The following is a 72,089-nucleotide window of genomic DNA, read 5'->3' as shown; positions in this document are numbered from 1 at the left end:
ACTGTTTGCACCTGAATTCTGGATTGGCCAGTGAATGGGAGGAAGTGCAGGTGCTGCAGAATTGGTGGGCTCCCAACACAGATTGGCAAATGCAGCAGGAAGGGCACTATGGGCTTGACGGACCTGTCTTTGTCTTCTTGGTGGCTGCGGGACACTAGTTGTGCTAACCCCCTCACCAGCTTGAACTGCACTTATGGGACTCGCCATGTCACCACGTGTTACTGCAGTGTTGGACGTACAACCAGGATGTACTAGCCAGCTAGTGCTTGCCAGTTCACCAGGATGAGCGGCACTAGTACTGGCTCTCTGCTCCATATGAGACCCCTGCAGTTCTTGCACCTCAACAACAGCAGAAGAATGGGGTCAGGTACACCTGACCTTGGCAGGGACCACTAATCCATCATCAGAGCTATCTGACAGGGTGTCGCTGCTGTCTACAGGTTCGTATTCTGAGCCTGAATCTGACAGATGGGTGAGTTCCTCTTCACTCTCATCTGTCAAAAACGTGTAGGCCTCTTCTGTAGGGTATGTTCAGGTGGACATTTTGGTCTCTAAATTTACTGGTGTAATAGTGATACTGAAAGGAAAAAAGAGCACCTGACTGTCAGCGACTGCTTCAAACGCTAACAAAAAAACTGTTAGCATTCGCAGGGATCAGGCCTGACTCTGCGAATGCTGCTGTTATGTGTTTAGTGTTTTGCAAGTGACAGTGATCGATTGATACTGCACTTGGGTGGGCTGAGCTGGGCTGGGAGGAGGGGCTAAATGTAGGTGCTAGCAGGTATCTGGGCTAATCCCGCTAACTCTGCAATTTTGGGAACCCTAAACTATTGGGGATGCTAATATAGTTCTGATCGGATCAAAGATATTGATTCTTTCAGACACTGTGCTACTAAGGGAGGTGTACGGTGCCTGCATGGGTGTTAGCGCTACTGGAACTAATCTGACGCTGCCTGGGGTGACACGGACCCTAACTGATGTTAAAATCTAACTGATGTCGCTGAACGATCAGGGGGTTCAACTTTTATTGGGTAATATATCGCGGTGCCCTGAAGCTTTAAAGAAATAACTAGCTAACAAGCGTCACTCGTAACACTAATACGGTAATCACTGGTTACAGGGGGTGATTAAGGGGTTAACATTTTATTAGAGGGGTTTAGGGGAGGTCCCTAGACCTATCTGGGGCTACTACTAAGTACCCTAATGCTGATTACAGTGTAGTGAAAAAAAGCGCCTGAAAGAAGCCCGAGTGCTTTCACACCAAGATCCCTTTCACACTGGGGCGTTTTTTCAGGCGCTTTAGCGTTAAAAAAAGCGCCTGAAAGAAGCTGCAACTGCAATCCCAATGTAAAAGCCAGAGTGCTTTCACACTGAGACGCTGCGCTGGAAGAGCGTCAAAAAAAGTCCTGCAAGCAGCTTCTTTGCAGCGCTTTTGGAGCGGTGAATACAACGCTCCTAAAACGCCCCTTCCCATTGAAATCAATGGGAAGCGCTTGTAAAACGCCCGAAAAACGCCTGAAAAACGCTATTGGCAGCAGCGTTTTGTGGGCGCTTTTAACCCTTTATTTGGCCACTAGCAGGGGTTGAAAGCGCCCCATTAACGCTCGAAAAACGCTGGTAAAGCGCTGTTAGTTTAAGCGGCGCTTTACGAGCGTTTTTCGGGCGCTGACATTTCACATTGGGACTGCAGATGAGGCTTCTTTCAAGCGCTTTACAGGCGTTTTTTTTAACGCTAAAGCGCTTGAAAAACGCCTGAAAAACGCCCCAGTGTGAAAGGGGTCTTACACAGGCAGGGGATGATTTCATGCCTCGGGACCGTTGAGCAAGTCCAGGCCAGAAATCATTGGCCTGGGCCTGGAGACTGATCGATTCTAGCTGCCGCCTAGGGGGCACGTGCGACATAAGGTAACGTCGCTTCTCCCACCCGTGTCATTCTGCCGCAGTAAAACTGCGGTGGCTGGTCGGGAAGCCGTTAAACACTTAATCATTCACTGTCCTACAGGTCATGCTTCAGGTGATATTCCATTGTACTGTATTGTAAGAAGTGTATTGTATCTTTATACCATTAACTGTTCTTAAGCTATCCTTTTGGGAATTCCTATACCGAGTCTGGACTGTTAGTCAGAACTCAGTTGATCTATTGCCCTCTTTTGTAAATGAATACTACCTTGTTTAAAGTGGGAGTTCCGCCGTTTTTTTTTTAAAGTCAGCAGCTACAAATAGCTGCTGACTTTTAAAATAAGGACACTTACCCGCCCATCGCGCCCGCGATGTCAGCACCCGAAGCCGATCTCTCGATCGTCTCTCGGGTGCTGCCGCCACCATCTTCGGTATGGGAATCAGGAAGTGGAGCCTTGCGGCTTCATTTCCCAGTTCCCTACTGCGCATGCACGAGTCGCATATAAGGATGGCCCCCGCTGTCTCTGGGATCCGTGTGTTTCCCAGCAGACAGAGGGGGACCCGCAGGAAGTGGCATAATTATCTGCAGATTCTGCGGATATCTATGCCGGAAGTGGGTGCAGATACCTGTACTGTACAGGTATCTGCACCCCCCTCCCCCCTGAAAGATGCCAATTGTGGCGCCGGAGGGGGGGAGGGTTCCAATGAGAGGAAGTTCCACTTTAGGGTGGAGCTTCGCTTTAAGCCAGTAAAAGCTATGATAATATAAACATATTGAGTTGTGACGTGTCATTTAAAGGTGTTTCTGGAAAGATGTCTGAACCAAGATTGTCAGGCGGGTTGGAAGGTTCACAGGGTCACGATGATGTAGATGAGCAGGTAAATCCAAGCAGTCCTCAAGGGGACCATGCTGCAATTGGTATAGGAGGAGTTTACCAATAGCCAGTCAATGCCTAGCCTAAGCAAGCATGACACATTATAGGTTTTAACATTTGGTATACCAGGCCCTCCTTCACACGTTGGGAGATAAAGTTTAGACAAAGATATTTTAGGTTTTTTAGCCTTCCATAGAAATTACTTTAAAGCTCTGTTGAGCATTTTATATCTAAAATTTTGAGCAATAGTGGGATTGTTTATAGTGGGTACAATAATCTGGCAAAATATACCATTTTAAATAAATTACAACTCCCAAACAGTGATAAAGGTAGGTTTATCCTTGCTTCTTTCCCTTTTTCTATGCCCAGGTAGGTGATAGATTGGAACACAACACTAAGCAGGGAAGTGCATAACCAATTTCTTGCTTTTTATGCATTCAGTGGCAGAACTTCACTTTTGGCGAAATGTATTCTGAGGCCTAAAACTGATCTAAATCTGTTAAAAATATCTTCAATAACTTTCATATCTACGGCCGTGTTGGAGGTGAAAATTAATGTATCATCCGCAAAGAGGGCTGTGCGTAGATTCATATTGCCCGTGTTAATGCCCAAATGAGTGGGTGTATTTTGTAGGTGTCTGGAAAGTGGTTCTAAAGCCAAATTAAAAAATAAAGGTGAAAGAGGACCACCTTCATTTTAACCTGGGATTGGATAGTGAAGGAGCAAGAGCACATTAACCACTTAAGGACTTCCCTATGCAGATATACTGCGGTAGGGCGGCCCTCCTCCACAAAATCACGTACAGGTACGTGATGGCATGTAGTGGGTCTGGGGTGTACATGCGTGCGCCCCGCCGGCGACCCTCTCCCACTGTGATTGGACACAGTGGGAGCCAGTCAGCAAGTCTGCCAGCTGCGATGGCTGCTGGGACCTGCCAATCATTCACAGGAGAGGCAGAACAGTGGTCTGCCTATGTAAACAAGGCAGACCACCATTCTGTCAGGGAGGAAGGTGGAGATCCTGTGTTTTTGCTAAGGAGAAACACGGATCTCTGTTTTTCTCCAGTCATAACATTCCCCCCACAATTAGAAAGCACTCCCAAGGAGCACACTTAACCCTTTGATCGTCCCTGATATTAACCCCTTCCCTATCAGTGTCATTAGTACAGTTACAGTGCATAATATTTAGCACTGATCAATGTATTGGTGTCACTGGTTATATCACTGATTGCCGCCAATAATAAATTAATAAAAATTCCATAAAAATATCCATTCATTTGTAGACCCTATAACTTTTGCGCAAACCAATTTACGCTTATTGGGATTTAAAAAAAAAAAATATGTAGCAGAATACATATTGGCCTAAACTGATGAAGAAATTCAATTTTTTACATTTTTATATTGGATGTGTTTTATAGCAGAAAGTAAAAAATATACATATTTTCTTTTTCAAAATTGTCGGTCTTTTTTTGTTTATAGCACAAAAAATAAAAACTGCAGTGGTGATCAAATATCACCAAAAGAAAGCTCTGTTTGTGGGGAAAAAAAGAACATCAACTTTATTTGGGAACAGAGTCCCACAACAATTGTCAGATAAATTAACGCAGTCCCGTATCGCAAAAAATGGCCTTGTCATGAAGGGGGTAAACCTTCCGGGGCTGAAGTGGTTAATTAGTCCGTCAATCTGCACACTCTATGATTTCCTACTGTCAGTATGTTGCTTGCTATCCCATGTAAATTGCAGCACACCTAATGGACTACTGCTGGCCCTTTTGTTCCTTCAGTAATTCTGTACCTAACATGGGGGTTTTATAATAGAAAAATTTGCATTTACAATAGCATTAGGACAGGGACTTGCAGGTGGCTGGTATCATATCAAATTCAGGTGCTTAGGCTGGCCACAGATGAGCCCATTTAGCCCTGGTTCACATTGATGTTACTTTGAAATCGCGTCCACTTCACTTGAAGTAGTGTGATTTCAAAGTTCAGCTGCTACTTGATAGACATCTGTGTGGCTTCATGCACAGATGTCTATTGATGTCGCACCTGAACTCTGCAAAAGTAGTGCAGGAACTACTTTTGCTAATCGGTTTTGCACCGATTGGAATAGTGCCATTGCCTCCAATAGACTGCGATTTGTCATGCGATTTGATCTCTCAAATCGCATGAATAATTACTCCAATGTGAACCTAGGTTCAACCAGTGGATTGAAAAGAAAAACAGACTCATTTCTCCCATGCCCACTCCCCACGGTGTCACTGCATTCTGACAGCGGGAAAACTACACTGATCACCTCTGCCAGCTATAGTGGATCAAGCAGAGATTTTCCAACAGGCTCGGTCAATTGGTAGATCATCTTCTGCTCAACCAGAATGCCCATACATGGATCAAAATTCAGCTGGTCCCTGCTGAACAAGACAAATTTTGATCCATGTATGGCCAGCTTTACAGTGGTTGCATTTAAAAATAAATGCAATTATTTTTAATGTACAAATAAATGTACAATTCATTTTTGTTTTTTTCTTATATCTGCCTGGAGTTCTTTATTGTCTGCCTATTGATGGAAACCCAGTGGAAACTGGACATTGTAAGGTTTATTTGACAGATCTGTGATCACAAATATGGGTGAGTTTTAAATTAACATTATTGACAGACTGACCTTAAGTGTCCACTGTACAGTCTGACACTGATTTCCTTCAGTCTATGTAGATAAGATCTGGGGACCTGAAGCCTTTTACCTCTATAAACAGTTGTTAATGTGTTTAAGGTAAGCGCAGCTTTATCTGCAGGAAGGAAAGCATTAGAAAAAGACACCCGGTGACAGATGGCATTCATAGGATGAGACAGAATTTGTAAAATTAGCCTAGTCTTAACAGAAAAAAAGGGCACAGTTGCAAACAATGACATCAAGTCTCATCTGAAATGCAGCATATGATAGCGTTTTCAAGGTCACCCATTTTAAACAACCATTTCCTGGTAAAATGTTGCATATCATGTTCTTCAGGCACTGCAGATGACTGCAAACTGCCTTCAGGATATTGGGCAATAGGCTAGGTGACCACAGGTAAATTATGGGTTCATACAGGTGTATGTTAACTGCTAACAAGATATGAAGTTTGTGGTAGAGGAATTCAGAAAGTGGGACCTTAACCATAATATTTTTCCCTTTACCCTAAGTAGAGTCAGTAGAGCCAGGCAGGGTTTGAATCACTGTTATTTTTCTGTCTCTGTACCAATTGGAGAGATTTTGCTACAACGGATATCCTGGAAAATCAAAAGGAAGCCAGAAGAAATACCCCCAAAGTGAGCTAAAATCCAGTTGCCACAGGTGTTCCCATTGGAAGAGTTACCTTCTACCCCATTCTCTGATGACAGCTACAAAGCTTTAGGTTTTTCCCCACCTTCCATTCTGGTGACAATGGTCTATAAAGCTGGATTCACACCTATGCATTTTTTGTGCTTTTTGCATTTTGCAGATTTGCACTACAGAATATGTTCCATAGGAAACCATGTTAAAAGGACTGTAGTAGAAATCTGCAAAATGCAAAAAGCACTAAAAATGCATAGGCATGAATCCAGCCTAAGCCCTTGTACACACGGTCAGACATTCTGACCACCAAATCCGTTGGATTTTGTCAGACGGATTTTGTCCAACGGATTTTGTCCGAAACTGTTGCATACACACGGTCGGACAAAGTTGTTGGACAATCTGATCGTTCAGAATATAATGACGTAATTTAGTTCCAACGGGACTACGTTCAGGCTAGTAGCCAATAGCTTTGGTCTAGGAATTTGATCTGAGCATGCGTGGCACTTTGTCCGATCGGAATTCTCTACAAACGATCGGACAAGGTCCGATCGGATCATGTTGTCGGAAAATTTTATAGCCATGCTCTAAACCTTTGTTGGTCGGATATTCCGACGGAAACAGTCCGATGGAGCCCACACACGGTCGGATTATCCAACAACACGGTTCGATCGGACATTTTCCGTTGGAATGTCCGACCGTGTGTACAAGGGCTAAGACAGATAGTGAGATTGAATCTTTCCAACAGGGATACAGACAACAATACAAACCTGAAAAAAAGGCTTTACCCAAAACCATAAAAAATAAAATACTGGCGGGGGTTTTAACTATTATTAGCTCAATCTGCACAAAACAATGGAGAAACATTAATGTTTCTAGCATTCCTTTATTGAGAGAATAATTCCAGATTCCTCCTAATTTGTTCATTCTCTAGTTGATGGTATTATGGTACCTGTGGTCACCTTGGAAGTGTCAGCAAGCCCCCATAATGAGTTGCTAATTGTCGTGAGCAGGTTAGATGTCACTGCCAATACAGGTTGTACTGTGGTGGAAGAAGTAATATTTGCAAGAGGATTTTTGGGATAAGGTCATTTAATTTTAGATTTTACACTATGGACTTTAATGGCATAAGGAAGAGAACAAATTTTAATTGCGATTACAGCACTTTTGCTGCCAGTGAAGACGAATTCTAACTAGTTGTAATATGATTCTACAGTTTTCACATAGCCAATTGTCTTATTGAATAGTGACCTTTTAGTTTTTACATAAAGTACCTGCATTAGTTCTGACCAGATTTGTTTCTTTTGTGGTATACTCTCCTAATATATTTACCTGACATGCTTGTCATAGGCTAGTATAAGTAGACACTCTCATCGTTTCCAAGTTAAGAAGCAGCTCCAAGCAGCGAGTGAAGTCAATCGCTGAATTGATCATTTTAAACAGGAAACCTTTTAGAAAGCTTGTTAAATTTACCTTTAGCCTAAAGTTCTATAAAATCGAATGCAGCAAGATTTCGTTTACTTAATACAGGGCTTCTTGGCTTGGCTGTAACTGCCTCTCACATGATTCTGTACTGTACAACGTCCCTTTCTTCTCAGCAGTCTGGGTGAAGATACCTTGAGCTTAGGAGGATGTCTGAACCAGTGAACATACTCTGAATCACTAGAGGCTAAAATGAAATTTCATATCTTATTTCAGCATGTTGTCCTACAGTTTATGTCATGTGCATTTTGTGGCTGATCCATCAATGTGTTTCAGGTGTTTATACCCAACTCTTGGCACCTTGACTATTACAATTTTTCATTCTTTTATGGTTTTCTCCAAGCTCTCAAGGAAATTCCTCCAGCTCTAATTGGCATAGAGTGTGTCTATGGCAAACATCAGTTCCGGTGTTGTTCTACCGCCCCCTCCTTCTGCCTTGCCATTCACAAAGGACAGCCACGGCATTATCACAGGCTTTAAAGTTCTCATTCATGTAGCATAACAAAAAATAAAATAACCATTGCTCATTACTATTTCAGATACTCTTTTCTAATAATTCCAGCACTGAAAAATTCTACTTAGGTCTCTTTGTTCAGGGTGGGCCTTGGGAGCTGTGTTCAAACGTGTCTGTACTGTGCTGGCAGATCTCATTATACTTTGTGAACTGGATTTGATATGTGTCTCTCCTAACAAAGAGTTCAAGATTTAGAAGTTGGGCTTCTTGCATTGTAGGTTAATGAGAGGAGACTCTCTGTCTTAAAGTGTTACTAAACCCACAACAGTAAAATCAGTCTATATAAGCAGTAAAGCATGAGTGTTATACTCAGAACCTAAGGGGGTTAATCCTCTGCATTGTATAAAAAAGCAGTTTGATCCTGTATGCACAGATCCTCCATTTCTTGCATTGCCCTCAAAAATGTCCAGATAAGACAGAACTAGTTGAGTCAGTCTGCACATGCTCAGTTTAATGTTTATTCCTAGAGAGTTTCTTTTTCTTGGGAGAGTACATGTGATTAGCAAAGGGCCAATTAGCAATGTCCAGACAGAGGGTCAAGGGTCCTACATTCTGATAGGACAGCCAGTGCAGTATGGAAACTCCTCCCATAAGTTTTAACCAGGCACTGATAGAAGTCACAAGACTGCTATATACTGCTGATGAGAAAAGGTATTTAGCAGTTTATATTTACTAAAATAATTGCATTTCTATGTTCTTTGTACTGTGGGAGACCAAATATAGTGCATGCAATGTCCTGGGTTTAGTAACACTTCAAGCCCTTCTATCGGGGCAGACTGACTCTGAAATGCTTGTAATCAGCCATGAGGCCTTCCCTTGAGAAACATCTAAAAAGTAGAAAACTTAAAAAAAAAAAAATCAGGGAGGCTGTGTGAATGGGAACAAACAAAAACATATAGTGGGCTTTTTCTCACATTTGACAGAACAAGTGGAAATGAGCTTTACCTAAAAGCAGCTAAAAGCAAAAAGTAGAACAAATGAGATGGAGCCTTTTGAGCTTTACCTAAAAGCAGCTAAAAGCTAAAAGCAGAACAAATGAGATGGAGCCTTTTCTGGGAGTTTTGGAAATGTTTGGCCAAGGGACCAGTTGTTGGTAAGTTTTCCTCATTATCTAACACATGTTCACTGTTATAAAATATAGGTGTAACTTGCATAAATATTTATTAAGTGGGTTTCATATATGATGTAGTCCAGGCTGATCAAGGTGGTCTTGCATCATGTTGTATGTCCTTTTGGTAACCAAAATGTAAAACTCTTGTTTTTTGGTTAGGTGATGCAGGATACCCATGCTAACCAAGGGCTCCTGACAGCTGTCTTGTCTAGCTGTATCAATTAAAGAAGAAAAAAATCAAACTCCTACTGTCTCAGAAGCTCTCTGGATTATTTTGTCTAACAAAAAAACACCATATACCTATTTCCCACAGTCTTCTAACTGGTTTGATCACGTCACATGTCCTTATGCTTCCTTCTTAGTGGCAGTGGGGACTGAGGGGTGCTCATATATTGACATGTAAGTGTCACTCAGTCCTTAAGTACTGTGAGCCCAGTCTGTGTGATGACTCCTTCACCCAGGACAGACTGGGTTTACAGGAAATTGATTTAATTACACGGACTGTTCTTCAGCGCAGAAGAATACAGTGATTCTGGACAGATGGAGACGCTGGGGACAGTGCTAGGCCATGGAGACGGTAACTAGACCTGGCACATTTTCTCTTAATACAGGAGGGGGACATGCTAATTAAATTAAAGAAAAAAAATACGGAAGTTCCACTTTAAATCAGGTGTAATTTTTTTTTTTTTCATGTTAACTTTCTTATATTTCTACAGACTAAAATTTGAGTACAGGGGAGGTGTTGATACAAATAGCCCTATGGTTTTAACTGCCCAGAAAACCAATACACAGATACAATTTAGAGCCATTTTAAATGTAAATTCTTCATGTTTAATTGGTGGGTACCTTGAACAGATATAACTTTTTTACTGTGACTAAAACATTTTGCTGTACGTTTTAATTTGTCCCTCTTGTTAATCAACTTATTTATACCTATTAACATAAATAATTACCCTTCTCACTGTTGGGAGGCCTAAACTGCACGTACGCAGGTTGTGGTGATGCTTTTTCCTTAGGCTTTTAGAACGCAGGCAAATGAGTTACGCTCAGCACTGTGTATTATAGCCTCCAGGCACGGAGGGATTCAGAATAAAAATGAAATATTTAGTGCCTCTAGATGAATGGAAATGTTGACTGACCTGCTGTAACACCTTCAGTTTCATACAGCCATTTAAATTTATTACAGCTGTTCTCATTTGCCTCACAACGTGTGTTAATTAACCACTTGGAGCCACAACAGGCATCATTTTACTATACTATGTCTGTTCATATCAGACTGGATTTTTATACATAGCAGAGATTCAACAAATCAAAATCAAAGTGCATTTTTTTATAAATGAGTATATTAATATAATGAAACAAGCCCCCCCCCCCCCCATGTTGTCACAAAATAGTAATGATATGCTTATACTGTATGTTACATTAATGTATTTTAACCCTGCATTAAAGACCCTTTGATCTTTTTTTTTAACTCTTATTAAGTAATTAGAATACACAGGTTTTTCATACTAATCCACCTGATTATTTTTATAAAATAATAATTTTGTCAGCTGAACCCCAGGAAGCTTTGCTATATCATTTAAGTGACAAAATTACGACTCAATTCAGTAAGCCATAACAATTGTTATTTGCTGAAATGATCATTATTTTCAGCAATGAGAAAAGAAAATAACAGTAACATGGCTGAAAATAATTACTGTGATGGCAAACAAGGCTTACTTGATTCTTTAGATAAGAAAATAAAGGGGAAAGTTTGGTTGAACCTTTTAAACATGTATTAATATAGTACAGAGTACATTTTTAGTCATAATTTACAGAAAATAATAAGCTCTTGTACTATTGCCATCAAACTTTCTCTCTTTGAAATCCTAGTGATGCCACATCATCGCTGGCTACCTATTGCAGAGGGATTTCGTATTGCAGATGGAGTGCCCATGCTTATGGGTAAAAAGGACGTAAAAGCTTGTAAAAGCCTATATAGCTTTAACATGCCTTTTTCAGCTTTGGTCATCCAAAGTAAGTGCTAGGAATATCACAGAAAATGAAGAAGAAGCATCTAGTTGGTGTTTGACAGCTTTATTCAGAGTTCTCATTACCTTCCATTATCAGCATTGATGCATCCAGAAGCCCAAAATACATTGTATTGGATGTTTTCATCAGTGTGAAGTGATGCTGGTGCACTTCTTAGTACTCCTGTGTAGATACATAAATGCTTATATTATAGTAACACAAGCATGCATATATACAGTGCCTTGCAAAAGTACCCCCCCCCCCCCCCCTTGGCTTTTTACCTATTTTGTTATATTACAGCCTTTAGTTCAATGTTTTTTTTTTTTTTTATCTGAATTATATGTGATGCATCAGAACACAATAGTCTAAGTTCGTGAAGTAAAATTAGAAAAATATATACATAAAACTATTTTTCAGAAAAAAAACTGATAATTGGCATGTGCGTATGTATTCACCCCCTTTGTTATGAAGCCCATAAAAAGCTCTGGTATAACCATTTACCTTAAGAAGTCACATAATTAGTGAAATGATGTCCACCTGTGTGCAATCTAAGTGTCACATGATCTGTCATTACATATACACACCTTTTTGAAAGGCCGCAAAGGCTGCAACACCTAAGCAAGATGCACCACTAACCAAACACTGCCATGAAGATCAAGGAACTCTCCAAACAAGTAAGGGACAATGTTGTTGAGAAGTACAAGTCAAGGTTAGGTTATAAAAAAAATCCAAATCTTTGATCCCTAGGAGCACCATCAAATCTATCATAACCAAACGGAAAGAACATGGCACAACAGCAAACCTGCCAACAGAAGGCCGCACACCAAAACTCACGGACCGGGCAAGGAGGGCATTAATCAGTGAGGCAGCACAGAGACCTAAGATAACCCTGGAGGAGCTGCAGAGTTCCACAGCAGAGACTGGAGTATCTGTACATAGGATGACAATAAGCCGTATGCTGCATAGAGTTGGGCTTTATGGCAGTGTGGCCAGAAGAAAGCCATTACTTTCAGCAAAAAATAAAATGCCACGTTTTGAGTTTGCGAAAAGTCATGTGGGAGACTCCCAAAATGTATGGAGGAAGGTGCTCTGGTCTGATTAGACTAAAATTTAACTTTTTGGCCATTAAGGAAAACGCTATGTCTGGTGCAAACCCAACACATCACATCACCCAAAGAACACCCATGTTTTTCAGCAGTCGGGACTGAGAAACTGGTCAGAGTTGAGGAAAAGATTGATGGTGCTAAATACAGGGATATTCTTGAGCAAAACCTGTACTACTCTGTGTGTGAATTGAGGCTAGGAGGGAGGTTTGCCTTCTAGCAGGACAATGACCCCAAACACACTGCTAAAGCAACACTTGAGTGGTTTAAGGGGAAATATGTAAATGTGTTGGATTGGCCTAGTCAAAGCCCAGACCTCAATCCAATAGAAAATCTGTGGTCAGACTTAAAGATTGCTGTTCACAAGCTTAAACCATCCAACTTGAAGGAGCTGGAGCAGTTTTGCAAGGAGGAATGGACAAAAATGCCAGTGGTAAGATGTGGCAAACTCATAGAGACTTATCCAAATCAACATGGAGCTGTGATAGCCGCAAAAAAAAAAAAGGTGGCTCTACAAAGTATTGACTTTAGGGGGGGTGAATAGTTATGGACATTGACTTTCTGATATTTGTTGTTTGCTTCACAATAAAAAAAAAAACAACTTCAAAGTTGTGGACATGTTCTGTAAATTAAATGATGCAAATCCTCAAACAATCCATGTTATTTCTAGTTTGTGAGGCAACAAAACACGAAAAATGCCGGGGGGTGAATACTTTTGTAAGGCCCTGTACACACAAGCAACAAATTGAATAATGTATTCAAAATAGGAATACATAAAATTCATATTAAAACAAAGTTCACAGATTAAATTTTAATTCTTTGCCTTTGAACGATTAAGATCAGTTGTAAAGCTGCTGCATGCAATTCTTACTCTGAAGTCTACATGCATTGATCGAATATCAGTGTTTCTGTTTTTAGGCACCACAACTACAGTTTGTTCGTGTGATAGTGAAATATAGTTTTTTTTTTTTTTTTTTTTTTATGGAATCCAGTAGAAGGGCTTGCTTCAATTTATGCTGAAGCTTTCTGTCGTCATGCAGTTAGCAAATTTTGTCTAAGGCCCCTTTCACACGGGTCGGATCAGTAATGATCCGCCCCGTGATGATCCGCTCGCTCAGCGGAGATCGCTCCGTTGTCCCCGCTGAGCCGGCGGCGGACAGGGCGGTCTCCGCACACTGTGCAGGGACCGCCCTGTCAGCTCTTCGCTCTCCTCTATGGGGATCGGATGTACACGGACCGTCTGTCCATGTTCATCCGATCCGCTCTGCAGACGGATAGAAAAATAGGATTTTCCTCCATCTACAGAATCGGACAGTAGCGAAGGCGGACAATAGCGGGCGTCTGCGGATGTTCATCCGCAGACACCCGCTATCCCATAGGGATGCATGTATGTCCGTATTTCATCTGCAACCGGATGGATGAAATACGGACATATTGTCCGCATGTGTGAAAGGGGCCTTACTCTTGTCCACCCTCACCTTGATATGTTCAGATGGTAGGGGTAAGTATTGCAAACACCTTTAAGCATTAAGATTGATTTAAGATACAAAAATATGCATATACTATGCAAATAATTAAAATGAATTGAATATAAGAAAATAAATACTGTACCTTCTGAGGCCAGTGATATAACTACCAAAATATAAAATGCAGTTTCTACACACAACCATCTGGGTCCAGCTTAACTGAAGAGTGTACTGGTTCAACATTTGCTTTTGATTGTGAAACTTAAAGTATAAGTTCACCTTTTAATAAAACATAATAAATGCACATTTTTTTGCTGGTAACAAAATGTGCATTTATTATTTTTTGTTTCTAGAGCCTCCAAAGCAATGCACCAGTGATCATCACTTCGCTGGTGCCATGCAGGTCTCCTGCAGACCTGTCAGTGTATCTGTGTGCCTGTATATCACATGGACAAGCAGATACAATCTCACAGGAAGCATGAATGAACCAGAGCGCTCACAGTGTTGTGGTAGTTCATTAAGAACTACAAGCCGACAACTGCAAAGGCTTTCGGGACTTGTAGTTTTCCATTCACAGAGGACTGTGAATGAGTGACATGGCCAGGCAGGCAAAGCCCCACTTGCCTCTGTTTTTTTAAAACTGTGACAGCTAGCATGGGGGAGAAGATCCCCACTAGCTGTCCAAGTGGGGAATCGGGGGCGGTTAAAGGATAAGGTGAACTTATCTTTTTTTTTTATATGTTTCCAAGATTTTATTCAGCTTAAGAACGAATGTACAAGCATATCAAAAACAGTTGTCATAAGACAGAGCCAAACAAGGGCATCATATTAGTACCGTTTTGAGGATACAACCTAGAACAGTGATGGCGAACCTTGGCACCCCAGATGTTTTGGAACTACATTTCCCATGATGCTCTGGCACTCTGCAGTGTACTGGAGCATCATGGGAAATGTAGTTCCAAAACATCTGGGGTGCCAAGGTTCGCCATCACTGACCTAGAAGAACATCTTGAAATGAAGTGAACAAGAATGGAACATGAGATCGGTCAGTAGCTTAGGAGGGCGGAGGATCTCATTCTCACCCTTCACCTCCCCTCCAGTCCCTCCCCAGGCACATTTCAGGGAGGGGAAGGGAGCAGGAATTCATTCCCGGTCAAGAGCTAGGGGGTAGTGTATCCTATTCAGGCAGAAGAGATGGAAAAGGGGAGGTACCACCGTTAAAATCCTGGTGTGTGTGTTCAACTTGTAAAAATGGGGAAAAGGGTACTCCAGGAAAGAATAGTCAGAGAGTAGGGAAGAAAAGTAAAGGCAGAGATGAATAACGAAAAAGGGGAAAGGGGAAGTGGGTGGGGGGGGGGGGGGCGAGGGCAAGGCCAATGGTAGGGAGAGAAAGGGCAAAGTCTATGATGGGATAGAGGGGGGTGAAAAGTGAAAAAGCGGGGAAAGGGGGCGGGTGTATAGGGGAAATAGTTGGGGAAACAGCAGTGGGTCCGCAACCCGGGTCCCATTGCAGAGTTCACAGTTCAACCCTAAAGAACATGCTGACAATATTTATCAGTTGTGGTGAAATGAATCCAGCAGGCCCATATATTAGACAATATGTGCATTCTGTCTTGCGAGATATGGATCCATTTTTGAGATTCTCGGAAACCTCTCCCTGATCGTTGGAGCACAAGTGGAGCGCCAATGTTTGGGGATACAGAGTCTAGCTGCATTGACCATATGCATAGCAAAGGATTTGTAGTAATCCTTTTTAGATAGAGATGTGTGGTGCAAAAGGAATTGGGCTGGTGTAAAATTGAGTGTGAATGTTGTGATGTGTGTGATGAGGTCATGGACATCCTTCCAGAAGGGCTGGAGGTTCACACAGTCCCACCACACATATAGCATAGTGCCCATCTCCAACAAGTATTGGGAATGCTAGGGGAGAATTTATGGAGACGCAAGGGGGTTCTATACCATCTGGTGGCCACTTTGTAACAGTTTTCTTTGATAGAAACATTTAGAGAGCCTTTATGTGCAAAGTCATGGATAGTGGTCCAGTCCTCTGCTATCAGAGACATTTGCAGGTCTCTATTCCAGGAGAGTTGTGTGGGAATCGGAGCCTAAGGTCAGCGTTTCTGAGAGAAGTGTGTACAGGAGTGAGATTAAGTGTCTCTGCGGTATTTTGCAATGACAGAGGAACTCAAAGGGCGTAAGCTGTCTTGACCAATTAGTTTGAGGGGCATGGGTTTGCAAGGAAGGGTCGGACTTGTCTATAGGTCCAAAAAGAAACTGAGGCTGTTTTAGTAATCATTCATCTATGGGTTTCCCATTGGAATAAAACTGTAGGGCTAGTACATCCTCAAAAGGCCACTCCTGTTGCAAGAAGCTGTTAGAGTCTCCCGGGGGGAAATCGGGGGTTCCCTCTTAATGTGGTTAGTGGGCCTGGAGTAGGGGCGAGAGTCCCGCCAGGTGTTGCTTTTCTGTAAGCCTTAAGGGAGGGGTAAATGAGCGGGTGAGTCGAGAGGGACTGTGGCCAATTTTTTGGGGGTATCCAAGGGTCGAGATGAGGAAGCTCCCTCCAGAAATACCCATACATTTTTAAAGGCGTGGATATCCTAGTCTGCGATCCTTGTGAGATGGCAGGCAGTGTAATATTTATACAGGTCCGGGAGCCCAATACCCCCCCTGGACTTGGGCAATGTAAGGCGGGAGTACTTGATACGTGGAGGGGAGTCTCTCCATAGGAAGGCAGAACAGGCCCTATGGTATGTTGTAAAGAAGCTAGTTGGTAAAGATATCGGGACCACCTGCATTAGATACAGTAGACATGGTAAAATTATCCTCTTAAGCAGGGCTGAGCATCCAAACCATGATACGTTCAAACCCATCTAGTCTTTAAGGTGTTTTTGGGCTATGAGGAGGGCAGAGTGATGGTCTAAAAGGTAGAGGTCCGATAGACGAGCAGGAATTTGGATGCCCAGATAGGTAATTGCGTCCTTATCCCAACGGAAAGGGAAGGACTCTTGGCAGTGAGCCGCTTCCTGAGGAGGGAGGATGATATTCAGGGCATGCATTTCACGTGGTTGATCTTTAGGTTTCGAGATCTTCCCAAAGGAGTCTATATCCTTGAGGAGGTTTGGTAGGGAAATACGAGGCTCTTTTAAAAGAGAGTAGAATGTCATCAGCAAAAGCTGCGACCTTGAACTCTCTCCCCTTCACAGCTATCCCTTGGATGTTTGGGTTGTCTCTCAGTCTGTTAAGGAAGGGTTCCAGAGTGAGTTCCAATGCTGATAAAGCAAGCGTCCGACAGGTGTCCATTGGCCTTCACTGCTGCAGAAGGACAGGAATACAAGGCCATTATATATGATAGCATGCGGCCCTCGAGACCAATGGCTCGGAGTACCTCGTGCATGTAATCTCAGGACACCCTGTCGAACGCCTTCTCAGCGTCTAATGAGAGAAGAAATCCTTGTGTTTTGGAAGTCGTGAGCCAGTGGTGCAGATTTAATGTGCGGATAGTGTTGTCCCTGGCCTCTCTGCCAGGGACAAAATCCACCTGGTCCAGAGAGATGAGGCTGGGCATTAAAGGGAGCTAGGATCTTCGCATATATCTTAATGTCCACATTTACAAGTGATATCGGTCTATAATAAGCCACTAGTGCAGGGTCCTTGCCTTCCTTGGGTATCATGGCGATGTGGGCTGCTAGCATTCTGTCCGGTCTAACCCGGGGGTCTGATAAGGCATTAAAGGCAACTAAAAGATTGGGAGAAAGGATATCAATGAACAAGGGTGGAGTACTGGAGGGTGAGGCCATCCGGGCCCGGGCTCCTGCCCATTTTCATTTGTTTAATGTCCGACTCCAGTTCAGTTGCTTATATGTGGCTTTCAAGGTCCAGTGTCTGTTGGGGGGTTATTGGCTTAGGGCTGTATTGAGAAAGAAAGTCTTGTATAAGTTTTGTGAGTCATGTGGTTGGACTGTAGGTTGTAGAGTTTTGAATAAAAGTTCTTGAATTCCCTCAAATTCATTCTTGGCCAGAAGAGTTCCCCCAGAGTTACGTATGTGGTAGATTGTGGAAGAGATTTTGGAATTTTGAACCGTGCGTACCAGAAGGTGGCCACACTTATTGCCTTGCTCGTAAAAGATCCTCTGGCCAAGAATGTATAATCTTTTGATATTCTTGGCAAGCTCCTCTAAAAGAAGGGAGCAGGCATGTACCAAGTCCTGTAAAGTAGATTGTGCCTGTGTCAGTCTGTGGGATACCTCCAGGGATTTGATTGTACTACGGAGAGCATTAATGGTCCCTTGGTGTTGTCTCTTGGTTTCCGCGGCGAGGGCAATGAATTCCCCCGAATAATGCATTTATATGCTTCCCAAAGGGAGATCAGGGAAGCCACCATATTCACGTTTTCATTAAAGTATTGTTGGAGTCGTGTGCGTACCCGTTCGTTCGAAACGGGGTCTTTAAGCAGGGAAGGGTTTCGACGCCAAAGTTTTGTTCTAGAGCAGGTTTCAGGGAAAGACAGTGCGACTGTGATTGGATGATGATCGGATAGGAACATCGGTTCTATGGTGGACTTTTGTAGATAGGGTAGGTCTTTCTGGGATAGGAAAAAATAATCAATCCTAGAATATTTCTGATGGGGGGCAGAATAAAAAGTATAATCTTTAACCGGGGCTGATAGAGTACGCCACACATCATGAAGGGTTACGTTTTGGAGCTGCAGTTTATTCTGTCACAATGCTTTATAAGTTAAAGTGGAAGTACCCGTGGAAGAGTCTAATATCGGGTTGAGGGGGACGTTGAAGTCACCGCCCAATAGCACTAGCCCTTTCTGAAAAGAGGCTAATAGATCACAAGTTTTCCTGTAGAATGCGGCTTGATCTTCATTGGGGCAGTATATATTAGCCAACGTTAGTGGTTTAGAGGCATATGTGCCCTTAAGAAATATAAACCTACTCTCTGGATCTATAAGGGAGTCAGATAAGTGGAAGTTTGCATGCTTGGAGATTAGTACCGAGATGCCTTTGGTCTTAGATGCAGGATTGGTGGCATGATGTGCAGAGCGGTATACGTGATTAGACAATTTAGGAATGGCATCCGAGTGAAAGTGGGTCTCTTGTAGAAAGATGAAGTGTGCTTTGTGCTTAGTGAGGGACGATAGGACTTGGGACCTTTTTTCTGGTAAGTTAAGGCCCTTCATGTTGAGGGAAATGCACTTCAACGTCAGGGAGTGAAATGCTGATGTTGTGGATTTCATGACACTGCCCAAGTGTTATGCTACCCTGCCGAAAAATGCTCTTTAGTTTGCAAGGGTTATTTGAGGCTGAAGGGGACGGACGTCCGGGAGGCGAGCACGGACCCAGTCACAATAAGGGGGGGGGGGTCTGGACCATCAGTAAGTGGGGGAAGGCGAGAGAGGGGTGGGACTAGGAGGGAGGCAAGGGGGAAGGGGGGGACAGGGATGGGGGGAGCAAGAAAGAGGGGTAGAGGTAACAGAGATAGTGTAAAGAGGAAGACAGGGAGGAAGAAAGAAGGGAAATAGACAAATCGAACCAGAGGTGGATCTAGATTAGCTAAACCACCTTGAAAGAGAAGGTCTGGGGTGTCAGCGAATGTCCTAATAGGACTGCTGTGAGGGGTCGAAAGGAGGGATGGAAACCTCAGGATGGTTGTGTTATCAAAAATGCTTTATAGCAGCCAATTCCAGTGTTTAACAAGGAACATATATCCTCAAATGTGTTTCACGCTAAAAAGCTATTAGACATAGAGTTATGGTTGTAGGGAAACATCAGTCCAAATACTTAGTGCTCTCAGTAGGGAAACACCCCTAATGCCGATCGTTAAATACCAATATGTAGCTGGATAACACTGTACTGAACTCTGACCCCTGGCGAGAATTAGATTGTTAGGTGGTACAGGTCTGTGGAAATATACCTAAAGATTAAGTAGACTTTTGCATATTGATTTACGCATTCCTAATCAACTTTCCCAGATTATTTGCTCATCTCGGTAGTGCCTATAGTGTTGTATGCCAGAAAATAAGGGTCCCAAACAGAAAGTGACCCGAGAGAGATGAGGCTCACTGGGAAGCTGAACACCAAAAATCTCTAATCAATTCCTCTTTATTCAAAAATAGTAAATATATATATAATTTACACTTTACAAACAACGCTGGGACGCGCTTTAGGGCAGGATTGAGGTCCACTATCAGAATCTGGACGCCGACAAAAATGGTGCCAATCCAAGACTGGTGCTAGTAAATGTACACCAGCGGGTGCTAAATAGCAGGGCAGGACCGACACCAATTTCCCCGGAGGCTCGAGCCAGCTAAAGAACAGTAATGGCCGGGAATTCAGCAATAAATAAAATGCCACAGACGTGATAACACCACGTTAAAATGTACATATTGAGTTTTTTTTCAGTTTTTGTGTATTTGATTATTGTTTGTTTACTATCTCTTTAACCTCCGAGCATGTTGACTGAGTTGTCACTGACAGCTCTTGGTCAAGGTTTCGGATTGGTAGCCAGGACAGGATCCTGATCATGTGACCTCCATGAAAGCCAATCACAGTGGTCACATAAAACAGAAGCTGTCCGGGCACTTAAAAAGCTCAATAAAAATGTGGCTGGTAATGGTGCCTGAGATGATAATTAAATCAAGTAGCTGCCCCTTTATGAAATTATGAACTTAATTGGTAAATAGACAAAATTAAAGGTGTTGGCGCTAGAAATTGCCATACATGAAATATTCAACATATGTGAACTCTGTGTAGATTGCAAACTAATAAAGTCCAAAGTGACAATGCCGACACCATAGAATATATCAAATCTTCTGGTTTGATGTGTCTTCAATTAAATGCTTCACCACAAGTGCTCATGAGGTAGATGGCAACTCACCAAAGGTGCTGGATCCCTTTTTGCCGTAGGTCAAAATGCGCTTTTATTGAATAGATCAGATAAATCCTGGGTAAACATCTCTCCACTGTGGAATCGCTCTGACATAGACCAAGGATATGGAAACAGACTCCACCAGGGACACAAAGGAGAGCTCTTATGGTGTAGTACTTTTTATTAAAATGGTTAAAAGTTATAACAAAAGTTGCACTCACATGTGACTGTGTCAATCCCAGAACTAAGGTGTCTACAGCATGTACGGATTGGTATATCAGGCGATCCATGCCTCATTCTGGATATACTAATTTGTTGGATGTTACATACAATATGGGGATACATTTTGTATTCAATTGTTTTGTTCTACTGTCACTTTTTAAAAAAAACAAACAAACATTAAACTGATGAAGCTAATGAGGGTCAATTTTTATTTATTTTTTCAAATTTTTTATTTAATACAAGAAGACCAATATACAGGGATCAGAACAAACAACAGTACAGATAACAGTACAACTGTAGGTAAACAAACGGCAGTATATCTATACCAATTCAGATAGAACGCTCGTCACTAAGACTTCACCATTAGGTGGGTCTAGAGTGTAAGGCTATTTAGAAACATATGATTGCCATGGCCGACACCGTCTCCTCTGGGAAGAGGTATGGCCTATCTAGGTGATGGGAGCAGCGACATGTCCGTCCCTGTAAATGTGGTCCTGCCTTTTTTCTTTTTTAATCTTAAATCTTAAATTCTCCCTTCAGGGTTTCCCCTTAAGTTACTAAAGGACCGGAATAAGTCCGCGGGGGAGGGGTATAACAGGGCGAAACGGGACAGGTCAGTAGAAGGGGGGGATAAAAAGGGGGGGGGGATAAAAATAGAAAGGGAGAGGGTGGGGAGGGAGAGTGCAGTGTCATTATCCTGAAAAGGTCGTCAGTCGACTCTCCTGAGAGCACGGCCTTCAGTAGAATACTTGAAGGCATTCCATGCCTGCCACGTATTAGAGTATGTTTCCTGTCGGTGCTGGCTGGTGAGAATCAAGTCCTCCAGTCGGCTAATGTCATCCACTTTGTGTAGCCATTGGGCGATAGTTGGTGGGTTCGGGGATTTCCAGTTAAGAGGTATGCATGTCTTAGCTGCATCCAGAAGGTGCCGTATCAGGAATCTGCCATATTTCCGGGAAGGTATATCCGTCACGTGGAGAAGAAAATAGGCTGGTGAAAACGGCACCACTCTGTCAGTGAATGTCTGGGTAATACGCTACACCTCTCTCCAGAAATTGTACAAACAGGGACAGGTCTAGAATATATGCAGGAGGGTGCCCTCGTCCGAGTGGCACCTCCAGCATCTGTCCGAGGCCGTCGGGAAGATCTTATGTAAAAGGGGAGTTTTGTACCAGCGTGAGAGAATTTTAAAGTTTGTTTCCTGTTGCCTGGTGCATAGTGAGGACTTGTGGGTGAAATTAAGTATTTGTTGCTTCTGATTGTCCGTGAAGGTAACCCGCAAGGTCTCCTTCCCACTTAGCAAGATACGGGGGCTGGAAATCTCTTGGGGGTTCAATCAACATCGCATATGCTATGGACATTGCGTGGGTGAGGGTCCCGGTCTCCGTGCAGAGCTTTTCTAGGTTTGTAAGGGGTCTCTGTGAGTCATTGGGTGGTGGCGGTATGTTCTTAAGAAAATGGGTAAGCTGGGAAGCCCGCAGGAAGTCTAGGTGGTATGAGCCCCCGGGGTCTGTCAGTTCCGCGTATGTCTTCCACCTACCCATTAGACTAAAATGGGACGCTTGGGAAAGACCTTGCCTACCAAGGTCCCGGAAACGTTTGTCTCTGAGTCCTGGGGTGAAATTCGGATGGCCGATTACAGGTCGCACCGGCGAGTCAGGTGTCGACAGTTCCGGGTCAGTCAAGAGGAGCGAGCAAATCTTCGCAGTATTGCCTATCAGGGGGTGACGTCTAAGCTCAATAGGTAAGTCTCCATAGCACCACGGACTGCCTGCCAAGGGTACTTCAAATTGGTCCTGCTCTAACTGCGTCCATAGTTTGGTGTCTTTATGGCGACACCAGTCAAGGAGTCTACTGAGGTGGGTGGCAAGATAGTACTTCCGAATCTCCGGGAGTGCTAAACCCCCCCCGATGTTTGGGGTTGGAAAGCAGTTTCCTGTGTAGGCGTGGATGTTTGCCCGCCCACAAGAAGCGGGTGAAAAGTGAATGAACCTGCCCAAAAAAGGCTCTGGGGATGTGGATCGGGAGGGCCTGGAATAAATAGAGGAATTTTGGCAGTATCGACATTTTAAGAATATTACATCGGCCTAGCCAGGAGTGCATACCGCCCTCCCAACTATCCAGAAGTTTGTGTACCGATTTCAGTAAAGGGGGGAAATTAAGTTTATAAAGATGCGGTATGGAAGGGGGAATAAAAGTGCCCAGGTATTTCAGGGCAGTATCTGACCATTTCAATGTAAAAGAGTCCTTTAGACGTTGTAGTCGTGCGTGAGGTATCCCCACCCCCATTGCTTCGGACTTGGAAAAATTAATCCGCAGGTTAGATAGTTGGCCATAAACATGAAATTCCTGCATAAGGGTCTTAAGGGAAGTCTCAGGTTCTGCCAAGGAGAACATAAGGTCATCAGCATAAGCAGATACCTTATGCCGATCCTCCTTGGTCCCTATTCCCGTAATTGCAGCGTTATTACGAACATGGCATAAAAAGGGTTCTAAGGTCAGGGCGAACAGCAAGGGGGACAGGGGGCAACCCTGTCGAGTGCCATTCGCAATAGGGAACGCATCAGAGAGTATCCCATTCACTCGTACCCTTGCTGATGGCTTTGTGTAGACTGCTGAAATCCAGGGTAGCATTTTGTCTCCGAGGCCAGCATATTCTAGTGTAGCGAACATAAATGACCACTCAACCCGATCGAATGCCTTCTCGGCATCTGTGCCCAGAAACACACTCGGGGTCTGGGTCCTGGAGGCTATGTGAAGCAGGTTAAGGACTTTCGTAGTGTTGTCCCTTGCCTCTCTAGATGGAACAAAACCTACCTGATCCATGTGGATCAACTGAGGAAGATGTTGTTGCAGCCTCGTGCCCAGAATTTTGGTGAAAAGTTTCATGTCCGAGTTCAGGAGGGAGATCGGGCGATAGCTCCCGCATTGGGACAGGTCCTTGCCCTCTTTGGGGATGACCGAAATATGCGCCTGCAGAGTGGTGTCGTGCAATCTGGTCTCCGTCCCCAGCCCATTAAAGAGATCCACAAGGGGGCCACCCAGAGATGGAAACAGGGTCTTATAGTAGGCGAGTGTCAACCCGTCTGGGCCTGGCGCTTTGCCCGGTTTCGCACTCTTCAAGGCCGCCTGTACTTCCGTCAACGTAATGGGCCCCTCCAGGGAGTCACGCACCTCTGGAGGTAGGGATGGCATTTTGGAGTCAGCAAGATACTGTGAGATAGTGGCGGGGGATGGCGGTGACCCAGACAAGTTGTACAGTGAGCTGTAATAGTTCTTGAACTCCTGGGAGATCTGTAGGGGTAACGACTGTTTTTGTCCCGATGGGGTCATGACATGTGAGACATAGGACGCCATACGTTGCGTTTTCAAGGTCTGAGCGAGATGTGGCCCACATTTGTTGCCCGACTCGTACACCGTCCGCCTACATTTCTGTAGAGCAGCTTTAGCTCTATACTGGAGGAGGTAATTTATTTGTGAGCGGATAACGTCTAATTCTACGCCAAGGGCTCGCGACGGAGCTGTTTTATGCGTCTGTTCCGTAGCATGGAGCTTAGCAAGTAGGGAGTCCAATTTTTTAGTCCTCTGTCTCTTCAGTCTGGCCCCATGGTTTATAAGGACCCCCCTGATTACCGCCTTATGGGCTTCCCATACTACGCCCATGTCACTGCCTGGGGTGTTGTTTGTGACAAAGTAATGGCCTATTTCCTTGATCACATCTGCTAGAACTACAGGGTCCTGTAGCAAACTCTCATTAAGGCGCCACTGCGTTTGAGGGTGCGTATGTTTGTCTGACAAATTATACTGTATGCTGATCGGGGCGTGGTCAGACCACGTAATCGACCCGATGGAAGTGTACGCCACTGCGTGCAGTTGTCTGTGTGGAATCAGAAAGTAGTCCAGGCGTGTCACGTCTGAAGCGAGGCCGAGATGCTGAGAGGGCTCCCCTTGCGGCCGAGTGCAGCACAACCCTGAAGTTGACACAGGGATGCAGTGCCCACAGTAGCACAGGTTGCCAGGTAGCAGCAGCAGAGGTCAGGTACCGGGTAAGCAAGTCTCTAAGGGCAACCGTGCTAGGAAGTCCGAGAGTGGGCAGCAGAAGTCCAGAGAGTGGTCAAGACAAGCCGGGATCGGGTGCAGGAAGCAGACCAGGAACGTCGGGTACAAGCCAGGAGTCAGAGCCAGGAGAATAACAGGAGTAGGTCAGGCAAGCCGGGTCGGTACACAGGAGGCCGGATAACAGGAAACACGGGTACAGGTTCACAGGAGAGCTGACGATAATCCAGCGATGCGGCACTGTCAGGCGAACATTTAAATAGGCGAGGTACCCAGGTCACGTCGTGAGCGCGTCGGGGCGATCGTGCGGCTACGTCGAGTACGTTGTGTATTCGTAACATCACCGCGTATGCCCGCCTGGTTAGACGCAGCGTCGGTCGTTCGTCTTGAAACTACTTTGCGCTTCCGTAGGCGCCGACGCGCGCTAACACGAACGTACCTCGTGAGATTGCGCCTATTTCCCTGACAGTGCCTCCCCCCAAGGGGCAGCCTCCGGGTGCCCAACCGAGCCCATTTTTCAGGATACCGGCTGCAGAACCTGTGTATAAGCTTAGGAGCATGTACGTGACTGGCAGGTTCCCAAGAGTTCTCTTCAGCAGAATACCCCTTCCATTTGATTAAAAACTGGATAATCCTACCTCTCCGACGACAGTCAAGGATAGACTCAACTTCGTATTCGGTTTCTTCACCAACCTGAACTGGAGGCGGGGGCACTTCTTCTCTTCCTGAAAAAGGACTAAGGGTAACACGTTTAAGAAGGGAAACATGAAATGCAGGATGGATCTTAAACGATTCAGGCAAAACAAGTTCAAAAGCTACGGGATTAATCTCCCGTTTAATCTCAAAAGGACCCAGGAATTTAGGTCCCAATTTCCGGGATGGACATGGCAGTTTAAGATTTGCTGCTGAAAGCCACACCTTATCTCCTGCCTTGAAGGTAGGGTTAACTCTCTTCCTCTTATCGTACTGTTTCTTGTACTCCTCCTGGGCCCTCTTCATGGTATCTTGAAGTACTTGGTAGTTTGAGTGAATGAGGTTTACTCTGTCTTGAACTGCCGGGACAGACGATTCAGGAATGGTATTAGGCAGAAATGAGGGGGGGAATCCGTAGTTTGCCCAGAAAGGTGACTGGTTGGTAGAGGCGTGCACTGAGTTATTATAGGCGAATTCTGCACAAGGTAACAAGGAAACCCAATCATCCTGGGAAAAGGAACAGAAGCATCGCAGGTACTGTTCCAACGTTTGGTTGGTTCTTTCGGTCTGACCGTTGCTCTGTGGGTGATAGGCAGAAGACAAACATATTCTAATTGAGAGTAATTTACACAGTTCTTTCCAAAATTTGGAGGTGAATTGTACCCCTCTGTCCGATACAATGCTGTCAGGTACCCCGTGTAACCGGACAATTTCTTTTATAAAAGTTTTTGCCGTATCCAGGGCAGAGGGAGTCCCTCTTAACGGCAAAAAATGCGCCATCTTGGACAGGCGGTCTACTAGCACCAAAATGGTTGTTAACCCTTCAGAGGGAGGTAGTTCTACAATAAAATCCATGGAAATTTCTTTCCATGGTTTCTCCGGGACTGGCAGTGGCCTTAACAGACCCCAGGGTCTGGTGTTAGATCCCTTGTTACGTTGGCAGATGGTACAGGAATCAACATATACTTTACAGTCAGCCCTTAAAGTAGGCCACCATAGGGACCGCTGTACAAGGTCAGTCGTCTTCCGGACTCCAAAGTGGCCTGCAAGTTGGTGGTCATGGAAAGTCTTTAATACCAGTAACCTGGCTTGCCGGGGAACAAAAATCTTGTCCCGATGCCATAGAAACCCTCCTTGGCTTCTCAGGGAAGAAACTTCAGTTTCCGTACATTGTCTAGTGGCCAGCTCGATAGAAGACCTTAGATCCGGTTGGATCAATAAGAAATTTGGGGGGGACAAAATTGTACTGGGTGGGACTCCTTCCGGGGTATCAGGAAACATCCGAGATAAAGCATCCGCTTTGCTGTTCTTAGATCCTGGGCGGTAGGTAATGTGGAAATTGAATCTTGAAAAGAACAAAGCCCATCGGGCCTGTCGGGGTCTCAGACGTTTGGCTGTGCGGAGATACTCTAAGTTCTTATGGTCCGTAAAAATTAGAATGGGGTGAGCGGCACCTTCCAGGAGATACCTCCATTCTTCAAGAGCGGTTTTGATCGCTAGAAGTTCCCGATCCCCTACATCGTAGTTCCTCTCTGGGGAACTCATCTTTCGAGAGAAGAAGGCTACAGGATGCAGTAAAGCTTTGGAACCTTGACGTTGGGATAAGATCGCCCCTGTGGCCACCTCCGAGGCATCAACTTCTAGCACGTAGGGCAAAGCGGGATCTGGATGCTGCAGGATGGGCGCAGTGGTAAAGAGGGTCTTGAGCTGGTCAAAGGCGGACTGAACTGCTGGGGACCAGTGGAACTTGGTGTGTTGGCGAGTGGTCTGAGTGATGGGGGCTACAATGGTGGAGAAGCCCCTTATGAATCTTCGGTAAAAGTTTGCGAACCCGATGAATCTCTGTACACTTCTTTTGTCAGAAGGAGCGGGCCAATCCAGGATAGATTTCACTTTCTGCGGGTCCATGGCAATTCCACCTGTGGTAATGATGAGTCCCAAGAAATGAATGGATTCCTTCTCGAAATCACACTTCTCGGCTTTAACATATAACCCGTGTGTTCTAAGAATACATAGTACCTTCTTAACATGTACCCTGTGAAGCTCTAGCGAGGTTGAAAAAATCAGAATGTCGTCAAGGTAGGCGACAACAAAGTGGTCTAGATGCTCCCGGAAGATGTCATTTATGAAATGCTGAAAGGTTGCCGGGGCATTACATAGTCCAAAGGGCATGACTAAGTACTCGAAATGTCCAAATCTTGTTCTGAAGGCGGTCTTTCACTCGTCCCCCTCCCGGATACGGACAAGGTTGTAAGCCCCACGTAGATCGAGTTTGGTAAAGATACGTGAGGTGTGGAATCTTTGGAAGAGTTCAGGGATGAGCGGAAGTGGATAGCGGTTTTTAAGGGTAATATTATTTAATTCCCTATAGTCCACACATGGTCTTAGAGTCTTGTCTTTTTTCTCCACAAAAAAGATGCCCGCTCCGGCAGGGGATGAAGAGGGACGAATGAATCCTTTGGCCAGGTTCTCATCAATGTATTGTCTCAGAGCCTCAAGTTCAGTCTCAGAAAGGGGAAATATCCGGCCAAAAGGGATGGGGGCCCCGGGTAATAATTCAATGGGGCAGTCATAGGGGCGGTGTGGAGGTAGGGTATCGGCTTTCTTCTTATCAAACACATCTCTAAATTCCTGGTAGACTGCTGGTATGTGAGGAACTGGACTGGGTACGGGTTGTACAGTCAGACAACTGGGCAAGTTGTGGGGTACGGAATCTAAGCAATGCTGCTGGCATTAGGCAGATGTGAAGGATACCACCTTTTTGGGCCAATCGATCTGGGGATTGTGAGCCTGTAGCCAAGGAATCCCTAGGATAACGGGGAACATCGGAGAACTCAGAACGTCAAATTTAAGGAATTCCCGGTGACCTGTATCGGTGATCGCCAGGATGGGACTAGTTTCCTTGGTGACATGACCAGAACTGGGTAAGGAGCCGTCGGCCAAATGGACAGTCAGTCTCCGTTCCTTGAGGTTAAGTGGGAGAGCCAGACTCTTAGCCAGGGTTAAGTCCAGGAAGCAGCTACAGGCTCCAGAGTCAATTATCGCTTGTAGAGGAATTCCTCTACCTGCCACCATCAATGTGACCGGAAGGGTGATGTGGGTGGAAGCTGACTTCGCTACCTGAAGGTGAAATGGAGTGCATAGGACTGGTTTATTCGGCCTTGTGGGGCAGTTGTTAATGAAATGTCCCGATTCCCCACAGTAAAAACAAAGGTGTGCCTGTCGGCGATGAAGTCTCTCTTCGGAGGTTAAAGCAGGACGGGGCATGCCCCTCAGAACGGGAGCTACTGCTGGGCGAGCTGAAGGTGGGGCCTGGATGGAACAAGAAGTCCGGGTGCGTTCAGACTGGCGTTCCCGTAGACGCCTGTCGAGCTGGATAGTGAGTAAGATGAGATCCTCAAGGGTGGTGGGAATCTCCAATCTGGCTAACTCGTCCTTGAGAGCTTCAGACAACCCCACCCGATATTGATATTTTAGTGCTGCTTCGTTCCAGCCGGAATCAGAGCTCCAGGTACGGAATTCTACTGTATAGTCCTCTGCAGGTCGCTCACCCTGGCGAAGGGCGTACAAGGTTGCTTCAGCTGTAGCTGTCCGAAAAGGGTCATCATACAAGCGTGCCATGGCCTCGAAGAACAGATCCAAAGTATCCACGTAAGGGCTGCATTGCTCCAGCAGGCCATGGGCCCACGTCTGGGGATCGTCCCTCAGCAGTGAAATGGTGAACCCCACCTTGGTCGCTTCTGAAGAAAAGGTCTGAGGTTGCAGGGAGAAATAGAGAAAACATGAATTTTTGAAGGATCTGAATTTCCTTCGGTCCCCAAAAAAGCGTTCCGGGGCTGGGACTCGTGGTTCTGGGGCAGCTGAGGTTGCAAAAGCAGGAACTTGACCAGAGGAGGTGGGCGGTTCAGGAGGGTGTTGCAGGCGTTCCTTCAGCCAGTGATATCTCTCTTGGAGCTCCTGAATAGCTGGAGTAAGGGCCGTAAGTTCTTGTAAAATGGCCTCCATTGGGGAGTCACCTCTGTCGACCTCTGACATGGCTGGATTATACTGTCACGTCTGAAGCGAGGCCGAGATGCTGAGAGGGCTCCCCTTGCGGCCGAGTGCAGCACAACCCTGAAGTTGACACAGGGATGCAGTGCCCACAGTAGCACAGGTTGCCAGGTAGCAGCAGCAGAGGTCAGGTACCGGGTAAGCAAGTCTCTAAGGGCAACCGTGCTAGGAAGTCCGAGAGTGGGCAGCAGAAGTCCAGAGAGTGGTCAAGACAAGCCGGGATCGGGTGCAGGAAGCAGACCAGGAACGTCGGGTACAAGCCAGGAGTCAGAGCCAGGAGAATAACAGGAGTAGGTCAAGCAAGCCGGGTCGGTACACAGGAGATCGGATAACAGGAAACACGGGTACAGGTTCACAGGAGAGCTGACGATAATCCAGCGATGCGGCACTGTCAGGCGAACGTTTAAATAGGCGAGGTACCCAGGTCACGTGGTGAGCGCGTCGGGGCGATCGTACGGCTACGTCGAGTACGTTGTGTATTCGTAACATCACCGCGTATGCCTGCCTGGTTACACGTAGCGTCGGTCGTTCGTCTTGAAACTACTTTGCGCTTCCGTAGGCGCAGACGCGCGCTAACACGAACGTACCTCGTGAGATTGCGCCTATTTCCCTGACAAGGCGTGAGTAAGTCTGGTGTGGTTTTGAGAAGAATGTGTAGTCACGTTCCCCCGGATGGAGAAGTCGCCAGACGTCTATAAGTTGTGCCGAATGTAAGGATAGGCCTATACGTTTACGCATGTCTCTCGTGGTAGTAGATGTACCTGAAGAAGTGTCTTCTATAGGGTTGAGGGGGATGTTCAAGTCGCCCCCAACTATTAACTGGCCTTCAGCAAAACGCTGAAGGTGTTCCAGTCTTTTGCGAAGGAATACATCCTGACGGTCGTTCGGGGCATAAAGATTTGCTAGCGTGACCTTCCTCCTCCCAATCATACCCTTTAAATACAGGAAGCGTCCCTCCGCATCTGCCTGGGAGTCTATCAATGTCCACGGCACCCTCGCCGAGATTAAGATCGTCACCCCCCTAGATTTTACTGCAGTATATTTGGAGAGGTATGCCAGAGGAAAATGTTGACTTTTAAGTAATGGCAGACTACTGTCCCTGAAATGAGTTTCCTGTATATACACCACATCCGCTTTGGCACGTCGCATGTCGTGTATAAGAATCCTACGTTTTTCAGGTATATTAAGACCCTTTGCGTTGACTGAGAGTATGTGGATAGAATCCATCGCTATAAGCGAAAGAATACCAAGTCTGGGGAGGGGAATGGGGGAGGGAGGGAGGAGAAAAGGAGAAATAAAAACAAAACAAGGGGGAGGGGGGATGGAAGTAAGTTATAATAAATGGGAAGTATCAGGGAAGGGGGGGGGGGCGTAAATAAAATATGTGAGGGGTATGGGGCCGTCACAAAACTGTGCGGCCAAATGGAAAAAACTAAATTAGCCTAGTCGGCTGCAACGCTCTCCAGAGCTACCTCTGGTTACCGAGCGTAAACCTAAGTGGGAGCTGGGGTGAACCGAGTTGTAAAGGTGAACTCCCGGTCCTGTGCGGTACCCCACCCCCGGCAACCAACAACCGCATGCTAAAAGAAATAAAAACAGACATAGAAACCGGCATAACTAGAAAAAGCAAAAATGAAAGACAACAGGTTAGCATTTACATATACATATATTGGCCTCTGTGCCATCAAGTATAGCAAGGCGGGAGGTAAACTACCAAAGGCAGGGGGCCATACGGATCATGAGGGACCGCCATGCGGAAGCGGAAGCCACAGAGGGCCACCAGCACCCGGTACCGAACCCAAAGTCCAGCAGGGTGCGTGACTCTGCCCCACCAGGCAATCCCACACCCTCCAGGACGCATGCTCTGGTGCTGAGGCATAGGTCAATAGAAAGGAGAACCCCCCTCTCCAACACCATCAGGCAATGTGCCCAAGCAGGCGTAAAGGCCCTCAAAGGCTCTCTGGCAGACTCGTGGGTCCCCCCTCCTCCCCCAGTGCAAAAAAGGTATCAGGTCAACACAAAACCCCGTGCTTTCCCCCACAAGTAATTAGCTTGCTATGCGCAGACAACAAGTCCCCCGTGATAGAAATCCCATCTGCTCCTTCTGTATTGGGGTGTAAAAAGTTCCTGCAGATGGAGGACCTGCTGACGAGCCTGAGGGTGGTTGACCTGTGTCAGTGAGTCCCAGCCGGACCTTCTCCTCCAGCCAAACAATAGTCAGGGCCAGCAATGTGTTCCTCCGGACCGAGGCTTAAGAAAAAAGAAGGGCCATATAGTCAGTGAAGCGCATCCCTGCCCAGGATAAAATGGGTGGCAATGGTGACATCCAGATATGGTAAACCCATGACAGCACGGGGCTGTTTGTTCTGGCCTGGATGCCGGGGCTTAAAAAGCAAACAATCCATCGACAAAAAAGAGACCTGTCCGGAAAGTGTCCAAAAGCCCGTGACACCCGCACATTCCAGTGTGGCCACTGCGGGTCTCTGAGGGGGAACCCCACGTAACTAATGGGGTGTTCAACTGGCAAGGGGGAAGGGGGGGTGCCCATAAAAAGGTTAGATAGTAAAGGAGTCAGGGGCATATGCAAAACTAGTGCAGAGTGTTCTTGCCACCTATGTCAGTGCTGTTCCTGCCTTATGAAAGTGGGATGAGTGTCTGGAGAGGGCGGCCCATGGCCTACTCACGTGGAGCGCCTCCTGAAGCAGATCGGTGCCGCCGACGGCCTCGTTGCTGGCGGGGGGTTGGGGGCCCCGGTTAACCGATGCGCCTGATCTACCCAGCTGCCGTGGAAGCAGCTGTAGCCAGTCCGGAATCGGGATAGGCTCCGTCCCCAGAAACCGAAAAAGAGCCGGCAGGTCGGCGGCCGTCTGTAGGGTGAAACCGCCAACGTCCTTGCGGAACATGACTGACAGGGGGTACCCCCAGCGATATGTGCAGCCGAGCTGTCTGGCCAGGTCCAGGAGTGGTCTAAGAAGGGCCCTCCGTCGCAACGTAGAGCGGGACAGGTCTTGCAGGATACGGATGTTCGCGCCATTCACCTCCACATCACCGTGCTCCCAGGCGCATCTCAGGATGGATTCCTTTTGCGTGTAGCGGTGTAGCCTGCACACAATGTCCCGCGGTCTGTCCGGGTCAGCCGATCTCGGGCCGAGGGCTCTGTGCGCCCTGTCCAAGGCCACCACCACATCCGGATCACCGAGCACCGCGCGGAAGACACCACTAACCACTACACTCACATCCTCCGGACCTGCTGCCTCCGGGACCCCCGGGAGCCGCAGGTTGTTGCGGCGGCTCCGGTCTTCCAGGTCCTCCACGTGTAGTTGGAGGGAGATGGCGGTATCCCGGTGTTGGTCCCTCGACTGCTCCAGAGTGAAAACCCTGGCCTCCAAGGATGTCAGGGATGTCTCCCCCGTGGACACTCGCTCTGCTATGCTGGAGACCTCTCCCCGGACCTCCTGAATGTCCCTCCTGTGTGTTTCCTCCAGGCGCAGGATCAACGCCTCAATGGCAGATTGCGTTGGGAGGGCCTGGAGCATGTCTCTAATGTCCTGGTCCAGCATGGAGGATGTAGGAGCCACTGGGGCAGGCATCACCTCTGCTCCCTGCTCTGCTTCTGCCATGTAGTACGCCGGAGGCGTCTCCTCGTCGGGCTGGAGTGAGCCTGAGGACGCCGTTCGCGACCGCTGCGGTGAGGCCTGTAAGGTGCCTCGTGGAGACGCAACAGCCGCTCCCGGCGGAGATCCCTTGCTGCGCCCGAAGTAGCGGCGGAACGAACCGGCAGATTTGCTGTGAGGGGTCCCACGTGTCGCTCCCCGTGTCCGGTGCTTCTTGGATGAGCTCATGCCGGTAGAAAAGTCTGCTATCGCCGGGGCATGAGGCCGTGGACCGGGAGCTCCAGGAAAAAGCTGCCTTACTCGGCCATTCCTTAGCCACGCCCCCCGAGGGTCAATTTTTTGACACAAGAGCACGCCCAGGAAAGTTGAAAGGAGCCATCTGAACTACCAAATCCACCTTTATTTCATTTTCCTTACTGGCTCCAATGCATTTTACCAAAATATGTAAATGATGTGGGTTTGATTGGCTAAATAGAGGGAATACAAAAGTATGCCGTGGTGACAAACACATGCACATATTCTACAGCTACATCCCCCATTTTGGCTACATAATCGCCAACCGTTGCAGAACAAATACTGATTCACATTAGGTGTCTTTGTGTCTCCTCATATCATGATTACTTGTCACATTGGTGTTTGGAAGGACACCCATAGAGATGTTTTAACCAAAGGAAGCAGTGACCTTGTTCATTAATTGTTGCCGTGTATTTTGAGATCAAGTAGTCATGTATAAAAGCTCTAGTACGTACATATTTCACATTGTTCAGACTAAGGGCACAATCAGCATTAGCATTATTATTATTAGCTGCTGCTGTTGGAGTACAGTGAGTGGTTTCCAGTAACATTGTTCATCAACTGCAGACAAAGCAGGCAAGTGAATGCTATAGATACAATAATAAGTAGGTGAAGGATTATTTGGATTTCTTTGCCTTATTTCTCTGGCTTGCCTTGTTTCTGTATCTCACAGGCAAGGTTTTCTTTTGTTGAAGCAGCACTGTATTCCTAATCTTTTACTGTGATGTCACTGTTTTTTTTTATGCTTAAATAGCCGAGAACACAGTTTCACAATTGTGTCCTAAAGTATCCTACACCTAAAAGATAGGTTCAACTAAATACTCTTTTACTGGTAATATTTCAAATTTTTAAATAGTTTTTGGATTTAGACCTTATTGAGATGTTGGGGTAGCTTTACTAAAGTAGTAGAGGGTGTTCACTCAAAGTGTATTACAAGCCAAAACTTTTGTTCTTAGTTTTGAAAAGAGTGGAGAAAGAGAACCAGTGGTGTCACTAGGGTCGGTGTCACTTGGTGTGGTAAAACATGGTGTCACCCATCTCCTGTCTAGGCTGCCCAGCACCCTGCAGGCAGTGCACAGCCATGGGACGCACCCCAAACCAGCCCCTGTAAATGATAGTGTAGGGTGGTAAAGTGTCAGGTTAGGGTAGTATAAGGTGGTATAGTGGCAGGTTGAGGTGGTTTAGAGTGGTATAGTGGCAGGTCAGGGTGGTATAGGGCAGGTTAGGGTAGTATGGGGAGGTATAGGGCAAGTTGAGATGGTATATTGGCAGGTTGGGGTGGCACAGGACAGGTTGGAGTAGCACAGGACAGGTTGGAGTGGTATAGGGCAGGTTGGGGTGGTACAGGGCAGGTTGAGGTGGTAGAGGGCAGGTTGGAGTAGTAGAGGGCAGGTTGGAGTGGCACAGGGCAGGTTGGAGTGCTACAGGGCAGTTTGGAGTGGTACAGGGCAGGTTGGGGTGGTATATTGGCAGTTTGGGGTGGCACAGGGCAGGTTGGAGTGGCACAGGGCAGGTTGGGGTGGTACAGGGCAGGTTTGGACTCTATGCAGTGACAGTGTGCTGTGCAGTAACTTATAGCATGCCTCATGCCTGCAGATGAAGACCCGGGTGGGACTGCTGTATCCTTACCTCTATCTCCTTCAGCCTCAGAATTAGCCAGTGTGAGGGGGTCTGTGGGCGGAGTGGAGGAGGTGGCCACACCCCAGCTCTGCCCACCAACTCCGGCTACCCCGGGAGGTATTGGAGATCCCAGTGTGACAGCTTAACCTGAAGGGGGAGTGTTAGGCAGCCTCCCCCACACGGCTGGATGCCCTGCTCGCACCACTCCACTGCAAGCTATATAGTATATGGTTATATATGTATATGTTTAAATGTTTAGCGGCTGCCCCAGTGTCACCCCTGTGGTGGGTGTCACTCGGTGCAGGCCGCACCCCATAGCAACGCCAATGGTTTGAAACCCTGCTAGATTTTCATTTCTACCGGGGCCTCCTTTAAACAGATTCACCCTCATTTCCAGTCCTCCTTACAATGTTTTACCATCCAGGAAGTGAGAGAAACTCTCCAACAGCAGCTACACAGACAGAAGTGGGGCAAGTTTAAAACCCATGTTATTTTTCAGTCTGTGTCCCTGTTGCAGATTTTCTTTAAAATGTTGTGGACAGGACAGGAAGTGAGAGAAAACCTCTCGACTGGAGCCCCACGTTGCAGTAAAGAAAAAAAAAAAAAAAAATCAGTAATGCTTTTACAGTCTAGATAAATGTTTTTTTTACATCACATATACTTAAAAAAAGTGAAATGTTCAATTTGTTAAAGAGGAAGTAAACCCTGATGAGTTTACTTCCTCTTTCATTCCCTGCAAAGGCAAAGCATAATGGACTACTATGCATCGCATAGTAGCCCATTATGTGTCACTTACCTGACACAGGATCCAGCGAAGTCGCCGCTGTCCCCTGTAGTCCGCCGCATCCATCTTGTTGGTGGGGTCTCGCAGCTCCGCCGCTGTCATTCGCCGAAGCCGCAATGACGTCACTCCCGCGCATGCGCACGGGAGTCGACACACGCGGAAGCTCCATTCTTGGAAATGCCGCGCTCAGTGCGCCTGCGCGCCGCTGTCTACGGCGCATGCCCGTTTTAGGAGATTGGTTTAGGAGATATTGCTTGGACCTACAGGTAAGCCTTAATCTAGGCTTACCTGTAGGTCAAAGTGGTTTGAAAGGGTTTACAACCACTTTAAAGGGTGACTTCACTTTCATGGGGAAAAAAAAGCAAATAAAAAATAATAATAATATATTGTATACAATTGTGACACGAGTCATATTGTAATTGAGTGTTATTAAAATTGGCCTTTCCTTTTCAATCCGCAACTCTGCAATTTTCTCTAAAGTGCAATGCAATATGGCTACCTGGAGGTGTTCTGTATACAGAATGTGTCCTGTACAGAACGCACCCCAAAAACATAATTTCTTGCTTGCGTGATTGGCTCACTGATTTTCCCAGAAGTCTACAGTAAGATACAAGTCAGATTTTTGGTATCCCCTGCAACTAAAATGTAATTTTTGGTAAGATATGCCCAATAAGAAATAACATCTAAAGGGATGCAGACCCTGCACCTTTCCTCATTAGAGCCCTGATTCTGCAGCAGCTGGTTGATAATTATGAAACTACTCCTGTTAGACTCACTCAGCACAGGGGCACAAAAGGTAGGAATCTGCAACAAAGTTTGTTAAAATTCTTGCAATGTACATAGATGACCCAGAGGGGAATGTTTTTTTTTCTTTCTCAACCAGTTAATGAGTTACTCATTAAGTAAATGTTAGTTCATTTTTAATTTCAAATAATGTGACAGAAATAATAACGAAAACAATGAATTTTGTTGCTAGCACCTGACTGGGTATTGAAGGTGAACACAGCTTTACCTTATTCATTGAGGCTGGGTTCACTCTAGTGTGAATTGGATGCTGGTTTTCCCCCCGCATCCAATTTGCATGACAGGATTGGCTCTCAATAAAGCCGGTCCACACATCTCTGAGCCAATTGCACAGGGGACCTGTGTGTCTTTGGCTCCGTTTCAGGTCCGAATTCAGGCAAAGGGATGCACTGAACCCTTGATGTGAGTCGCGTCTGCACTAGTGTGTACCCAGCCTCAAATTCATTTTACAAAGTGAATATACAGTTTGTCCCTACCATGCATCCCCACAATGGAGAATTATTACCCCCAAAAAAATTGGTTAAACCCACAAGTGCTTTTTTAGCACCATTACATTTTTTTCCATTACATTGGTTTCTCAAAATAACAAATGGAATTACTTAGATGTTTGGCAAAAAAAGTTTCAACACTTTTGATACTTAAAATGTGCATTTTTATAGAGATCCCTATATCAGGCCAAAAAAGACGGACAATTAAAGAGTATAGTGAGATAGAGAGATGAGTTCCAAAAAAGAGGCAGCCCTTCCAAATGAGGGAAATCTGGGAGTTATGAGGATATAATTGAGAAGAGGTGGATTGTAGTGTTCTACAGTGGTGTGACCTAATAGAAGTCAGCCACATTGTCTAAAAATATCCCTTTCCTAGGACCTGTTGACACTGGTGCATTTTTGGTGCAGTTAAATGCTTATATATTTGCATAAAAAAATTATAATCATTGCCATTATAGTCAAATGTAATAAAAAGGAGATCTGTTTACTAAAGAGCACTCTATATCTAGTGGTATAGAGTCAACAAGTTACATATAAGGTCTGACGTACGTCCCTTTATGCATGTCACTTCCCACTAGAGTCCAAATTTTTATTAAAAAAATTAAATGGTGTGGAGTATGTGCTTTTATTTTGTTTTACCTTTTTTAAAAGTGGACTAGAGATCAAAAACCAACTCCCACAGGAGAGACTTTAATATAATCATACAAATGTACTGGACAAGGGCCTCATCCTCACAACCCTTGTCCAGTGGTATGCGGATGGGGGGCTTATCAGAATTTGGAAGCCCCCTTTAACAAGGGGACCCCCAGATCATGGCCTCCCCCCTATGTGAATTGGTAAGGGGTACATCTTACCCCTACCATTTCACTAAAGAAAGTGTCAAAAATAGTAAAAAAGACAGGAGACACTTTGGGACAAGTCCTTTATTAAAAAAAAAAAGAAAAAGTGTCCCATGATATCCATTCATCTTCTATCACGCCGCCCGATGAACCGTACAATGTACCCCTTATCAATTCACATGGGGGGAGACCGGAATCTGGGGGTCCCCTTGTTAAAGGGGGCTTCCAGATTCCGATAAGCCTCCCGCCCGCATACCCCCACAATCACCAGGTGAGGGTTGTGTGGGTGAGGCCCTTGTCCCCATCAACATGTTGAGGGCATGTGGCCTGGTACAGATCAGGAGGGGGGTGCTCTCTGCTAGGTTGCGTGCTCGGATAAGGGTCTGGTATGGATTTTGGGGGACCCCTACGCCTTTTTTTTAAAGTTGGATGCAGGGTTTCTCTTAATTTCTATACCAGAACTGAAGAGCCTGGTAATGGACTTGGGGGGGGGGGGGGGGGAGGGGGGACCCATGCCGTTTTTCCCAGTGAGTTTTATCTATATTGCCGAGACCCGACAATTCATTACAGCTGCCACATCAACTTTACATGACTTTTTTCCTTTAGAAATGTCATTTTGCTGTCGTATTGTTCTAAACACCATAAAACTGTGCCAATTTACAGGCATACTACAGACACCCCCCCCCCCCCGGCAATATTTAAAGGAATATTTCATTTTTATTGTTTCACTTTAAGCAGTATTAAAATCACTGCTCCCAAAAAAACAGCAGTTTTTAAAACTTTTTTTTGCATTGATCTTGGGGCAGGACCCGGATCCCCAAACACTTTTTATGACAATAATTTGCATATAAGCCTTTAAAATGAACTTTTGATTTTTTATGGTAGTGTCCTATAGACTTTAACGGTGTTCCATGGCTTTCAAATTTGCCACAAACACCGCATATTGTTCGGTGTTCGCCGAACGTCTGAACTTATGCTCGAGGCGGACCGTTCGCCCATCCCTAGTACCAACCCATCAGATGTCTAGTGCTATATAGAGAGATATCAATAGAGTTTCTCCTGTTTGAGTTAGCTTCTGATCTCTAGTCCACTTTCCAAAAGGGTAAAATATATAATATGAAACAATGTGAAAAAGTAAAAACAAATATGCATTACCATCGAATAATTTAAATAAAACTTTATTTGGACTCTAGTTGGAGTTGGCTTTTTATCTCTAGTCCACTTTTCAAAAAGGTAAAACACAATAAAAACACATATTCCACACCATTAAATATTTGAATAAAAGTTTATTTGGACTCTAGTGGGAAGTGGCATGCAAAAGTGAACATGTCAGATCTTATACTGTATGTAACCTTTTGAGAATATTTGGACTTTAGTGGGAAGTGACATGCATAAATGTATGTATATCAGACCTTATATGCAACTTTTGTGACATTATATTCAATTGAACTGGAACCGCATGGAGAAAATGCAGAAATGTGAACAGTGACCTTGATTATAAAGCATTCATTTCATCATGCTTTTCATTATGTTCTTTATGTGCATCCAAAACCATTTTTATTTTAAGTTAAAAGCTTTGTAATGTCTTTTTATGTCTATTGTTTGGGTAATTTCCCTTCACCTCTTGTCCTGGAGACACAAGAGAAAGTGAGAAGGAAATCCCTTCTAAAACATTTCAAAAATCATCAGGACAAATAGTGTAAATATCTCAAGCAAGGAAACAGACAGCAATAAGAACCTGACAGAAGTACCTAAACATTCTCTGCGCTATGCAAACCTAGAACATAAGTATTGACTTTAGATACACTTTAACCCATTTTACACATGTGCATTTATGATACAGTTAAAGTGGAGCTCCATCTAAAAGGGGAAGGAAGCTCTGCTTATTTACACTTGCCTCCCCTCCACTGCCACAATTAGCACTTTTTTTGGAAGGGGGGGTGTACCTGATTTTGACAGGTTCCCGCCTCCCACTTCCAGGCAAGATAGCCGAACAGCGATCTACATGCATTTCTGGCCCCTCCCCCTCCCGCTGCATGCTGGGACTCTCGCGTCCCAGTAGACGGCGAGACCATTCAGAAAGTGCAGAGCAACTCGCACAGCGCAACTCACGCATGCGCCGTAGGAAACTGTCTGTGAACCCTGAAGGCTTCACAGCCAGTTTCCCTTACTTACAATGCCGACACCTGCACCCGGCTCAGGTTGCCGACATTGCAGGATCCCTGAACGGGTAAGTGTCCTTATATTCAATGTCAGCAGCTACAGTATTTCTAGCTGCTGACTTTTAATGATTTTTTTCCAGACTGGAGCTCCACTTTAAATAGATGTAAAGCTGAACTGCATGATGAGGTGCAGCACTGACCCCCGAAGGAGTGGCTGAATTTTTCTGGGCTTACCGATTACCTCCACCAGCTCGTCACTCGTTATTCTTGTCTAGGGGTTCCCAGGGTTGATGACCCAGTAACTGTAGAGACCGACACTTGAGTTCCTTTTTAGGATTTTTATTTTGCATAAGACAGTTGAACAAACTCAGTCTCTCAGTTGGGAATAGAGGGTATAAGGATGAAGTTTAGCTCAGGTGCTTGGAACTGCTAACTTCAATAAAAGTCTCTCTGTACACAATCTAGGGAATAGCCACTCGCAAATGTATTCTTTAACTGTTGGATAAATCTTTGACCTTGGATCTAGCAGCCAACAAGTAATTCTAGCCTTGCAAAGTCTCTCACACAGACTTGGTTGAAAACTTAGTTGTAACTGGAAGGATAGAGGTAGGAACTTTTCTTACTGTACCAGAATCTTGCAGCCAGTCCGGTGATACCGAAAGAAATGTGAATTCAATCAATGTCCATGGCAGCTCATCTTCCAGGCTCTTACCGCGCAGCCAGTCTCGTGCGTGGCCCTCTAACTGAAGAGTCCTCCCCTGGTTGCATGTAGAGTTGCTGGGCCTCTCCAAACTCGAGACGGCACCGGAACACATTAGAATCCTCCTTCCAGTTACTGCGCCTCGAAATAGCCAGTTGCGAGGCTCAGAAACTGATGTATTCGCACCCCAGGCCATGAGGGCCTCTGGGGGCTGGCCAGGAGGACCAGGACCACGGAGTCAGCAGCAACTTCTGGGCCGGAAACCTAGAACCATGTGACTTCAGCACCTTAAGTATCCTCTCCCGGAATACAAAGCGGAACAAACGCACCCACTGATTGGCTCAGAGAGAGAGATTGGTACCCAATGCTTCCAACCAGACTACGTTCTAATGCCTCTCACAGGTGCAAACCCCACCTATGACCAGGCAGAACCTCAATACAGCCCAGCCAAACTGATGCCAAAGCATAATTTAATACAATTAACCCCAAAACTAAACTATAGTTTTGGGAAAAAACTAAATTTACAGACATAGCGCGTACTCATCAGGAGTACCGGCACTACAGAGGTATGAAATATTTTGTACTGTTCTTACTACCCTACGTCACTCCAAATTCTTGTGATGTATAAGTGGACACCCGAGCCAAAGCTCCCAGAGGTACTGCTGTCATTACAGCTGTTCTGCAGTGCTAACTAGAATGAGCTGTCACTAGGGCAAAGCAGGGTGTAATACTACTGGAATATTCATATTTAATACAGGCATGCTCTTATTTATAGTTTGAACAATGTAAATTACATTTTGACAGAAGTTCAACTTTAATTTTGGAAATCTAAGTGAAAAAAAAAAGGAAAACAGTTTTTTTTATCAAGCCTCACACCTCACAGTAAAATAACCATGTTGCTTTCACAAGCGGAGCTTGACTAAATTCTAATTGAGTGGCAGCTGAATTGATTACAATTAACCTGTGGTCTTGTCCTCAGGCTGGGGTCTCTCACCTCCAGCTTTTAACAAGGTCGTAGGGCTTATGACATCCGTGATGAATGCATGCATCATAAACAGAAATCATACACATAATAGGGTAAAGTACATAAATCAAGTAGAAAAAACATGCATTCTACTGCATTGATCAAATTATGAATGAAGCACATTAATCATAAGATTATGCTTGAATGTATCGGGAAACATAAATTACACTGTGGAACGTTGAGGTGAAATGTTCACTGAATAATGAAATGAGTTTCTATGACATAAGAATGTAAAATAAAAGCTGCAGATAATTTCATATGGGAAGTTTGTCTGCAGCAGGCCTGAGTTATCTGAAGTCATAAGGCTGGGGCATTTTGTTAAAATAAAGCACTTTAAAGGGGACAAATCCAACTTTTAATATAACTTTACTTAATATAAAACATCTCCTTTCTTTCTATTTGACACTTGTTTCTTTGGCCTATGTCTGAGCTTGTCCTTAAAGAGGAAGTAAACCTCCCTATATTGTTTGCACCTATTGGCAAGCCTATAAAAAAGCTTATCTAAAGATACTGTAAATGTCTCCTAAACTTGCACAGTTTAGGAGATATTTATTGTATACGCTGCCGATTACATCATTGGTGCATGCGCTCTGAAGGAACAGCCACCTGTGCCGTTTCTTTAGAGCCTGTGCTGTGACTGGCGGCACTCGCGCAAATGTGCGGGAGTGATGTCATCGTGGCTGTGGCCCCTCACAAAGCTGGAGCCTGCAAACCTGGAAGAAACTCCAGGGAAGATGTCAGCCATCTCAGCGGTGTGCGGGAGCTGCTGGAGGGCTTTGTTCTAAGGTAAGTATTTCATAATGAGTTGCATACTAGCTCATTATGCCTTTGTCTTGCAGTTTTTTTGGGGGCGTTTTTGTTTGTCCAGGGTTTACAACCTTTTTAAAAAAACATTATCACCAGGCTTATTCAGGGCAAGTGAGAGTGTCTGCACCTGTATACTTGCCTAAAAAAGTGCCCTTACTGCTTACTAAACCATCCTCATCTTGCTCATCCTCCATCACCCATGCAGAGATCTGTGTGCAGTCCAGCCAGAGTGGCTTATCCTGCCTCCTTGTCCACAGCTACTCCTGCCACAGCCCCACCATCAGGCATGGAGGAGTCAGCTAAATTATTTGAACAGTGTCATCCACTTGCGCCTTGACAATGCACAGCAATTACTTGATTCAGATCTTGGTTCTGAGGTTGAGGAAGGTTGGAACATGAGCCTACAGAGGGGGGAGAACACTGGTAAACAACAAATTGGCAGTCATGTTCCTCCAGCCACAGAGGTAAGTGAGGCACAGCTCAAATGAGGCAGCCATCATGGAAGAGTATAGACCAGCCACCCTATTCCACCAGATTGTAAAGCTGTTATCTCTTGGCCCACTTCCCACAGCTCAGCTGTCTGGGCCTTTTTAAGCAAATGTGCAGCTGATTGCACTGTTGCAATTAGCCAACTTTGCCTCAAGCAGATCAAACGTGGAAAAAAACACCAACCATTTGGGTACCACATGCTTGACAAGGCATTTAATTCCCACCACTCAGCCCGTTGGTAAGAGCACCTGAAAGCCAGACAAAAGGGACAAAATTCTGCTCCTCCTCACTCCTCCCCTTTCCGGTCTAACCCTGCTTTACCTCATGACCTCTCAGCAGCCTCCACTGACAGGGATGATGGTATAGCGAAGGGTGTCACGGGTCCTTGCAGCATGTCTGCCAATATCACACCACCAGCTGTAGACTATAGCAGGCAAAATTCTCTGCCCCATCTGCTGCAGCGAAAAAAAAAAAAATAGTCACTGCCACCCACATGACCAGTGTCTAAGTTTAAGCGTGTCAAAGCTGCTGGCTTTACAACTCCTGCCTTTTCATCTGGTGAATTCTTCCCCATTTGTGAATTTGCAGAATGTGCTGTACCGCAATGACAAGTTCCCAGTTGCTATTTTTTTGCACGTAAGAGCATTCCAGCTCTGTACCATCATGTGGAAGGCAATGTCGTGGCATTGTTGGGCAAGGCAGTAAGCTGCAAGGTCCACGTTACTGCTGACACAAGGCACAGCAAGCATGGTCAGGGATGATATATTTAGTTCACAGCACACTGGGTAACTTTGTTTGCAACTCGGAAGGATGCAGGACAGGGCTTAGTGCTGCAACTTGTTGTGCCACCATGTCTCCATACAGCTAGTGGTGATGATGCAAGATTTGCAAGCTCCACCCCCTCCTCCTCTTCCATGCCCTCCTATGCTGAATTGTCCTATGAACCACCAGTTCCCCTAAGTGTTCAAGGGGCTATTCAATGAGTCAGGCTAAAAGGTGCCTGCAGTGCTTCAGGTGGTCTGTTTAGGGGACAGGAGCTACACCAGAACAGATATTATTCCAGCTCTGCAGGGGCAGGCCCAGAGGCGGTTCACACCACGCCAGCTGGAGGCAGGAATGGTGGTGTGCGATAATGGCACAAACCTCCTGTCTGCTCTTAGACAGGGGAAGTTGACTAGTGCCATGCTTGGCACATTTGCTCAATTTGGTGCTGCAGCATTTCTTAAATGGGTACCCAGGGTTGGAAGATCTGCTAAAGCATGCCAGAAGAGTCTGTAGCCATTTCAGGCGGTCATACACAGCCAGTGCTTGATAGGCTGAAATTTAACAGGAATTCCACATGCCTGTAAACCACCTGATTTGTGACATGCCTACCAGGTGGAACCTGAATTTGTCCCTCTGCTGCAGTGGTTGCACATGAAAAAAAAAACATTTGGTTTGGTGAGAAGCAGCAATTTTCACAATTATTGAATTAAATTGAGGGTAAATGACAGCCCCTGGTCACTTTTTTCTATTTGTAAACAAAGTGGCTGGGGAAATCCTTTTATATACACCAGACCCTTAACCTGGATGAAAGTCTGGTAAAGTTGTTAATTGAATGTGGTGTTCCCCTTAAAATACATAACATTTCCTTTTGCCATGGGGTTACGGTGTGAAGGCACCACCGATACCCTTGACATCTATATCTGACCCTCATCAAAGATAAGGGTCAGATATAGATGTCAAGGGTGTCGGTGCTGCCTTCACACCGTAACCCCATGGCAAGAAAGAAAAAAAAAAACTTGCATTGGGTCCTACCAAATTCCATACCAGACCCTTATCTGAGTATGCAACTTGGCTGACCAGGAATAAGCATGCCCCCCCCCCCCCCTTCTCCTAAACCATACCAGGCCACATGCCCTCAACACCTTGTCTCCATGTTGATCAGTATAAGGACCTTTGGTTAGCTTTAGATATATTAAAAATATATATTTAAAAAAATCACTAAAACTATCCTAAATGTTATGTTTTTTTTTCTTTACTAGAGATGTACCGTATATACTCGAGTATAAGCCGAGATTTTCAGCCTCTTTTTTGAGGCTGAAAGTGCCCCCTCGGCTTATACTCGAGTCACCGCTGTCTGACTGCTCGATCAGCGTATCGAGCAGACAGACGGCGGACATTAAAATTCAAAAGCCGCGCCTCCTTCTCCGCCTCCGCCTGTGATAGGCGGAACACTGAATTTCCCAGCAGTCAGTGTTCCGCCTATCACGGACATCCGTTCATTCTCATACTACGGACGAGTATGAGAGGATGTCCGTGATAGGCGGAACACAGGCTGCTGGGAAATTGAGTGTTCCGCCTATCACAGGCGGAGGCAGAGAAGGAGGCGCGGCTTTTGAATTGTAGAATGGCCGCCGAGAAGAGCGGCGATCCTGGAGCGGCGATCCATCGGCACGGCACGGGACAGAGGAGGCACGGGACAGAGGAGGCACGGGACAGAGGAGGCACGGGACAGAGGAGGCTCGGGACAGAGGAGGCACGGGACAGAGGAGGCACGGGACGACGGCGGCTCGGGACGGAGGCTTGGGACACAGGTAGGCTGGACACACACACAAGGCTGCACGGACACACACACACACACACACACACACACACACACACACACGGATGGATGGATGGATACACACACACACACACACACACACACAGGGATGGATGGATGGATGAATACACACACACACACACACAGGGATGGATGGATGGATGGATACACACACAGGGATGGATGGACGGACACACACACAGGGATGGATGGATGGATGGACACACACACAGGGATGGATGGACGGACACACACACAGGGATGGACAGCCATGTCTCACCCTCGGCTTATACACGAGTCAATAAGTTTTCCAGTTTTTTGGGGGTAAATTGGGGGCCTCGGCTTATATTCGGGTCGGCCTATACTCGAGTATATACGGTAAATAAGGCTTTTGATACATAAATGCTTTCCTAATTATACAGACATTTTAGGCTGGCCATACAATTTTCTTGTACAATTTTCCTTTAGATGTACCAAGAAAGACCATATAATATGAGGTTAAACCTAAACACCTTAAATTTGTATGCAGTCAGGCAGGTCCTTGTACAACACAAGGTAAATCTAAAGGAAATTGAATAAGAAAATTGTATAATATATGGACAGCTTTACATTGCTAACACACATCAATAAAAAAAAAATAGTACTAGTAAAAAGCATCCTACTTGTTATCATTATTGATATACAAGGATAGTTATGAATGTAAACAAAACCCCAAAGACAAGATACAGTTATGAACCATGCTGACAACAGACATATTCTATAAGTTTAAAAAAGCTCCATCCATAACCTTATTTATTATTGTATATAAATTATAATTACAGCTAAAATATTTTTGGCACTTTTGAGTGCATGCTAGATGATTCAGGCATTTGCTGTGTTGTTGTAATTCATACATTCCCCATATTTATTGAGTGCTATCATCTAACTAAGCTTTTAACAATATTTGTATTAATTCACATACGTTCTTGATCCCCATAGGAACTCACCAATATTGAGAGGAAGCCAGTTAAAGTGGTTGTAACCCTAAAACAAAAATGCTCCTGTTCCTTTAAAGCACGATATACAGCATAGTGCTTGTGCGGAGCCATTTGTCCCTCTCTAAGCTGTAAAATACTCGGTTAATCCTACCTGTTCCTTCGCCTCCTGTTTGTGCTGACCATGGTAATCATGGCTGCTGATCCATGATACTGTAGTCAGTTTACGTGCCTTCATCATCCCGCTGTGTTCAGAGTCTCTCCCCTCTCTCCCTCCCTTCCTGCCTGTCAGTTTATGAGTCAGTGCTGATCTGCTCCCTGCCCCTCCCCACCTGCTGCTATTCTGTGTAAAATAAGTCTGTGTAATTATTAGAATCCCCTCTGTTATATGCAGCTATGTTGCACGGTGTCTTTGTTTTATAAAAATTATGCAGCTCAATACCTTATTGCAGAGCGCTGTTGTGCAGCCACGTAACAAACCGCCGCTCTCTTGCTCTTTTTTGGGTCGGGGGGGGGGTTGTAGGAGGAAAGTTTCTGGAGAAATCCAATGCAGATCTGAAGAAAACATACATATTCCATGCATACAGTGTTTTTACAGAGATTCAAATCCAAAAAACAAAGCTGCTAAGCAATAGTACCACTACATTTAAAGTGGAAGGCCTCATGTACACTGCTGCTGGTAAATGGACGTTTAGGAGCAGTTGGGCATTTTTTTCAGCTGCCCCTGAACTCTCCTCTATGTTATCTTATCAGTACATGTACACAGGGTTGTTTATAGTGGTTGGTTTCTAAGCAGTGGAGTTTAGAAGCATTTTTTAGAATGCAAAAAAATGGGTTCAGATGGATGTTCGGAGGCATTTGAAACGCCAAATGCCTGTAACAGCTTTTAAGCGCTCGCGTTTAGCAGCGTTTAGTTTACAGACATTTTTCATTTTAACAACAAAAAAAAAATGTTATTTTTTACAAATGCTTCTAGACGCAAACGTGGCTAAACATGGCATGTAAATGCAGCTAAACTTGTCAGAGTGTCCAGCAAGCAGAGCAGTGAGAAGCAGAGTAGTAACATCACCAAATTCAACTAAAGACCAGTTGATACTAGCAGTTAGAGACAGCAGCACCTTAGATCTCATACTGCAGATACAGTTACAGTGCCTTGAAAAAGTATTCACACCCCTTGACATTTTCCACATTTCGTCATGTTACAACCAAAAACGTAAATGTATTTTATGGGGTTTTTTTTGTGATAGACCAACACAAAGTGGCACATAATTGTGAACTGGAAGGAATTGATAAATGGTGTTCGATTTTGTTTTACAAATAAATATGTTCAAAGTGTGGCATGCATTTGTATTCAGCCCCCCTGATTCAGCCCCCTCAATACTTTATAGAATGACATTTCACTGCAATTACATCTGCAAGTCTTTTTGGGGGTGTTTCTACAAGCTTTACACATCTAGAGGGTGACATTAGGTCTGGATTTTGACTGGGCCATTCTAACACATGAATATGCTTTGATCTAAACCATTCTATTGTAGTTCTGGCTGTATGTTTAGGGTCATTGTCCTGCTGGAAGGTGAACGCCCCAGTCTCGTCTTTTGTAGACCCTAAGCCCTTGTACACGCGGTCGGAGATTCCGACGGAATGTGTCCGATCGGACCGTTTTGTGGGATATTCCGACTGTGTGTGGTCTACATCGGACTGTTTCCGTCGAAGTATCCGACGGACCAAGTTTTCCAACTTGTTGGTAAAATTTTCAGAGAAAATGCTCCGATCGGACATACTCTGATCATGTGTAGAGAATTTCGATCGGACAAAGTGCCACGCATGCTCAGATCAAATTCCTACACCAAAGCTATTGGCTACTAGCGTGAACGTAGTCCCGCCGTAACGAAATAACGTAATCACGTTGGATTTTCCGACAACTTTGACCGACCTTGTGTATGCAACAGATTCGGACAAAATCCGACGGATTTGGTTGTCGGACTCTCCGACCGTGTGTACAAGGGCTAACAGGTTTTTCTTCTAAGATTGCCCTGTATTTGGCTCCATCCATTTCCCCATCAACTCTGACCAGCTTCCCTGTCCCTGCTGAAAGAAAAACATCCCCACAACATGATGTTGCCACCACCACATTTCACAGTGGAGGTGGGGATGGTGTGTTCAAGGTGATGTACAGTGTTAGTTTTCCGCCACACATAGCGTTTTGCTTTTCGGGACAAAAAATTTAATTTTGGTCTCATCTGATCAGAGCACGTTCTTCCACTTGTTTTCGGCATCCCCCACGTGGCTTCTTGCATACTGCAAACGGGACTTCTCATGGCTTTTTTTGAACAATGGCTTTCTTCTCGCCACTGTTCCATATAGGCCAGATTTCTAGAGTGCACGACTGATAGTTGTCCTGTGGACAGATTCTTCCACCTGAGCCGTGGATCTCTGTAGATCCTCCAGAGTTACCATGGGCCTCTTGGCTGCTTCTCTGATTAATGCTCTCCTGACCTGGACAGCAATTTCTTGGTAGGTTTTCAGTTGTGCCATACTAATTGATTGAACAGTGCTCTGTGAGATGTTCAAAGCTTGGGATATTTTTTTATAACCTAACCCTGCTTTAAATGTCTTCACAACTTTATCCCTGACCTGTCTGGTGTGTTCCTTGCTGTTTGTTCACTAATGTTCTCTAACAAACCTCTGAGGGCTTCACAGCCCAGGTTCACACTGACAGCAGTATTGAAATCAGACAAGTTCAGCTGAACTCGTACAATGTCATTCCAGCATGTAAGCCCGACTTCGGGGGGTGATTTCTGAGACATCTGTGCATGTTCCTGCACAGATGTCCATACAAATCGCACCCCGAAGTCACCAAAAGTAGTACAGAAACTACTTTTGAGAATCATATGGTGCCACTTGGCATGCGATTTGACATGTCAAATCGCATGCCAAATCAATGTAAACCTAGGCTCATACTGAGATCAAATTACACACAGGTGGACTCTATTTACTAATTAGGGGACTTCTGTAGGCAATTGGTTACACTAGATTTTAGTTAGGTGGATCAGAGTAAAGGGGGCTGAATACAAATGCACGCCACACTTTTCACATATTTATTTGTAAAAAAAAATTGAAAACCATTTATCATTTTCCTTCCACTTCATAATTATGAGCCACTTTGTGTTGGTCTAGCACATAAAATCCCAATAATATACATTTACGTTTTTGGTTGTAACAAGACAAAATGTAGAAAATTTCAAAGAGTTTGAATGCTTTTATGAATACTTTTTCAAGGCACAGGAGTGTCTAAGCAGTGTGAGCACAGCCACATACCAGGCAGTGCACTGATAATATTTAGGAGGCATGCAAGACAAATGGTAATTTTTTTCAGGGTACCCCTTGCATGAAAATAACAACTCTAGATTTTCTTATAACATAGCAAATCTTCAATTTTTTAGTTTAGTTCCACCTTAATGAGAATACACAGTTGGAATTTAAATAGATCTGCCTGACAAGATCAAGGGAAGGTACAATGTTTTCTTGACAAGAACAACGCTAAAGATGAAGATGTATCTTGGGTAATCATTCGAATTTTGGAGGGGTTTTAAAATAGAGCTTGTCAATATGCCTTTCTTTGGTTGGAGGATTGTTTCCTTTAGCGACGCTAAATAAGCACCCTCTTTGTGTCCTCTTCAACAAAGGACTTTGTGAACTCTAGCACTTACTTCTAAAAGGTTTATCTTCTTGAAAACTAAATTACACCCTAAGCAACATATAGCTATTGATTTTGTTAATGCATCACTACAGTTTGCCGAACTGTACATCGGTAAATAAGATGTATGTTACATACGTTTCAAAAAAAGCATCATGGCATCATGGTATTAACTTAAATTGTATGAATGTTAAAAAAGAGATGTGGATGCTGCGATACCTAATTCACAGTGTTTGAAAAGATACTGTACATAATTGAAGGAGTGACAACTCACACATTAAAAATCAGGTAGCACAACTATGAACTTATTAGTATGTAAATAATTTAGACATAGGTGGGTGTTACAATGTCACATTTTTTTAAATGTCTTTTATGTATGTCTAAGACTAAACACATGCTTTTACTGATTGGTAAATAAGTATGCAAAGTGTGAAAGCAGAATCTAAGTTTGTTTGCAAACCAAGAATAAAGCGTAACCTTTACCTTCCAATAAAGAAAAGAGATCAGGGAATGTTTTCCCAATGTGGCTGATTATGGTTTTGTTGGGGGAACATTTTAATATATATAGGCCTTAGCACGCCATAGCAGGTTAACTTCTGAGCCTTCTGTGGCAGGGGAAGCGATTGGTGAGGTTGGATTTTTTTTTTTCTGATTGTCATTATTTGGACAAGAGAACCCAGAGTAAGGGATGTCTTTAGGGTGCTGCCATTCGTAATAAACTGAAGGATTTTCCGACAGAGTTCCGACGGAATTCCGCTGAAACCGTCTTGCGTACACTCGATCACACCAAAGTCCGATCGTCAAGAACGCGGTGACGTGCAACACGTACAAGGGGACTAGAAAAAGGAAGTTCAAAAGCCAGTAGCCAATAGCTTCTGTGTTGCACTTGCTTCAGAGCATGCGTCGTTTTTGGTCCGTCGGAACAGCACACAGAAGAGCGGTTTTCCCGATAGGAATTGGTTCTGTCGGAAATATTTAGAACATGTTCTATTTCTAGGTCCATCAGAATGTTTGACGTAAAAAGTCCGATGGGGCATACACATGATTGGAATATACGATGAAAAGCTCCCGTCTGACTTTTTCTGTTGGACATTCCGCTCGTGTGTATGCGGCATAAGGCATAAGGCTAAAGTTCCATTGTGTACCTACTTTTGTTCTTTAAAAATTTAATTACATTATGGGGGATTCTGTACCAGCATACTGTTGCATATTTTATTTCTATTATTATTATTTAAAGAACTCATATAGCTGCAGTCTAATGGAAAGGTAATTTTAATAGCAATACATTTCATAATGACCCATTCAATTATTATATGTGTTATTTAAAGATTTGTCAACATTTTTTTTTCACTTTAATGTCCCTCTTTTAGGACAGATACAGTAAGTTGCACACATCCAAAAAATATATATGTTTCTAAATGAAAGTGAAAAATAGTATGTTTGTGGGAAGAAGGACTTACAAATACATTTTTAACCACTTGCTTAGTGGGCACTTAAACCCCCCTCAGTCCCAGACCAATTTTCAGCTTTCAGCGCTGATGCACTTTGAATAACAATTGCGCGGGCATACAACACTGTACCCAAATGAAATTTTTATAATTTTTTTCCCACAAATAGAGCTTTCTTTTGGTGGTATTTAATTACAGCTGGGAGTTTTATTTTTTGCTAAACAAACAAAAAAAGATGCAAAAAAAATAAAAAAAATAATCATGTTTAATAGTTTGTTATAAAATTTTGCAAACAGGTCATTTTTCTCCTTCATTGAAGTGCGCTGATGAGGCGGCACTGATAGGCTGCACTGGTGGGCACTGATAGGCTGCATTGGTGGGCACTGATAGGCACTGATAGGCTGCATTGGTGAGCACTGATAGGCTGCACTGGTGGGCACTGATAGGCATAGTTAAGGCGGCACTAATAGGCACAGATAAGGCGGCACCGATGGGCACAGATAAGGCGGCACTGATGGGCAAAGATGGGCACAGATAAGATGGGACAGATGGGTGGCACAGATGGGTGGCACGGATGGGTGGCACTAAGGGGAACTGATAGGTACCACTGATAGATGGGACTGATGGGCACTGATAGGTGGCACTGATAGGTGGCTCTGACAGGTGGCACTGCTGGGCACTGATGGGCGGCACTGCTGGGCACTGATGGGCACTGGTAGATGACACTGATGGGCACGGATATGTGGCACTGGGGTGCAGCACCTTTGTTAAGGCAGATTGTGGGCACTGCTGGGCGGCACTGTGGGCACTGCTGGGTGGCACTGTGGGCACTGCTGGGTAGCACTGTGGGCACTGCTGGGTGGCACTGACGGGGGCACTTATTTTTGTATCATCTTTATTGATGAGTGGGCAGGTGGGCACTGTCAGGAGGCAGGTGGGCACTGGCAGGGCTGCACTGGTGGGCACTGATAGGCATAGTTAAGGCGGCACTAATAGGCACAGATAAGGCTGATGTCCCGATCACGGCCGCAGGTGATCTTTTTTTTTTTCTCCTCGCGCTGTCAGCGCGAGGAGGAATAATAACCAATTACCGGCTCCGTTATATCACATGATCAGCTGTCATTGGCTGACAGCTGATCACGGGATAAGGGGTCGGGATCGACCCCTTGCTCTGATCGGTGATCAGGCGAGTCTCATAGACTCGCCGATCACAGAGCGCGCCGCGCGCACCCCTCAGGGGGCGCGCAAGCCGCTCGTGCACGGGACTACGTCAATAGACGTAGTCCCGGAAAAGGAGATCCGTGCTGTAGCCGCCATTCGGCTATAGCGCGGGTCCCAAGTGGTTAAATCAAACATTTGTCCAGTGTAGCAAATAGTTTCCTATACATAGTTGTAACGTCCACATCAGTGCCTGTCCTCACTAATGCGTTTCTGGAAGAATGGCCAAACATTCCCATAGACACGCTCCTAAACCTTATGGACAGCCTTCCCAGAAGAGTCGAAGCTGTTATAGCTGCAAAGGGTGGGCCGACTCAATTATGAACCCTACAGACTAAGACTGGGATGCCATTAAAGTTCATGTGCGTGTAAAGGCAGGTGCCCTAATACTTTTGGTAATATAGTGTAGTTGTAACATTTATATCTTTTCATAACTAAGTAGAAGCACAGACATGTATCCATCAAGAACAGTCTGAGTGAGAGTGGATGTACAGTATGTACATTGTATTTTTACTTTAAAGCATGGCTAAGGAAAAGACAGAAAAATAAATGAATGGCTCAGATTTCTGTTATATTCTTCACTCACATATTTGATACTGGGCAAGTGAGGAAATTGTATTCTCAGTTTTGCTCTAGGAAAGCCTTTCTCAACTAGTTCCTACAGAGGTTGTTGGGGGTTCCTTGAGCATTGAGCAATGTCTCCCCCTTAAAGAAATAGCCACTGACAACAGTGATTTCTTTAGTTAGCTGTAAGAAAGTCTTCCCACTTACCACCACAGCAATATACCATGAGCCGTAGATCCAGTAATTATTAGAAGGGCTTCTCTTAATACCAGAACGTTTTTTTTCAGGGGTTCTTCTGTGTTAGAAAGGTTGAGCAAGGCTGCTCTAGGAAAATCTGCAGAGAATGGATTTTACCACTGGCATGGGAGGGTGTTTTTATTTTTATTTTTTTACAGTAAAAAGGGTTAAAGTATATGTATATACAAGAAGTGAAAATCAAGCTATGTGAAGAATAGTTTCAAAGAGAAGCATACCTATTAATTCTGCCAGCTTCCTGGCAGTGTTTCATGACTTAACATGACTATTCTGTATGTAGCCATTTTAATTACATACCGTGTTGTCACCTTTTCATTTGAACTTCTACTGCTGGATTACAAGGCTGGCTACTTCCATGTGGGTCTACAGCAGCAATGGAATGTGCAACAAAGGATGCTGGGAGTTGGAATTTGAAGGTAGCTCTTGACATAAGCAGAAGGAATGAACTGTTGATGTTTCTCTGTACCACAGTCCTGGCACCAAAAATGCAAAAATAGATGATTAGTGATGGCCGAACGGTTCGCCCGGCGGTCGTTTTGCGGCGAGTTTCGAGTGTTCGCGGTCCGCCCGATCGGCGGACTATTGCCGCAGTTCGCCCGGCGGACTTCCGTGTTTACTGTGTAAAAGAACTTTGACCTATGATGACACATCCATCATGGGGTACAGGACAGCCAATTGAGACATTACAGCACATGGACACTTGGACATTCCCCCTAACTTATAAATACACCCGATCCGGTGGCCATTTTACATTCTTTCTTCTGTCACTATATGGAGAGGTTGCTGTGTGGAGCGATTGCAGTGACCCAAATCGCTAGCTATTTGGTCCACAAAAGTTCTTTTCAGGACTGGTTTAGGTGTAGTTCAGGATACAGGTTTGAGGCACTGCTGTGCTACTGATTGTTGAAGCAGCCTGAGTGTCTTTTGTCAGTTTACAGAAAGGGACAGGACGGTGTGTGCTGCAGGGACAGTCAGTTTAATCATTAGCTGTTACTATCAGGTCCACAAAAGTGCTATTCAAGTTATTGTTCCAGCAGCCTCTGTTTTGTCAGTTTATATAGGGACAGGCAGGAAGCTGTGTGTGAGACAGTGAGGGTCAGTTTAATCAGTAGCTGTTACTATTAGTTCCACAAAGGTTCTTTTCAGGACTGGTATGATAATAGGATTGTACACGTATAATATTCTTTCTTCCAAATATAGAAAGAATATTATACTTGACTGCTGCCCTTCTGCTGCAGTCTGCTAATCAGTCACAACCTACTTGTTCCACAAAGGTCCTTATAAGGACTGGAAACTTGGTCTAGGGTGCTACAGTACATAGGGTTGAGTGAGGTACAGTCTGCTATTCTATAAGGACTGGTATAGGTCCACAATACATAGGGTTGAGGTGCACTACTGCTGACCGCTGCCCTATACTGCAGCAGTCCTTCATCAGTATAGGGACTGACATACAGTCTGCTAATCAGTCACAACCTACTTGTTCCACAAAGGTCCTTATAAGGACTGGTAACTTGGTCTAGGGTGCTACAGTACATAGGGTTGAGTGAGGTACAGTCTGCTATTCGATAAGGACTGGTATAGGTCCACAATACATAGGGTTGAGGTGCACTACTGCTGACCGCTGCCCTATACTGCAGCAGTCCTTTATCAGTATAGGGACAGACGTACAGTCTGCTAATCAGTCACACACAACCTACTTGATCCACAAAGGTCCTTATAAGGACTGGTAAGGTATAGGGTACTACAGTACATAGGGCTGAGTGAGGTACAGTCTGCTATTCTGTAAGGACTGGTATAGGTCCACAATACATAGGGTTGAGGTGCACTACTGCTGACCGCTGCCCTATACTGCAGCAGTCCTTCATCAGTATAGGGACTGACGTGCAGTCTGCTAATCAGTCACAACCTACTTGTTCCACAAAGGTCCTTATAAGGACTGGTAACTTGGTCTAGGGTGCTACAGTACATAGGATTGAGTGAAGTAAAGTCTGCTATTCTATAAGGACTGGTATAGGTCCACAATACATAGGGTTGAGGTGCACTACTGCTGACTGCTGCCCTATACTGCAGCAGTCCTTCATCAGTATAGGGACTGACATACAGTCTGCTAATCAGTCACAACCTACTTGTTCCACAAAGGTCCTTATAAGGACTGGTAACTTGGTCTAGGGTGCTACAGTACATAGGGTTGAGTGAGGTACAGTCTGCTGTTCTATAAGGACTGGTATAGGTCCACAATACATAGGGTTGAGGTGCACTACTGCTGACCACTGTCCTATACTGCAGCAGTCCTTCATCAGTATAGGGACTGACGTACAGTCTGCTAATCAGTCACAACCTACTTGTTCCACAAAGGTCCTTATAAGGACTGGTAACTTGGTCTAGGGTGCTACAGTACATAGGGTTGAGCGAGGTACAGTCTGCTATTCCGTAAGGAATGGTATAGGTCCACAATACATAGGGTTGAGGTGCACTACTGCTGACCGCTGCCCTATACTGCAGCAGTCCTTCATCAGTATAGGGACTGAGAGTTTTGTCACAGGGTCATTTAAAAAATGGCAGGCAGAGGAAGAGGCAGGCCCTTCCGCAGGGGTGGTAGGGGTAGGGCAGGAGCAACAGGCTTGAGCCAAAGTGGGAAGTTGCAGAAGGTGCGTTCAATTCATTTAAAGGATGCACCAGACTTGGTTGAGTGGCTCACTCAGCCTTACTCTTCTGCACCCTCCTCATCCTCTTGATCTGCAACCTCTTCTTCACTCTCTGCTATGTGCACCCCCAAAGACACTACCACCAACAACACCACCACCACCACATACCTTCCGCTTGAGTCACAGGAATTATTTTCCGATCCATATCAAGACATTTCTGATGCGCAGCCACTCTTGGTATTGGATCAGGAAGAGGAGGTAGCATCGACCATGTACGGTCACATCTGGCGCTGACATTCAGCGGCGACACAATCTGCCGGTCAGACGTCTTATTTGCGATTGCCCGACGCCATGGAACTCAACCTTCTATATGCTTGATAGGCTGCTCCAGCAGAAACGTGCAGTTAACGTCTACCTGTATGAACTCTGAGGCAGAACAGGTTGTGGGGAGATGGGTTTTTTTTCACCGCGCCAGTGGCTGCTCATGCGCGACGCATGCAGACTTCTGCGGCCATTTGAGGAGATCACCAAACTGGTCAGTCGCAGCCATGGCGCCATCAGTGACATGGTACCTTATGCCTTCTTTATGGAGCGTGCATTGCGTTGTGTCATTGATCAAGCTGTGGAGGAGCAGGAGCGGGAAGATGAGGAAGTCGCAATGCTGGATGAATTCCCAGGGGGGGCTACTCTATCTGAGACAAGTCAACAACAGGAGTCTGAAGAGGAGTCAGAGGAGGATAGTGCCGGGGCGGATGAGGAGGAGCAAGAAGAGCATGCTTTAAACCTTTCTGGGATCCCTGTTGTTGTGCGTGGATGGGGAGAGGAGAATGAAGAGGACGACATTATCCTGGATGATGAGCAGGAGCCAGGCCACCACACCCCTTCCACTTTAGTGCAAATGGGGGCCTTCATGCTCCAGTGTTTTAATAGGGACCCCCGTATAAAAAGCATAAGGGTCAAGGACCAGTACTGGGTGGCAACGTACTTAGAACCCCGGTACAAACACAAAATGGCGGAAATGTTACCGCTGTCACAGAGGGCTGTCAGAATGGAGCACTTCCAGGCTTCGAGAAATGCTGCATTCTGCTTTTGCGTGCGCTGGCAGAGGAGCAATTCCCACTCCCAGAGAAGGAGTTGCGGGTACCATCCAACAGCGCCTGCAAGAAGAAGCCAGTTTGAAGATGTGTTGGTGACTTCGGATATGAGGTCATTCTTTCAGCCGACCCATCGACAGGTGTCATCCGGATCCAGCATCAGGGAACGCCTAGACCGTCAGATGTCCGACTACATCGGGTTAAAGGCCGATGTGGACGCTCTGAGGAGTGATGAACGCCTGGACTACTGGGTGGGCAGGCTTGACCTCTGGCCAGAGCTTGCCCAATTTGCAATCGAACTGTTGGCTTGCCCCTCGTCCAGTGTCCTGTCCGAAAGGACGTTCAGCACAGCAGGGGGGATCGTGACCGATAAGCGTACTCGCCTAGCTCATAACAGTGTTTACTACCTCACATTTCTAAAAATGAATGAGGCATGGATCTCGGAGGAAAACACATGTGACCAGTAGACCATGTATATGTCTATAAACAATTTTTTTAATCGAGCACACAGACCTTCTTTCTTCATTTGGCTCACTTCCTTGTCCAAAAAAAGCACACCGTACTATATGCCCGTACCCTCCTCTTTGAAGAGGTTGAGCGGTGTCATATTTCTACTGGGGCTGCTTATTATGAGGGGCTCCCACCATCCCTGTGCTGTGCTGACTTCGTCCTGGGGCTGCTTATTATGAGGGGCTCCCACCATCCCTGTGCTATGCTGACTTCCTCCTGGGGCTGCTTATTATGAGGGGTCCACCATCCCTGTGCTGTGCTGACTTCCTCCTGGGGCTGTACCTCTGCTGTGCATATTATGAGGGGCTCCCACCATCCCTGTGCTATGCTCATTATGAGGGGCTCCCACCATCCCTGTGCTATGCTGATATCCTCCTGGGGCTGCTTATTATGAGGGGCTCCCACCATCCCTGTGCTGTGCTGACTTCCTCCTGGGGCTGTACCTCTGCTGTGCATATTATGAGTGGGTCCCACCATCCCTGTGCTATGCTCATTATGAGGGGCTCCCACCATCCCTGTGCTATGCTCATTATGAGGGGCTCCCACCATCCCTGTGCTATGCTGACTTCCTCCTGGGGCTGCTTACGGTGCAGGTGTCAGTGCTGCATATCACTGTGCTGATGTCAGTACTCTCTATCACGGTGCTGCTGTCAGTGCTGTATATCACGGTGCTGGTGTTAGTGCTTTATGTCACGCTGCTGATGTCAGTGCTCTCTATCACGGTGCAGGTGTCATTGCTGTATGTCACGCTGCTGATGTCAGTGCTCTCTATCACGGTGCTGGTGTCAGATGACTCTATCACGGTGCTGGTGTCATTTCTGTATGTCAGGCTGCTGATGTCAGTGCTCTCTATCACGGTGCTGGTGTCAGATCACTCTATCACGGTGCAGGTGTCATTGCTGTATGTCACGCTGCTGATGTCAGTGCTCTCTATCACGGTGCTGGTGTCAGATGACTCTATCACGGTGCTGGTGTCAGATGACTCTATCACGGTGCAGGTGTCATTGCTGTATGTCACGCTGCTGATGTCAGTGATCTCTATCACGGTGCTGATGTCAGTGCTGTATATCACGGTGCTGGTGTTAGTGCTTTATGTCACGCTGCTGATGTCAGTGCTCTCTATCACGGTGCTGGTGTCAGATGACTCTATCACGGTGCAGGTGTCATTGCTGTATGTCACGCTGCTGATGTCAGTGCTCTCTATTACGGTGCTGGTGTCAGATGACTCTATCACGGTGCTGGTGTCATTTCTGTATGTCACGCTGCTGATGTCAGTGCTCTCTATCATGGGGCTGCTGTCAGTGCTGTATACCACGGTGATGGTGTTAGTGCTTTATGTCACGCTACTGATGTCAGTGCTCTCTATCACGGTGCTGGTGTCAGGTGACTCTATCACGGTGCAGGTGTCATTGCTGTATGTCACGCTGCTGATGTCAGTGCTCTCTATCACGGTGCTGCTGTCAGTGCTGTATATCACGGTGCTGGTGTTAGTGCTTTATGTCACGCTGCTGATGTCAGTGCTCTCTATCACGGTGCTGGTGGCAGATGACTCTATCACGGTGCATGTGTCATTGCTGTAGGTCACGCTGCTGATGTCAGTGCTCTCTATCACGGTGCTGGTGTCATTGCTGTATGTCACGCTGCTGGTGATCATCTCCTGCATTCTCTTCTTTGCCTACCCTGACCTTCCCTCTCCTCCATTGCCTTCATGCGCTCCACAGTCCTGAATTGTCACAATTTCACATATAAAAAAAGAATGCTTGTAGTTGTCGATCCCAGATTCACCTCATACATGTGTTATGTCATTGGCCATGTGGTGGGACTATGTTTGCACAGCTATTAGTTATTTTGTGGCTGCAAATTTGACCTGTAGGTTTGCAAAGTTCACCTCCCATTGAAGTCAATGGGGCCCGCCGCAAACGTTACGGTTCGCGAACTATCGGCTGTGTTCGCGGTCCGCGTTCGCGAAACGTCCCGTTGGAAGTTCGTCCATCACTATAGATGATAGCAATCATCTAATTGCTGCAAAAGCCAGAAAAATGTATTTAGAAGTTTAGTTAACAATGCTAAACATTGCTATTTTACTTGATATCTCTGTGACTTTACATATGCTTTAAGCAGCTGTAAGCCTTTCTGCAGAGGTAGTAATAGAAACATCTATAAGGATATTTTAAAAAAAGGATACCTTATAGCTAATGGTGTATTCTTTCCAACTGGTTGACCATATATCTAAATAACTAATGGTCTTTTCATGGTTCTTTATTTTAGGATTGAATTTAATTTAATTTTGAATTTAAATTTGAAGATGGATTTGACTAACCTAAAGTAAGTGTAGTGACCTGCTCCTGATGAGCAGACGCTATTGTTTTTTTTTCAAATTTAATTGTCTGAAGCTGTAGTTTGGCTCAGACCAATTTCTCTAAAAGTTCTGGTTTCTGTACCAGTCCAGCTGGGTTGCACTGATTCCCACCTGACCATAGGTGTCGCTGTCACCGTCGGTGGGTGTGGAACAGCAGCATTCTGGGTGCATTGAATGCCACCTCTTGCTCGGAAATGGTTCAGTGGGTGTGGTTTTCCTGCTGTGCATTCTGGGGAGGGTATTTAAGGTACCGACGCCCTCCTGGCCAGGGGTCTGTGTTGCATGATCTTGCACCTCGGGGGCCAGCTGGCCCGAGGCTTCGCAAAGAGCTGGATGATCCAGGGGGGGACTTTTCCAGTGGAGGACCAAGCGCAAAGCTGGTGTCTCTGGAAGAGCCTAGAAACTCAGTTTGAGGACACAACCCGAATCAATATCCTTACAGTATCACCGGGTCAGCTGAAAAAATCTGGTACTGTATGTTAGTTCTTCCTAAAAACTCTCAAAAATCTCTAAGTCCAGTTCACAAGTCTGTGGCAGAGACTTTATTGTGCATCTACTCTCAAAACCACTAAGTTCAATTGACAAGTCTGTGGCAGAGACTTTTTTTTTGGCATCTCATCGGCTGCTAGGTCAAGTGAGAGGGGCCTATCCGGTGACTGCTGGATCCAGTCTGTGGATCTGTTTGTCCTCTGGATCTGACTAATACCTCTAACCCGTAATTACTAGGTGCCTGAACTCCCCCTTATCCTCTAACCCTCTATTGAAGGACTGATTCATGGTTTCTGACAGTAGGCGAAGGCCATGAATTCAGAAGATACAGTTAATCCACTTGTTGGTAATATTTTTTCCAGATTGGATGAGCAAGATCACCGCATAGATCAGTTTGCCATGGCGTTACAAACGCTTTTGAGTCACACAGCTCACCTGGAATCCCCCACGGTGGCTGCTTCGGTACAACCTGAGTCGAAGGCTGTCCCTGCTGCTGCGCCAGTCTCTGTGCAGGCACCCGCCTTGAGTATTACCACTATAAAAGGTATGTCTGGTTCCGCTCCACTTCCCCAGCGATTTGGGGATCATCCAGTTCATTGCAGAGGGTTTCTCAATCAGGTTGAGATATACTTTGAGATGCTGCCCCAGGCGTTTCCCACGGACAGAGGCAAAGTAGGTTTCTTGATATCTTTGCTTTCTGAGAGAGCCTTGACCTGGGCTAACCCTCTATGGGAGATTCAAAAATCTGTTGTCTTGAGTTACCCTCAGTTTGTGGCATCCTTTGAAAGGGTATTTGACGTTCCCGCTCGCTCCCCTTCTGCTGCCAAGTGCCTCATGTCCATCAAACAGAGTACGAGAACTGTTGGCGACTACGCCATTGAATTCCATACTCTGGAAGCAGAGGTTGCGTGGAACAATGAGGCCCTTGTGGCTGCTTTTTCTCATGGTCTCTCGGATTCCATCAAGGATGAGATAGCAGCCCGAGATATACCCACTGAGCTGGAGAGCTTGATCTTGTTTGCCATTCTCATTGACTCCAGACTCAGAGATAGACTTTCTCTTAAGGAGCGCTTGTGGAAGCCTCTTGTACGTTTGCCTCAGGGCTTTGTAGTCCCACCCATGCCTCCCTCACCTCCCATGCCTCCTGGTACCGAGTCAGTCAGTGAAGATGAACCCATGCACCTGGGCTTCACGCGTGTCTCTGTAGATGAGAGAGCCTTTAGGAGGAGGGAGAGATTGTGCCTTTATTGTGGCCAGGCAGGTCACTTTTTGAAGTCTTGTCTTACCCATTCAGGGAACGCCTGAACCTTGAGGTCCTGTCATGGACAGACCTTAGGTGGCATTGTTTCGTCCCCAGTTATCCAGAAGGATAAGCCCTGGTTTCGGTCACCCTTTTTTGGGCTGAGTTGTCCATCGAGATACAGGCTCTAATCGATGCAGGCCTGTTCATTGATGCTGCATTTGTTTCGCAGCACTCAATTCCGCTGCAGCTGCGTGACACTCCACTTGCCATTGAGGCTCTTAACTGGAGAGCTTTACAGCCTGTCCATGTGACTCATGAGATGATTCCATTCTCCATGGCCGTAGGGGCTCTTCACCATGAGATAATCCAATTCCAAGTTATTTCCTCACCCAGGGTTATTGGTTCTCCTTGGTTACAACCCCTCTTTTGATTGACTCCGTGCTAAGGTTCTCTCCTGGTCACCACAATGCAGTGAGACATGCTTCCTGAAGGTATCCAAGGTCCTGTGCACATCTTCACTCCCCTCCCTGCCGGAGGAGTACAGCGATTTTAGCGATGTCTTTGATAAAGGTCAAGCCGGTAGTTTGCCTCCACACCGGTCTTAGGATTGCACAATTGACCTTCAACCTATTGCCATACCTCCTCATGGCTGGGTTTACCCTTTGTTGGTCTTGGAGGATAAGGCCATGGAGGAGTATGTTGCTGATGCACTTTCTCGAGGTTTCCTCGTTTCCTGCTGGTGCTGGTTTCTTCTTTGTGAAGAAGAAGAGCGGTGAACTGAGACCTTGTATAGATTATAGGGGTCTCAATCGTGCCACGATTAAGAATGCCTATCCGATTCCATTGATTACAGAGTTATTTGACCGCCTCAAGGGAGCAACGGTTTTCACAAAGCTTGACTTGAGAGGGGCATACAATCTCGTGCACATTAAGGAGTGGAAAACTGCGTCTAATACCAGAACAGGCCATTATGAATACCTGGTAATGCCTTTTGGCCTTTGTAACGCCCCGACAGTTTTCCAGGAATTTATTAACTATGTCCTCCGAGATTTGTTGCAGTTATGTGTGGTGGTTTATCTCGATGATATCCTCATATTTTCCAAGTCCCTGGAGAGCCACCACACAGATGTCTGCCATGTGCTTCAGAAACTAAGAGAGAACAATCTCTATTGTAAACTGGATAAGTGCGAGTTCCATCGTGAACAGGTTACATTCCTGGGCTGTCATTTCCACTGTTGGTTTTTTGATGGACCCAGAGAAACTTTCGGCAGTCCTACAGTGGCCTCGACCTGTGGGTTTACGTCATCTGCAGCGTTTCCTGGGTTTTGCCAACTACTATCGTAAGTTGTTAGTAACTTCTCGTCTCTGGTCAAGCCCCTGACTGATATGACCAGAAAGGACGGTAACCCATAGAGTTGGTCTCCAGAGTCCATTAAGGCCTTTAAGACTCTCAAGGCGGCCTTTGTTTCTTCTCCTGTATTGGCACACCCTGATCCTACGTTACCTTTTATCCTAGAAGTTGATGCTTTTGAGACTGGAGTTGGCGCCCTTCTGTCTCAAAGTCCTAACTCTGAGAGCGCTATGCATCCGTGTGGCTACTTTTCCAAGAAATTGTCACCTGCTGAGTGCAATTATGAGATTGGTGACAGAGAGCTGTTGGCGATCATTTTAGCCTTGAAAGAATGGAGATATCTCCTTGAAGGTACCACTGTACCTGATCTTATTCTTACTGACCATAAGAATCTTACATTCTTGTCTGAGGCTAAGTGACTCTCTCCCAAAAGGGCGAGATGGGCTCTTTTCTTATCAAGCTTTAATTACATTGCCTCATTCTTACCCGGTACTAAGAATGTAAGGGCTGATGCCTTGTCACGACAATTTTCCTCGGCTTCCAAGTCGGAGTCGGTTCCGGTTCCTATGATTCCTCCTGATCGTATCTTGGCTACGGGTTCGCACCAGTCTTACTTCTCCTTTGGGTGACAAAATTCTTGCTGCTCAGGTCCATGCTCCTCCTGAGAAACCTTGTGACTGCTGCTTTGTCCCAGAGAGTCTCCGTACTGCTGTGCTCCAGACTTATCATTCTCCCAAGGCAGCTGGCCATCCTGGGAAGAATCAACTCATTTGGGCCATTTCCCAACAATTCTGGTGGCATAGTCTACGGGCTGATGTTACTGCCTTTGTAGCTGCCTGCCCCGTGTGTGCTCAGAGTAAGACTCCACGACACCTTCCAGTGGGCCTCCTACAACCCATACCCAATGGAGAGAGGCTCTGGACTCACCTGTCAATGGATTTCATTATGGAGTTGCCCAACTCCCAAAGCAACACTGTTATCCTTATGGTGGTTGACCGGTTCTCAAAGATGTGTCATTGTATTCCACTTAAGAAGTTGCCTACAACTAAGGAACTGCCTTCCATTTTTGCTCGGGAGATCTTTCACTTACATGGGCTACCCAAGGTGTCTCGTACAGGGGCAGTCAGTTTGTCTCCCCTTTCTGGTGAGCCTTTTGTGCACAGTTGGGAATCCAGCTTGCTTTCTCTTCTGCGTATTACCCGCAGTCTAATGGGGCCACAGAACGAGCCAATCAGTCCTTGGAGCAATTCCTACATTGTTATATTTCTGACCACCATAACAACTGGTCAAACCTATTACCATGGGCAGAGTTTGCTCACAACAGTGCCTTGAATTCTGCCTCCCGATTGTCTCCATTTTTGGCGAATTATGGTTTCCAACCTTCCATGTTGCCTGACTCGTTTGTTCCGCAGAGTATTTCTGCATTAGAGGAGCATCTCTGTGGCCTTTGTTCCACTTGGGTTCAAGTCCAGGAGGCTTTGCGTCATGCTAATGATACGTACAGACTCCATGCTGACTGCAGACGCCTGCCAGCATCTTCCTACCAGGTTGGGGACAGGGTCTGGCTGTCATCTCGCAACCTCCGGCTTCATGTTCCCTCACTGAAGTTTGCACCTCGGTTTATTGGGCCTTTCCATATCCTTCGCAAGATTATCCCAGTGGCTTACGCGTTGGACCTTCCTCCTAGTATGCGCATCTCAAATGTGTTTCATGTCTCCTTATTAAAACCGTTGGTCTGTAACCGATTTACCACTTCGGTGCCATCCTCTCACCCTATTCAGGTTGAGAACCAAGAGGAGTATGAGATACAATCCATTGCTGACTCCAGTAGGGTCCGTGGGCGCATATAATACCTGGCGCATTGAAAGGGGTACGGTCCAGAGGAACGTTCCTGGGTTTCATCCTCGGACGTACATGCCCCTGTCCTCCTCTGTGAGTTCCATAGACTGTTTCCCCTCAAGTCCGGTGGCCATCCGAGGGAGAGAGGTCATTGAGGAGGGGGTACTGCCAGGGCTGGCTTAGCCCTTCCTTCTCTAGGCTGGTTGCTCAGCTGTCAGCTAATTGCCAGCTCTCATCTCTCTCCACAGCTGTTCCCGATCATGCTCGTCTGACCTGCCTACTTAAAGCTGTCCAGCTCACTTCACCTCTGCCTTCACCTTGGTCACATCACAAGAAACCATCTCCTGTGGCTCTGTTTAAAGACTGGATTGCTGACATCCCTTCTGGCTCCTTATCCTGCTTGCTGTTGCTCTACTTGGATCCCTGAGTTCTGGCCTGGCTGACTACCCGATCTGGTTATTGAACTCTGGCCTGGCTGACTACTCTATCCGGTTACTGGACTCTGGCTATGCTTTGACTACGCTTTTTCTATTTACCTTTTTATTTTTATTTAATAAACAAGTGTGATGTAATTGTACTTCTGTCTCGGTCTGATTCATGGTTTCTGACAGACCGCTACATTCACTCCTGTTGCTGGGCCTACATCTTCTAAACCTACCGCTACAATCAGTGTACCTGAGGAAGGTGGTACTGTGACAGCCCTCAGCGGAACAAACGTGGATATTGTGGAAGCTGCTCCTTCCACCACCACTCACCTTCCTGCATCTACTCAGAGGAAGGTGGGATACGTGAAAGCCACCCACGGCCGCGGTCGAGACCTACCTCAGAATTGCCTGGACCGGATCCAGAGAAAGTGATCGCTCCCAAGGAATCCACTACAGGAATGGGTGAAAACTCTGGGGAAAATGTACCTAGTGGGACTGTCTGTAGATATTTACCAGCAGAAGAGTTACAGGACTCTGAGATAGAATCTTTGTCGGACATACTGTATCTGGGGACGATGACCTGTTTTAAACCAAGTCCCAAGAGATGTTGTGGGCAAATGCTGACGATGTTGCCACAACATGTAATATGTCAGGTTGGCTAACCTTGAATTCGGGAGTGCATCGCCTCGGGCAGGAACCCCAGTGACCACTGCTGAGACTGTGTCCAAAGACAATACTTTAGTCAGGTCAAAAGAATTGCCTGCCTATGCCATGGTACAGAAGTCGCCTAAGTCATGTGTGCCTCCTGGATTGGGAAGTGCTCGATCTTTGCCTAAACTCGCCCGATCACAGCGACTGCTGAATAAACGGGTAGCTACCGAGTATGGCCTGGAATTTCCCTACGTACCTAAGGAAATAATGCAGGAGATTGAACAGCATAGAGAACGTTGGTATGCAGATGATGTTTGGGACTATTTGAAAGTGCCAAAACCTTTTAAGAAACCAGGATGTTCCTCAAATATGGATGATCATTTCACCGGGTGTCTTCAACACTGGAGTTATACATTCATGCGGAAAAAATAGTTATTTGTCGGCCTTGAAAGGACAACATTGTTTACTTTATAACTACTGTGGATGCCAAGGGGAAAGCCATAACGTTGCCAGATGCCCGGTTTTATTGGTGATGCATCGCATTCACTTTTCTTTTCATGCCAGTTCTAAAAGAGGAGAACTTCTTTTGTCTTAACATACTAGGATTGTGGGGACTAGCTAGATAGTGTCAGGTCTCATAAAAGATGCTTTGGGTCAAGATTACCTACCGGTCACCACACTTGTATAAAGGACTTGTTCTTCAATGCTTTCGGCACTAGGTGGTGAAGGTTTGCAAAACAGGTTGGACTATTGCACTCAGACACTCAGTGAATATATTGGAAAGAACGTGTCATTTAATTTTCTTTTGAAGTGAGACTTTGCTTCCGTAGTCGCACATTTTGTATGCTTCTGTTTTTTCTTGTTATTGTGTTATTTCTACCTAAAAACTCTCGAAAATCTCTAAGTTCAGTTAACAAGTCTGTGGCAGAGACTTTGTTGTGCATCTACTCTCAAAACCGTTAAGTTCAATTGACAAGTCTGTGGCAGAGACTTTGTTGTGCATCTACTCTCAAAACCACTTAGTTCAATTGACAAGTCTGTGGCAGACTTGTATAGGCCAACCAACTGTGGCTGGGACATGCCAAAGGGGCATTTATACATGCATCTGCAGCTCCAAGAATCCCCATACACATATGACTGGCTCATAGAGGTGGTTAGTTGCTAGCAGGCTTGCACACGTGGGTTTGGTTCCTAGTGCAAACATACCTGAGCTCATTACTGGTTGCAAGCTATGGTTGAAGGTGCATAACCCCACATCCTGGCTGTAACAGAATTGAAGTCCCACTAACTATATGGGTTATATATAACTATGTATAGTAACTATATGAGGTTGCTGTGGTCCTACTTACCAAGTCCACAACATGTCCTTTCCAGACTTAGGCTTTATGGCTTTCTCTTCACCAGAGGTGAAATGCTCTCTCTCTAGTGTTGCACCCTACTTTTCCCTCTGCACACCAAACACACAATGGCTCCTCTTCTCACCTTTTAATGGGTCTGGGCTGAGCTACTGAAGAGACCACACTTTAAGAGGAGAGTGGTTATACTTTAAAGGAGAGCACCTGCTTACAACTGACCCACATTAAAATATTATTTACATGAAGCTGACCTCTTAAAAAAACATTGAAAAGACTAATATTTATTTTATTCCCTTTTTTGTTGTACTTTTAATGTAGTTTGTACTAAACATCCATAGCTAACATCTTCTCAATTGAAACAACGCAAGGTATCTAAATATCAGTAAAATTTGTCTGCAGGTTTTCAAAGTTTAAAGAAAAAACGAGATCGCAGTTTACATTCACACAATGATATTCTGGCCGTGGTTTGTTTCCACAAAGAACACAATGTTAGAGGCTTGCAAGTTCATATTTTCAGATTTTTCATGGTAGCCTGGGAAACAGAACGTACTACAGTCATAAATAGTAACCTTAATAGAAGTTCAAATATTTGTCCTGTGGTGGAAGTGAGAGAAAAAATGGTAACCACTTTCCTAGAGGAAATTATAAAAGCTGCTTCTTTTTTTTAAAAAGGCAACACTACAAGCAAATGACTTTATGGCATATGTGACTTCTTTAACCGCTTCAGCCCTGGAAGATTTTACCCACTTCCTGACCAGAGCACTTTTTGCAATTCGGCACTGCGCCGCTTTAACTGACAATTGTGCTTTTGTGGGAAGTTATACCCAAACAAAATGAATTCCTTTGTTTCTTACAAATAGAGCTTTCTTTTGGTGGTATTTGATCACCTCTACAGCTTTTATTTTTTGCGCAAAAAAGAGCTACATTTTGAAAAAAACACACTATTTTTTACTTTTTGCTATAATAAATATCCCCCATAAATATATATATATATATATATATATATATATATATATATATATATATATATATATATATATAAAAAGTTTTCCTCAGTTTAGGCTGATATGTATTCTTCTACATATTTTTGGTAAAAAAAATCACAATAAGCATAAATTGATTGGTTTGCGCAAAAGTTATAGCGTCTACAAAATAGGGGCTAGATTTATACCATTTTTGTTATTATTTATTTTTTACTAGTAATAGAGGTGATCTGCAATTTTTATCATGACTGCAACATTATGGCGGACACATCGGACAATTTTGACACATTTTTGGGACCATTGGTATTAATACAGCAATCAATACTATAAAAATGCATTAATTACTGTAACAATGTCACTGGCAGGGAAGGGGTTAACACTAGGGGGCAATCAAGGGTTTAATTATGTTCCCTAATGTGTGTTCTAACTGAAGGGGGGAGGGGACTGACTAGGGGAGATGACAGATCGCTAATTATACTTTGTATCTGTAATTTCTCCCCTCAGAGGACAGGGATCTTTACACACAGAGATCCCGGTCCTCACCATGTTACGAGCGATCGCAGGAGCCTGGCGGTCATTGAAACTGCCGGGCACTTGCATCGGCTCTGGGGGCGAGCTGCGGGAGCACGCACCCCTTGTGGCCACCAGAGGGAGCGACGTAACTTAACATCGTTTTGCACAGCCGAACCATGTTGTCGCAGTACAACTGCGGCGGCTGGCCAGCAAGCGGTTAACAAAATCTACCTTTACTTAAATAATTCAAAAAGAGGCATTTTATTGAAATTCTTTAAAGGAAATTAATGAGTACACAAGTTAAATTTGTAACATATACCTGAAAGTAAGTAAAGATATGACTATCATTTTACATGCTCACTGTTCCTTATTTCTATGATTGTATTTTCATATACAAATTGTCATTTCTCTCTTTGGTGTTTACCTGTATACCATCTGTATACCAGGCAGTAGGTTCCCCATTCTTGCTTAACAAAAGCTGAGATAAAAATCAATGACACAATAAACCACATTATAACAAGTATTATTTTCAGTTACCCTGAGGAGACTGATAGACCTGCAGGAAAGTAAAGTATAACTAAGCAGGAAACTCAGCTGGCATATGTAATAAGCAAATCTGACTACCCCATGTACAAGCAGAAGTGTTTGAAACATGAATTCCGAGTGAGCAGCCGAATACACAGTTGAAATACACATTTAGGAGGATTTTTGCCTTACAAAGGATTTGTAATTTGTTTAGCCAATTTTGTAACCTGAACCCCCCTGCCAAATCCTCTACAATCCTTATAGCAGAAGTGCAGCTTGGACAAGAAACACCCCGAGCTAACTGATTGGACAGAGAAGAAGCAGCAGAACATTATGGAGTCAACTCACATTCGGACTTCTATTGCTGTCAACATGTTCCCTATCAACACATGTTCTGTAACATATCCAGATGGTGAAAGAAGAGAAGGTCAAGAGGATGCAAGGGAGGCAAAAGGCAAAATAAAAAGAGGAACATAATGGAAGGAATTTTCAATTTGAGTGATGCTGTTTTTTCAGCAGATGAGCTCAAAGTTTTAGAATTGGGCCTTAAATATGCTTTAGACAGGACTTTTAACAAATTTGATGTTTTTATTGAGTTCCAAATATTTGTAAGAAAAATTAATATTAAAAAGTTTTATGCAAAGAATATTCCATCAGCGGATAAACCCTTAGAGGAGTATCAGCATACCTTTCTCAAAAATAATTCTATTTTCAATTTTAAAATCACCAGCAATTATTTTATTGAGGTGTTCAAGTTGTTGGTCGAGCAAGATTTGGATAAAATGCATGTTCATCCAAGCAGACGGAAAAAAGACCTAGAAAGAGGTTTGGAGCTGTTGGAAAAGAAAAAGGGCATAGTGATTAGATCAGTTGACGGGGGGGGGGGGGGGGGGGGGGGTTGGGGGGGGGGGGTTGGTCATATTACATAAAACTGACTTCTTGGAAAAATTGGACAGATTAGTGGGAGGCAATGAGACATATGAAAAACTGAAGGGGAATCCTATGAATAAATTCAGAGCCAAACTAAAGAGGGTAATTAAAGGAGCAGGAGCACATAAGGATGGTATATTTAAAAAAAAGAAAGAAGCAAGATACCTTATCCCAGACGCACCTACAGTTCCAGTTATTTACCAGTTACCAAAAATGCATAACAATCCACTTAGACCCCCAGGTAGACCTATAGTCAGTGGAGTTGACTCACTGTTCTCTAGACTGGGGGGAATAGTTGGATTTGTTTTTTGTACCCGCTTACCCAAAAATGTCCTGCATATTTAAAAGACAGTAAAGATCTTATTGAATTGATTATACCCATGACAGTAGATGACGATCATATTCTGGGATGTGTCAATGTGAATTCCCTTTATACCAACATTCAGCATCATCATGCCTTGTAGGCTGTTGAGTGGGCATTGGGAAGTACTAATATGAAACAGAAACAGAAGGAATTCCTCCTAGAGGCCCTTAATTTGGCAAAGAACCATACATTTTTCTGGCATGAGAAAAAATATTATAGACAGAAAAAGGGATGTTGCTATGGGGGCTAAATATGCCCCATCAGTGGCAAACCTTTTTATGAGTCGGTAAGAGAAGAAAGCCATTTATGACAGAAATATACCAGAGCTCAGATTCTACAAGAGATACATAGATGACATTGTGATAGAGGAAACGGGAAATAACTCTTATGGTATTTCCTTCTCAGAAACTTATAGTAACCAAATTGTGAATTTCCTGAATCTCACCATATATAAAGAAAATGGAAAACTATTTACTAGGACTTTCTTCAAGGATGTAGATAGAAATGGCTACATTCCATTAGGTAGTTGCCACCACCCTAGGTGGCTAGGTGGCATTCACAAATGCCAGATGCTAAGGGTAAGTAGGAATTGCAAAAAAATAAAAAAAAGAAGATTGTGATATACAAGCATAATTGATTTTGGAAAGATTTCATGAAAAGGGATATCATTTAAAAGATGTAAAAATAATTAAAGAAACCATTGGAGAGATGGATAGGGAAATTCTGTTTCAAAATAAAGTAAAAAAGAAGAAAGATTATGGTGTGGCTTTTCTGACTGGCTATAA

This window comes from Lithobates pipiens, unplaced genomic scaffold (assembly GCF_037356315.1).
Source record: "Lithobates pipiens isolate NorthernLeopardFrog02 unplaced genomic scaffold, aLitPip1_a1.2 Scaffold_13, whole genome shotgun sequence".
Taxonomy (NCBI): Eukaryota; Metazoa; Chordata; class Amphibia; order Anura; family Ranidae; genus Lithobates; species Lithobates pipiens.
The sequence above is the reverse complement of the archived record's forward strand: the minus strand, read 5'-3'. Positions refer to the sequence as shown.